Below are 72,089 nucleotides of genomic sequence, written 5' to 3' on the forward strand. Positions count from 1 at the left end.
CATTTGCCTTGTTAAACTTTATGTACATCCATTACTGTGGTTGATATATGACCGGCTGCCTCCCATGTATTACAGAAAATGATACAATTCACATGTAGCCCTTTTAATGGAACTTTACGTTATTTGCAGATGCCCAAAATCATCTTCTTGCAAATCATGGGCTTCTTGTTTGATGGGAAATCAAGCATTACTTTAGTTGTGTCTAGACGCAAAGTTGGATCTGCACTCAAGCTTGCAAGAAGAAGAATGGAATCAGGTCAGTGTAGAATGCATCCAGAAATGGATCCCATTGTATCAATAAACATTAATTCTGTTATTCTATGCAAATGTACTCTTTAGTTAACAATCACAGTGCCGACTATTGCTTAGGTAAAAATCAGTAATGATTGTTGTAAAACTACCACTGCTTTGTTATTACAATAAGGGTTAAAATTTTGAAGTGGTTCTGTAGAACTCATGCTGCATCAACTTGTAGGTCAATTTAGGATGAATTGCCTTGTGTAATTGTTTACGTATAATCCACATGATGTTTTTTCGAGGACCATGCAATACTACATATAAAAACGTAACAAAAATCTTCAGGAATCCACACTTTTTTGATGTATCTTTTTTTACTATTATTATTTAATATACAATGGCTTTTGTGGAAATAGTTTAGGTCAGAGAAAAGACTCTGAATTATAGATGCATTTTAAACTACAGATGTACTTGCCTTCAGCTGGTACATTCTATCAACAATTAGTAATTTATACACATTCTCATCCATTTTCCGTACAGTAGTTGCAAAATGTTATGCTGCTCGGAACTATAAGGTCATTAATGGCTTTCGTTTTTCTAATAGTCAAAAGATCATTCTTTGAAAAATTGCATACAAAATTTGAAAACGTAAATACAAATCAACAAATGAATATTTTACTTTGAATACAAAGGTATTTTTTGCCTAACAATTTTGAAGAACACTCTTGATCAACAAACCCATTTACTAGGATTCAAACCTACTGGCTGAAATTGGTGATGCGGTGCTGTTTGAGACAGTACGTGGGTGTGCTGATAGCTTGAGACTGAAGTAGACACCGTAGCTTGTTGTTGATCTTGCATTCATTGGCCAGGATAGGGTTCCTTGGAAGGCGTCTGTAGGTGTCAGTTGACAGCATTTTAGTCACCTTATGGTCATACTTTGTGGTAGCTATGACCACAGTGGGATTGATTGGTCTTGAGGTAGGGCTTAGATGGCAGCATTCTACTGCTGGCTTTGGTTGGTCTTGGTAGACGACATTCTTGAGGACAGAACTTAAGCCATTCGGTGGTCATACTTTGTGGTAGATATGGCAACATAGGTGTAACCCTTTTCGGCTGGCATTAAGTGGATGATCTGGTCTTGAGGTAGGGCTTAGCTAGACATTCTTTAGCTTACTTTAGTTGGTTCCTGGTAGTTTTTGATGGTTCTTGAAGGTGAGCAGGGTCTGGATACGGACTTAGGGTTTAGGGTTAGGGTTGAGTTAGGATTAGGGTCTGTGGTTTAGGTCGAATGTGGTCAACACAACTGACTTGACCAAGGAAACTGAAATTCTGTCGGCCAACACTTAACATACTTTTACCAAGAAACTCCATCCTGGCCACCGAACAAGAGATCAGCAACCAGCTTTCAACAAGACATCGCTCTTCTCATTTCTTGCTTATCTTTATCAATTTTCTGATTGAGGGACTAGTTCTATGATATACAAATTTCTAGTAGGTTTCATTATATAGTCTTCATTGCACCCACTTAAATAAAATACCTCAATATTTTTTGTTACATTTTATTGGTAGTAATTGCATTGTCCATTCTTAAAACATGACATGAACTAACTGTAACTGAAAAACTTAGGGCAATCATCTTGAGTGGTCTTTTCACAGGACATGGGAAAATACACAGGAGAATATAGAGTATTAACACACATCGATGTCAGGGTGAAACCAAAACTATCATTCTTTATCCTAAATGAAAGTTTAACATCTTTTAAAATAGGAATTGTAGTTTGACAGCATTCCTTATTGAATTTTACCAAAGCAACAGTTGTCAATACAGAGTTCAGAACTATATGCAGTCTTCATTGCAAGTTGTATGGGTCTCATAAATATGCTTGCATATTTTTGAGCTCCTTGTTAGTGAGGTTTATTGGGATTTGAATTTGGCAAAGAGAAAACTTTGTTTCAAAGTAAAACATTACTTTGTTGATTTTCATCAATTTACTTGTTCAAATTTGTTTGCTTTTTTCACTTTTTGATTCTTTGATTACTAGAAATATGAAATTTCCATTAATGACCTTATAGTTCTGAGCAGAAGATAATTGTGCAAATCTGTAGTTTATGTATCTACACTTGAGAGCACTCTCTGACCTAAACTATTTCCACAAAAAGCCAAAGGATAAGAAACAAATTAGTTGATTTTGATTTCCCAATAATGAGTGTAGACTCCTGAGATTATCCATGCATGCATATTTTCAGTAATTTTTCGAAGGGCTGAAAAATCCTGGCAGCCAAAAATTTATGTTTGGAGAAAACCGCCCATAAATTTAACTTATTTTTTAAATAATTAGCTGGTAGACTATAGGTGGTTTAATTTTACACTGACAGCTACTAGAACAACTAACTCGTGCTATGGTGAACTGTTGATAGTGAAACAATTTGCAAGACACATATTTCTTTTTAGAAAGAGGTAATTTCTCATTCAAATAGTCAAATACTTCAGCTGAGAAGCCTTTGTTATGCATCTGCAGCTGGAGAGCGTTTGATGGTGGAAAACATTTGGAGAAACTGCTCCACTACTCTCTTGCAATTGAAATTACCAAAATTGAGTCCAAATTTTCCCAGGTTTGTTATTTCATGCATGCCTAAGTAAGAATACTGGTCTTTGGCCATTACCATTTATGTCCAGTGCCTTTAACCATACAGTGTGAATGATTCTTTAAGTTTGTTTTATAACTTTGAGTTTTTTATGACACAATATTCATAAGCATGGGTGACTATTGATTGCTTTACAGTTGTGTCGCTAAATTTGTTTGTCAGTGGCATTTTTATCATCACTCACAAAAAAAGGAATTTATTTTGGTGTGATGGTTTATAAAGTAAGCATTATGTCTGATTCTTATAAATCACATCAATAATCAGTTTGCTTTCAAACAAAAATAAATAAACATTTTCCCCCTTTTTGCTAGTGATGTTTATACCTATGATGACAATTGTGAACAAAACTTTATCTGTATATCTATCTATCTATCTGTCTGTCTGTCTGTCTGTCTGTCTGTCTGTCTGTCTGACTGTCTGTCCGTCTGTCTGTCTGTCTGTCTGTCTGTCTGTCTGTCTGTCTGTCTGTCTGTCTGTCTGTCTGTCTGTCTGTCTGTCTGTCTGTCTGTCTGTCTGTCTGTCTGTCTGTCTGTCTGTCTGTCTGTCTGTCTGTCTGTCTGTCTGTCTGTCTGTCTGTCTGTCTGTCTGTCTGTCTGTCTGTGTCTGTCTGTCTGTCTGTCTGTCTGTCTGTCTGTCTGTCTGTCTGTCTGTCTGTCTGTCTGTCTGTCTGTCTGTCTGTCTGTCTGTCTGTCTGTCTGTCTGTCTGTCTGTCTGTCTGTCTGTCTGTCTGTCTGTCTGTCTGTCTGTCTGTCTGTCTGTCTGTCTGTCTGTCTGTCTGTCTGTCTGTCTGTCTGTCTGTCTGTCTGTCTGTCTGTCTGTCTGTCTGTCTGTCTGTCTGTCTGTCTGTCTGTCTGTCTGTCTGTCTGTCTGTCTGTCTGTCTGTCTGTCTGTCTGTCTGTCTGTCTGTCTGTCTGTCTGTCTGTCTGTCTGTCTGTCTGTCTGTCTGTCTGTCTGTCTGTCTGTCTGTCTGTCTGTCTGTCTGTCTGTCTGTCTGTCTGTCTGTCTGTCTGTCTGTCTGTCTGTCTGTCTGTCTGTCTGTCTGTCTGTCTGTCTGTCTGTCTGTCTGTCTGTCTGTCTGTCTGTCTGTCTGTCTGTCTGTCTGTCTGTCTGTCTGTCTGTCTGTCTGTCTGTCTGTCTGTCTGTCTGTCTGTCTGTCTGTCTGTCTGTCTGTCTGTCTGTCTGTCTGTCTGTCTGTCTGTCTGTCTGTCTGTCTATATAATTTATCTATCTATCTATTTATCTATCAATCTATCTTTGAACCTGTTGATCAATGGAACGGAACAGCAAGTTGCAGCGCTTTTTCTCTATCGGTTACAAATACATGTAGTTTAAAACTGATGTGGCTTTAACTTCCCTGTTTATACTAGAAGTAAAGGTCAAATAGGGTCACACTCTGTGTTCCTTTTGCTATCCGCTTTTTTGGTGACATAATCATCATGGAAGGGGGATGGTATCAGTCTACTTTAGTTCAATGGTCAATGTCATCTGTGGATCCTAATTGCTAAAGTGTTGGAGGAACTGATGATCAAGTGTTGTCTGACAAAACTGACATTAATGTCAAACTTTAGTTGCTGATGTGAGGCCAGACTAATGTATGGAGGATCTTGGTGAGATGTCTGGCCGTGTGGTAGGTTGTTGAACCCCTGTGTACCACTATGTCCTGGAGGGGAACATCAGAATTGTGTGTCTTGAACTAACTGAGGAAACTAGGGCAGGGGACTCAGAGAAATGCAAAGGTCTTAAAATTACGCTTAGTTGGCGTGCGAATGGCTTGAAACAAACAGAGAGACCAGAGCTGCTATGTGATCTTGCATTCAATATCAGGGATGGGGTTTCTTGTAGGTGTCTGTCCATGACACAAATCTAACCCAGTCATCCTAAACCCTCATCCTAACCCTAATCCTATATAGTTCTACCTGGGATTTCTATAACACTAATCCTATAACCCTAACCACTCACTCATAACCACACTTACAGACACCCACAACTAGGCCTACGACCAACCCTTATAGACACTAACCTCCACCTAGACACTAACTGATAATTACAGATACCTACCAGGAAACCCCATTCCAGATGTTGAAAGCAAGATCAGATACCAGTTTGGGTCTTAGCCTATAGTGTTTCATGCAGCGCAATGTGGCAGCTTTCGCTATTGCTCTCCTTCAAATATCTTTGTTTTCTCTGTTTTCCTACTTAATTGGTTGCCTGCATGTTAACTTCAAGGTATTTGAATCTGGATTCAAACTGGAGAGTTGTGCCATCCTTTGTGTGGACAGGCGGGTCAAATCCTGACAAACTGTCCAGTGCCAATCCCAAGGACATTGTGCATACTGCTCTGACAAATTCTGCAGTGCCAATCCCAAGGACATTGTGCATACTACTCTTGTCAAAAAACTAGGTGAACACTTTCTACTTTGAAAACTCATCCATGGCAGACAAAGGTGCCTAAAGAAACATGTCAAGGAAGGCAAAAAACGCTTGACCTGACGCTGATGATGAATAACTGTGCCAAGAAACTGCCTGCAGGTTGCTCTGATATCGGTATTGTCTTCATTTATCTGTGAAATGGAGCAAATTAGTCTCTAAAACACTGTGTCCTGGATATTACTCTTGATACTTACTTAAATATTATGCACAATTTCAATCCGCTCATGGACGTCAACAAACTTATAAGGGACTTTTTTAATAAGTCCTGTTGCTAAGACACGCAACCGAGTCTGATTATATATCATGTTAAAACTAAGGTCATGAAATGATAAGTGTAAAAATTAGCTTAAACTAGTTAATTAACTTTATTATTTATTTTGACACGAGAACTTTAATTACCAATAGTTAGCTTACAAGGTAGTTGCATGTCAAAGCACTTTTGCAAATAAATAACTATGTTATAAATCTTGCTTTAAGTATGATCCCATAAGACCTTTACTTCCAGCCCAAACCGGAATTGGAAGTTTAGTAATTCAAAAGTTCATTACTCATGAACCAAGCAAAATTCATCTTGAAGTGTGTAGGACCCAGTATTTTGGTGGGTTGTGAAATCAATGCAAGCTCATTCAGATTGTAGTTGTTAAATGCGCGCTAAGAGAAATTTTGTTAATAATTTTATTTATTTAATACTACAAAATCTGCAGATAATGTTAGGCCCAAATGGAAGCACAATGAATAGGTTCACTGCACTCCTTTTCCATCGTCTTCTACTTTCCCTTCTCAATCTTTTTTTTTTACTGGTATACATAAATGTTCATAGTCAAATGCCATACTACTGGTCAGCATTCCATTTGTGTACAATCTTCTAAGAGAACAGCGTGCCGACCAAGAGAGGCCATCAGCAAATCTCGACACTGCGGAGTCTGTCGCACATTCAACTACCATCCCTATCAACTCCGGAGAACTTGCAACTTCATAAAATAGTGTCCAGTGCCTTTAAAGTTTTTGTTTGTGGTTTTGTTTAAGATTACAGGTTACTATACCTCATACATATTCATGATCGAGAGTCAGGTTCTTACAGCTAAATTCATCATCACGTGCCAGGTGTTATTTTTGCTATTAGCTGAGAAAGATTAAAAAATGTTATTTGCCAAGGCACTAAATTGCATTGAGAAGGTTACTGTAAAATGTGCTAAATACATGTAAAGACATCAGGTGATTTGGGTTAATAAGTTAATTTATCATGTATTGTACTCTTTCTTTGTTTCACTTATTAAAGGCAGTGGACACTATTGGTAATTACTCAAAATAATTAATTATTATTAAAAAACCTTTCTTGGTTAAGAGTAATGAGGAGAGGTATATAGTATAAAACATTGTTAGAAACAGCTTCATCTGAAGAGACGTAGTTTTCGGAAAAATAGTAATTTTCCCGTCATTTGATTTCAAGACCTCAGATTTAGAACTTGAGGTCTCGAAATCAAGCATCTGAAAGCACACAGCTTCGTGTGACAACTTGGTGTTTTTTTCTTTCATTAATATATCGCAACTTCGATGACCAATTGAGTTCAAATTTTCACAGGTTTGTTATTTTAAGCAAATGTTGAGATACACCAGCTGTGAAGGCTAGTTTTTGACAAGTACCAAAAGTGTCAAATTGTCTTTAAACAATAAACCTAAAGGGAACAGACTGGGCAAATTTTTCTTTGCTCAATTCCCCATTCTTTATTTTACTTGTAGGAGTTGTTGAGACTATGACACTCTGAGATGTACGAGAAGATTTGCGGACAGGCACCCCAGCAGTTAGGCCTCTTGTAAGAGACCCGAGCCCATAGAGTACGATTGAAACTTTACTGCACTGAAATCTTTGTCATCGTTCTGCAACATACCAGGTCAGTTGTTGTCAATCTTTTGTTATTTTATCTATAAATAAATTTGCTAAACTCCAGTACTGCTAACAAACAGGTTTTACAGTTACTGAACTCCTGTGTTGAAGCTTTGCGTCCAGAATTCAAACAGTTTCAATTTAATTATTTAGTCGCCAAAACAAACCCTTTGAGGTGTGATTTTGAATCGTATTTGGATATCTAAATTAATCCTGTGAGTGACACATTCTATGTTAAAGACTATGCAGAGCGCCCTTTATAACGATGCATCAAGATAGAGCTACTGGTTCCCTCTCAATGTTTTTGAAGCTTGCGGTATGCTAATTGCTTGCAGTTTGGGGTATTATAAAAAAACAACTCGGCTATCAAGCCCTATGTTAGCGGTCACCCTTTTTTGTCAACCTCTTTGTTCGGCCGGGGAGTGTCAGTCACAGCCATACAGCTGCAGTGTAGCCAGGCATCACACACTGGGTGAGATATCTTGGTACATGGCAGTTATTGGTTGTATGGCTTCTGACTTTCACCCCAAACAAAAATATTTTTAAAAAGAGGAGACTGCCAACATAGGGCTAGATAACGCAGTTGGTAGAGCGCCAGCTCGTTGATCTGGAGGTCTTTGGTTCGAGTCCCAATTTAGTCACTTTTGTTTTTCAACCCCAAATCATTTTCTTCACAGGTCTGTAAGAGGCATATGACCAGACAAGCAAGCACAACAGAAAATAAGATACGCATGAAAAACCTCTTCAGTTGTTCATATTCTGCTAAGATGTTGCCTAGGAACAAAGGGACGCTCAGGTAATACTGCTAAGAATTATCATGACAACAAATCATTGTGTGAAAGATACATGTAAAACCAACATTGAAAGGGAGAGCAGTGTAGACAGACTCATGAGCAGGCCTAGAATTTCATGTTTGAACATGTTGAAAGGACAAAGAAAAGAGCACTTCCATTTGAAAATCTTAAAGTCAAAGGGAGTCTTTTGAAGGGCACAAAAGCCAAGACATGGAGCAACAGAGGCCATAGTCTTTGTAACCAGCATGTTTCTCCAGACCTACATGAGTGCAGATAAAACGGGACTTGTGTATGCTATACAGAAGGTATTTTTATGGTGTTATATAAAAACATTTGATCATAGTTTGTTGCATCAGTACAATTCAATGTCAAATCTGCATGTAGATCTTACATGTCCCTTCAACTTTTGGAGGAAGGGGGACACAATATCAATGACCCCCCCCCCATGTTTTCGACCGGTGCTCAACTAGATATGCACTGTGTCCCGCTGCCGGCATCAATCCTTGGTGAAACGGATGACACCATCTCATTAAAGGGTGGGGACAAATTATCAAATGCTTACTCGTGATCATTTGCCTTGTTAAACTTCATGTACATCCATTACTGTGGTTGATATATGACCGGCTGCCTCCCATGTATTACAGAAAATGATACAATTCACATGTAGCCCTTTTAATGGAACTTTACGTTATTTGCAGATGCCCAAAATCATCTTCTTGCAAATCATGGGCTTCTTGTTTGATGGGAAATCAAGCATTACTTTAGTTGTGTCTAGACGCAAAGTTGGATCTGCACTCAAGCTTGCAAGAAGAAGAATGGAATCAGGTCAGTGTAGAATGCATCCAGAAATGGATCCCATTGTATCAATAAACATTAATTCTGTTATTCTATGCAAATGTACTCTTTAGTTAACAATCACAGTGCCGACTATTGCTTAGGTAAAAATCAGTAATGATTGTTGTAAAACTACCACTCCTTTGTTATTACAATAAGGGTTAAAATTTTGAAGTGGTTCTGTAGAACTCATGCTGCATCAACTTGTAGGTCAATTTAGGATGAATTGCCTTGTGTAATTGTTTACGTATAATCCACATGATGTTTTTTCGAGGACCATGCAATACTACATATAAAAACGTAACAAAAATCTTCAGGAATCCACACTTTTTTGATGTATCTTTTTTTACTATTATTATTTAATATACAATGGCTTTTGTGGAAATAGTTTAGGTCAGAGAAAAGACTCTGAATTATAGATGCATTTTAAACTACAGATGTACTTGCCTTCAGCTGGTACATTCTATCAACAATTAGTAATTTATACACATTCTCATCCATTTTCCTTACAGTAGTTGCAAAATGTTATGCTGCTCGGAACTATAAGGTCATTAATGGCTTTCGTTTTTCTAATAGTCAAAAGATCATTCTTTGAAAAAATGCATACAAAATTTGAAAACGTAAATACAAATCAACAAATGAATATTTTACTTTGAATAGAAAGGTTTTTTTTTGCCTAACAATTTTGGACAACACTCTTGATCAATAAACACATTTACTAGGATTCAAACGTACTGGCTGAAATTGGTGATGCGATGCTGTTTGAGACAGTACGTGGGTGTGCTGATAGCTTGAGACTGAAGTAGACACTAGCTTGTTGTTGATCTTGCATTCATTGGCCAGGATAGGGTTCCTTGGTAGGCGTCTGTAGGTGTCAGTTGACAGCATTTTAGTCACCTTGTGGTCATACTTTGTGGTAGCTATGACCACAGTGGTGTTACTTTTTTTCGGCTGGCATGAAGTGGATTGATTGGTCTTGAGGTAGGGCTTAGATGGCAGCATTCTACTGCTGGCTTTGGTTGGTCTTGGTAGACGGCATTCTTGAGGACAGAACTTAAGCCACTTCGTGGTCATACTTTGTGGTAGATATGGCAACAGTGGTGTAACCCTTTTCGGCTGGCATTAAGTGGATGAATTGGTCTTGAGGTAGGGCTTAGCTAGACATTCCTTAGCTTACTTTAGTTGGTTCCTGGTAGTTTTTGAGGGTTCTTGAAGGTGAGCAGGGTCTGGATACGGACTTAGGGTTTAGGGTTAGGGTTGAGTTAGGATTAGGGTCTGTGGTTTAGGTCGAATGTGGTCAACACAACTGACTTGACCAAGGAAACTGAAATTCTGTCGGCCAACACTTAACATACTCTTACCAAGAAACTCCATCCTGGCCACCGAACAAGAGATCAGCAACAAGCTTTGAACAAGACATCCCTCTTCTCATTTCTTGCTTATCTTTATCAATTTTCTGATTGAGGGACTAGTTCTATGATATACAATTTTCTAGTAGGTTTCATTATATAGTCTTCGTTGCACACACTTAAATAAAATACCTCAATAATTTTTGTTACATTTTATTGGTAGTAATTGCATTGTCCATTCTTAAAACATGACATGAACTAACTGTAACTGAAAAACTTAGGGCATTCATCTTGAGTGGTCTTTTCACAGGACATGGGAAAATACACAGGAGAGTATAGAGTATTAACACACATCGATGTCAGGGTGAAACCAAAACTATCATTCTTTATCCTGAATGAAAGTTTAACATCTTTTAAAATAGGAATTGTAGTTTGACAGCATTCCTTATTGAATTTTACCAAAGCAACAGTTGTCAATACAGTGTTCAGAACTATATGCAGTCTTCATTGCAAGTTGTATTTGTCTCATAAAAATGCTTGCATATTTTTGAGCTCCTGGTAAATGAGGTTTATTGGGATTTGAATTTGGCAAAGAGAAACCTTTGTTTCAAAATAAAACATTAATTTGGTGATTTTCATCAATTTACTTTTTCAAATTTGTTTGCTTTTTTCACTTTTTGATTCTTTGATTACTAGAAATATGAAATTTCCATTAATGACCTGATAGTTCTGAGCAGAAGATAATTGTGCAAATCTGTAGTTTATGTATCTACACTTCAGAGCATTCTCTGACCTAAACTATTTCCACAAAAAGTTAAAGGATATGAAACAAATTAGTTGATTTTGATTTCCCAATAATGAGTGTAGACTCCTGAGATTACCCATGCATGCATATTTTCAGTAATTTTACGAAGGGCTGAAAAATCCTGGCAGCCAAAAGTTTATGTTTGGAGAAAACCGCGCATTAAGTTAACTTATTTTTTAAATAACTAGCTGGTAGACTATTGGTGGTTTAATTTTACACTGACAGCTATTAGTTCATATTATTGTTGACATTAACATTCCAAAGTAACTTTTATTCCGTTGTTGTTGATTTGTTTGTTAAAAGAACATTACAGAGTTTGTATGAAAAAAACATGTCCAAGATCACAGATTTATATCAAAATTTCAAGAAAAAAATCCCTTGAAGTATTTCTGTCTGAAGTGTCATATTTGTTTATATAAAACTAATTTCCTGTTTTCAGTTTGTTGCTCAGTAAGCGTTTCATTCTTAAAATTGATGTCATGACAAATGTGTCATTGGTGTCGCACTATTTTCATGTGACCCAGAAGGTCAATCGCTCTCAAATGAATACTGTTTTTTTTTATGTAGATGATGGATTACATAAAGTGCCTACACTGCCAGTAACTGTTTTGTAAGCAAAACCAATTCTGTAATGTTCCTGTAAACATAACTTTAAAGGCAGTGGAAACTATTCGTAATTACTCAAAATAATTATCAGCATAAAACTTAACTTGGTAACGAGTAATGGGGAGAGGTTTATAGTTTAAAACATTTTGAAAAATGGCACCCTCTGAAGTGCCATAGTTTTTAGAGAGAAGTAATTTTCCACGAATTTGATGTGAGACCTCAGATTTAGAATTCATGGTCCCAAGATCAACCTTCTAAATGCACACAAATTCATGTGGCAAGACGTTTTTTCTTTCATTATGATCTTGCAACTTCGAGATACACAAAGTGAGTAGACTGGTCTTTTACAATTACCAATAGTGTCCACTGTCTTTAACAGATTGTATTCATGTAGTGTGATAAATTGGTTATTAGTGGGCTAATTGTTAAGCTGACTGCTTGTGTGAAAGCTTTCACAGTGTACATGTATTAGACCATGGTCCCTCTGTAATTTTCCTGAAATATAAAGAGAGTGTATCAATGGGTGAATAAAGGCACTGGACACTTTTGATGATTAGGCCCCTACTCAACACAATTATTAATAGAACAACTTACTCGTGCTATGGAGAACTGTTGATAGTGAAACAATTTGCAAGACACATATTTTTTTAGAAAGAGGTAATTTCTCATTCAAATAGTCCAATACTTCAGCTGAGAAGCCTTTGTTATGCATCTGCAGCTGGAGAGCGTTTGATGGTGGAAAACATTAGGAGAAACTGCTCCACTATTCTCTTGCAATTGAAATGACGAAAATTGAGTCCAAAATTTCCCCGGTTTGTTATCTATTTATCTATCTATCTATCTATCTATCTATCTATCTATCTATCTATCTATCTATCTATCTATCTTTCTATCTATCTATCTATATAATTTATCTATATATCTATTTATCTATCAATCTATCTTTGAACCTGTTGATCAATGGAACGGAACAGCAAGCTGCAGCACTTTTTCTCTATAGGTTACAAATACATGTAGTTTAAAACTGACGTTGGCTTTAACTTCCGTGTTAATACTAGAAGTAAAGGTCAAATAGGGTCACACTCTGTGTTCCTTTTGCTATCCGCTTTTTTGGTGACATAATCATCATGGAAGGGGGATGGTATCAGTCTCCTTTAGTTCAATGGTCAATGTCATCTGTGGATCCTAATTGCTAAAGTGTTGGAGGAACTGACGATCAAGTGTTGTCTGACAAAACTGACATTAATGTCAAACTTTAGTTGCTGATGTGAGGCAAGACTAATGTATGGAGGATCTTGGTGAGATGTCTGGCCGTGTGGTAGGTTGTTGAACCCCTGTGTACCACTATGTCCTGGAGGGGAACATCAGAATTGTGTGTCTTGAACTAACTGAGGAAACGAGGGCAGGGGACTCAGAGAAATGCAAAGGTCTTAAAATTACGCTTAGTTGGCGTGCGAATGGCTTGAAACAAACAGAGAGACCAGAGCTGCTATGTGATCTTGCATTCAATATCAGGGATGGGGTTTCTTGTAGGTGTCTGTCCATGACACAAATCTAACCCAGTCATCCTAAACCCTCATCCTAACCCTAATCCTATATAGTTCTACCTGGGATTTCTATAACACTAATCCTATAACCCTAACCACTCACTCATAACCACACTTACAGACACCCACAACTAGGCCTACGACCAACCCTTATAGACACTAACCTCCACCTAGACACTAACTGATAATTACAGATACCTACCAGGAAACCCCATTCCAGATGTTGAAAGCAAGATCAGATACCAGTTTGGGTCTTAGCCTATAGTGTTTCATGCAGCGCAATGTGGCAGCTTTCGCTATTGCTCTCCTTCAAATATCTTTGTTTTCTCTGTTTTCCTACTTAATTGGTTGCCTGCATGTTAACTTCAAGGTATTTGAATCTGGATTCAAACTGGAGAGTTGTGCCATCCTTTGTGTGGACAGGCGGGTCAAATCCTGACAAACTGTCCAGTGCCAATCCCAAGGACATTGTGCATACTGCTCTGACAAATTCTGCAGTGCCAATCCCAAGGACATTGTGCATACTACTCTTGTCAAAAAACTAGGTGAACACTTTCTACTTTGAAAACTCATCCATGGCAGACAAAGGTGCCTAAAGAAACATGTCAAGGAAGGCAAAAAACGCTTGACCTGACGCTGATGATGAATAACTGTGCCAAGAAACTGCCTGCAGGTTGCTCTGATATCGGTATTGTCTTCATTTATCTGTGAAATGGAGCAAATTAGTCTCTAAAACACTGTGTCCTGGATATTACTCTTGATACTTACTTAAATATTATGCACAATTTCAATCCGCTCATGGACATCAACAAACTTATAAGGGACTTTTTTAATAAGTCCTGTTGCTAAGACACGCAACCGAGTCTGATTATATATCATGTTAAAACTAAGGTCATGAAATGATAAGTGTAAAAATTAGCTTAAACTAGTTAATTAACTTTATTATTTATTTTGACACGAGAACCTTAATTACCAATAGTTAGCTTACAAGGTAGTTGCATGTCAAAGCACTTTTGCAAATAAATAACTATGTTATAAATCTTGCTTTAAGTATGATCCCATAAGACCTTTACTTCCAGCCCAAACCGGAATTGGAAGTTTAGTAATTCAAAAGTTCATTACTCATGAACCAAGCAAAATTCATCTTGAAGTGTGTAGGACCCAGTATTTTGGTGGGTTGTGAAATCAATGCAAGCTCATTCAGATTGTAGTTGTTAAATGCGCGCTAAGAGAAATTTTGTTAATAATTTTATTTATTTAATACTACAAAATCTGCAGATAATGTTAGGCCCAAATGGAAGCACAATGAATAGGTTCACTGCACTCCTTTTCCATCGTCTTCTACTTTCCCTTCTCAATCTTTTTTTTTTACTGGTATACATAAATGTTCATAGTCAAATGCCATACTACTGGTCAGCATTCCATTTGTGTACAATCTTCTAAGAGAACAGCGTGCCGACCAAGAGAGGCCATCAGCAAATCTCGACACTGCGGAGTCTGTCGCACATTCAACTACCATCCCTATCAACTCCGGAGAACTTGCAACTTCATAAAATAGTGTCCAGTGCCTTTAAAGTTTTTGTTTGTGGTTTTGTTTAAGATTACAGGTTACTATACCTCATACATATTCATGATCGAGAGTCAGGTTCTTACAGCTAAATTCATCATCACGTGCCAGGTGTTATTTTTGCTATTAGCTGAGAAAGATTAAAAAATGTTATTTGCCAAGGGCACTAAATTGCATTGAGAAGGTTACTGTAAAATGTGCTAAATACATGTAAAGACATCAGGTGATTTGGGTTAATAAGTTAATTTATCATGTATTGTACTCTTTCTTTGTTTCACTTATTAAAGGCAGTGGACACTATTGGTAATTACTCAAAATAATTAATTATTATTAAAAAACCTTTCTTGGTTAAGAGTAATGAGGAGAGGTATATAGTATAAAACATTGTTAGAAACAGCTTCATCTGAAGAGACGTAGTTTTCGGAAAAATAGTAATTTTCCCGTCATTTGATTTCAAGACCTCAGATTTAGAACTTGAGGTCTCGAAATCAAGCATCTGAAAGCACACAGCTTCGTGTGACAACTTGGTGTTTTTTTCTTTCATTAATATATCGCAACTTCGATGACCAATTGAGTTCAAATTTTCACAGGTTTGTTATTTTAAGCAAATGTTGAGATACACCAGCTGTGAAGGCTAGTTTTTGACAAGTACCAAAAGTGTCAAACTGTCTTTAAACAATAAACCTAAAGGGAACAGACTGGGCAAATTTTTCTTTGCTCAATTCCCCATTCTTTATTTTACTTGTAGGAGTTGTTGAGACTATGACACTCTGAGATGTACGAGAAGATTTGCGGACAGGCACCCCAGCAGTTAGGCCTCTTGTAAGAGACCCGAGCCCATAGAGTACGATTGAAACTTTACTGCAGTGAAATCTTTGTCATCGTTCTGCAACATACCAGGTCAGTTGTTGTCAATCTTTTGTTATTTTATCTATAAATAAATTTGCTAAACTCCAGTACTGCTAACAAACAGGTTTTACAGTTACTGAACTCCTGTGTTGAAGCTTTGCGTCCAGAATTCAAACAGTTTCAATTTAATTATTTAGTCGCCAAAACAAACCCTTTGAGGTGTGATTTTGAATGATCGTATTTGGATATCTAAATTAATCCTGTGAGTGACACATTCTATGTTAAAGACTATGCAGAGCGCCCTTTATAACGATGCATCAAGATAGAGCTACTGGTTCCCTCTCAATGTTTTTGAAGCTTGCGGTATGCTAATTGCTTGCAGTTTGGGGTCATTATAAAAAAACAACTCGGCTATCAAGCCCTATGTTAGCGGTCACCCTTTTTTGTCAACCTCTTTGTTCGGCCGGGGAGTGTCAGTCACAGCCATACAGCTGCAGTGTAGCCAGGCATCACACACTGGGTGAGATATCTTGGTACATGGCAGTTATTGGTTGTATGGCTTCTGACTTTCACCCCAAACAAAAATATTTTTAAAAAGAGGAGACTGCCAACATAGGGCTAGATAACGCAGTTGGTAGAGCGCCAGCTCGTTGATCTGGAGGTCTTTGGTTCGAGTCCCAATTTAGTCACTTTTGTTTTTCAACCCCAAATCATTTTCTTCACAGGTCTGTAAGAGGCATATGACCAGACAAGCAAGCACAAAAGAAAATAAGATACGCATGAAAAACCTCTTCAGTTGTTCATATTCTGCTAAGATGTTGCCTAGGAACAAAGGGACGCTCAGGTAATACTGCTAAGAATTATCATGACAACAAATCATTGTGTGAAAGATACATGTAAAACCAACATTGAAAGGGAGAGCAGTGTAGACAGACTCATGAGCAGGCCTAGAATTTCATGTTTGAACATGTTGAAAGGACAAAGAAAAGAGCACTTCCATTTGAAAATCTTAAAGTCAAAGGGAGTCTTTTGAAGGGCACAAAAGCCAAGACATGGAGCAACAGAGGCCATAGTCTTTGTAACCAGCATGTTTCTCCAGACCTACATGAGTGCAGATAAAACGGGACTTGTGTATGCTATACAGAAGGTATTTTTATGGTGTTATATAAAAACATTTGATCATAGTTTGTTGCATCAGTACAATTCAATGTCAAATCTGCATGTAGATCTTACATGTCCCTTCAACTTTTGGAGGAAGGGGGACACAATATCAATGACCCCCCCCCCCCATGTTTTCGACCGGTGCTCAACTAGATATGCACTGTGTCCCGCTGCCGGCATCAATCCTTGGTGAAACGGATGACACCATCTCATTAAAGGGTGGGGACAAATTATCAAATGCTTACTCGTGATCATTTGCCTTGTTAAACTTCATGTACATCCATTACTGTGGTTGATATATGACCGGCTGCCTCCCATGTATTACAGAAAATGATACAATTCACATGTAGCCCTTTTAATGGAACTTTACGTTATTTGCAGATGCCCAAAATCATCTTCTTGCAAATCATGGGCTTCTTGTTTGATGGGAAATCAAGCATTACTTTAGTTGTGTCTAGACGCAAAGTTGGATCTGCACTCAAGCTTGCAAGAAGAAGAATGGAATCAGGTCAGTGTAGAATGCATCCAGAAATGGATCCCATTGTATCAATAAACATTAATTCTGTTATTCTATGCAAATGTACTCTTTAGTTAACAATCACAGTGCCGACTATTGCTTAGGTAAAAATCAGTAATGATTGTTGTAAAACTACCACTCCTTTGTTATTACAATAAGGGTTAAAATTTTGAAGTGGTTCTGTAGAACTCATGCTGCATCAACTTGTAGGTCAATTTAGGATGAATTGCCTTGTGTAATTGTTTACGTATAATCCACATGATGTTTTTTCGAGGACCATGCAATACTACATATAAAAACGTAACAAAAATCTTCAGGAATCCACACTTTTTTGATCTATCTTTTTTTACTATTATTATTTAATATACAATGGCTTTTGTGGAAATAGTTTAGGTCAGAGAAAAGACTCTGAATTATAGATGCATTTTAAACTACAGATGTACTTGCCTTCAGCTGGTACATTCTATCAACAATTAGTAATTTATACACATTCTCATCCATTTTCCTTACAGTAGTTGCAAAATGTTATGCTGCTCGGAACTATAAGGTCATTAATGGCTTTCGTTTTTCTAATAGTCAAAAGATCATTCTTTGAAAAAATGCATACAAAATTTGAAAACGTAAATACAAATCAACAAATGAATATTTTACTTTGAATAGAAAGGTTTTTTTTTGCCTAACAATTTTGGACAACACTCTTGATCAATAAACACATTTACTAGGATTCAAACGTACTGGCTGAAATTGGTGATGCGATGCTGTTTGAGACAGTACGTGGGTGTGCTGATAGCTTGAGACTGAAGTAGACACTAGCTTGTTGTTGATCTTGCATTCATTGGCCAGGATAGGGTTCCTTGGTAGGCGTCTGTAGGTGTCAGTTGACAGCATTTTAGTCACCTTGTGGTCATACTTTGTGGTAGCTATGACCACAGTGGTGTTACTTTTTTTCGACTGGCATGAAGTGGATTGATTGGTCTTGAGGTAGGGCTTAGATGGCAGCATTCTACTGCTGGCTTTGGTTGGTCTTGGTAGACGGCATTCTTGAGGACAGAACTTAAGCCACTTCGTGGTCATACTTTGTGGTAGATATGGCAACAGTGGTGTAACCCTTTTCGGCTGGCATTAAGTGGATGAATTGGTCTTGAGGTAGGGCTTAGCTAGACATTCCTTAGCTTACTTTAGTTGGTTCCTGGTAGTTTTTGAGGGTTCTTGAAGGTGAGCAGGGTCTGGATACGGACTTAGGGTTTAGGGTTAGGGTTGAGTTAGGATTAGGGTCTGTGGTTTAGGTCGAATGTGGTCAACACAACTGACTTGACCAAGGAAACTGAAATTCTGTCGGCCAACACTTAACATACTCTTACCAAGAAACTCCATCCTGGCCACCGAACAAGAGATCAGCAACAAGCTTTGAACAAGACATCCCTCTTCTCATTTCTTGCTTATCTTTATCAATTTTCTGATTGAGGGACTAGTTCTATGATATACAATTTTCTAGTAGGTTTCATTATATAGTCTTCGTTGCACACACTTAAATAAAATACCTCAATAATTTTTGTTACATTTTATTGGTAGTAATTGCATTGTCCATTCTTAAAACATGACATGAACTAACTGTAACTGAAAAACTTAGGGCATTCATCTTGAGTGGTCTTTTCACAGGACATGGGAAAATACACAGGAGAGTATAGAGTATTAACACACATCGATGTCAGGGTGAAACCAAAACTATCATTCTTTATCCTGAATGAAAGTTTAACATCTTTTAAAATAGGAATTGTAGTTTGACAGCATTCCTTATTGAATTTTACCAAAGCAACAGTTGTCAATACAGTGTTCAGAACTATATGCAGTCTTCATTGCAAGTTGTATTTGTCTCATAAAAATGCTTGCATATTTTTGAGCTCCTGGTAAATGAGGTTTATTGGGATTTGAATTTGGCAAAGAGAAACCTTTGTTTCAAAATAAAACATTAATTTGGTGATTTTCATCAATTTACTTGTTCAAATTTGTTTGCTTTTTTCACTTTTTGATTCTTTGATTACTAGAAATATGAAATTTCCATTAATGACCTGATAGTTCTGAGCAGAAGATAATTGTGCAAATCTGTAGTTTATGTATCTACACTTCAGAGCATTCTCTGACCTAAACTATTTCCACAAAAAGTTAAAGGATATGAAACAAATTAGTTGATTTTGATTTCCCAATAATGAGTGTAGACTCCTGAGATTACCCATGCATGCATATTTTCAGTAATTTTACGAAGGGCTGAAAAATCCTGGCAGCCAAAAGTTTATGTTTGGAGAAAACCGCGCATTAAGTTAACTTATTTTTTAAATAACTAGCTGGTAGACTATTGGTGGTTTAATTTTACACTGACAGCTATTAGTTCATATTATTGTTGACATTAACATTCCAAAGTAACTTTTATTCCGTTGTTGTTGATTTGTTTGTTAAAAGAACATTACAGAGTTTGTATGAAAAAAACATGTCCAAGATCACAGATTTATATCAAAATTTCAAGAAAAAAATCCCTTGAAGTATTTCTGTCTGAAGTGTCATATTTGTTTATATAAAACTAATTTCCTGTTTTCAGTTTGTTGCTCAGTAAGCGTTTCATTCTTAAAATTGATGTCATGACAAATGTGTCATTGGTGTCGCACTATTTTCATGTGACCCAGAAGGTCAATCGCTCTCAAATGAATACTGTTTTTTTTTATGTAGATGATGGATTACATAAAGTGCCTACACTGCCAGTAACTGTTTTGTAAGCAAAACCAATTCTGTAATGTTCCTGTAAACATAACTTTAAAGGCAGTGGAAACTATTCGTAATTACTCAAAATAATTATCAGCATAAAACTTAACTTGGTAACGAGTAATGGGGAGAGGTTTATAGTTTAAAACATTGTGAAAAATGGCACCCTCTGAAGTGCCATAGTTTTTAGAGAGAAGTAATTTTCCACGAATTTGATGTGAGACCTCAGATTTAGAATTCATGGTCCCAAGATCAACCTTCTAAATGCACACAAATTCATGTGGCAAGACGTTTTTTCTTTCATTATGATCTTGCAACTTCGAGATACACAAAGTGAGTAGACTGGTCTTTTACAATTACCAATAGTGTCCACTGTCTTTAACAGATTGTATTCATGTAGTGTGATAAATTGGTTATTAGTGGGCTAATTGTTAAGCTGACTGCTTGTGTGAAAGCTTTCACAGTGTACATGCACATGTATTAGACCATGGTCCCTCTGTAATTTTCCTGAAATATAAAGAGAGTGTATCAATGGGTGAATAAAGGCACTGGACACTTTTGATGATTAGGCCCCTACTCAACACAATTATTAACAGAACAACTTACTCGTGCTATGGAGAACTGTTGATAGTGAAACAATTTGCAAGACACATATTTTTTTAGAAAGAGGTAATTTCTCATTCAAATAGTCAAATACTTCAGCTGAGAAGCCTTTGTTATGCATCTGCAGCTGGAGAGCATTTGATGGTGGAAAACATTAGGAGAAACTGCTCCACTATTCTCTTGCAATTGAAATGACGAAAATTGAGTCCAAATTTTCCCAGGTTTGTTATCTATCTATCTATCTATCTATCTATCTATCTATCTATCTATCTATCTATCTATCTATCTATCTATCTATCTATCTATCTATCTATCTATCTATCTATCTATCTATATAATTTATCTATTATCTATTTATCTATCAATCTATCTTTGAACCTGTTGATCAATGGAACGGAACAGCAAGCTGCAGCACTTTTTCTCTATAGGTTACAAATACATGTAGTTTAAAACTGACGTTGGCTTTAACTTCCGTGTTAATACTAGAAGTAAAGGTCAAATAGGGTCACACTCTGTGTTCCTTTTGCTATCCGCTTTTTTGGTGACATAATCATCATGGAAGGGGGATGGTATCAGTCTCCTTTAGTTCAATGGTCAATGTCATCTGTGGATCCTAATTGCTAAAGTGTTGGAGGAACTGATGATCAAGTGTTGTCTGACAAAACTGACATTAATGTCAAACTTTAGTTGCTGATGTGAGGCAAGACTAATGTATGGAGGATCTTGGTGAGATGTCTGGCCGTGTGGTAGGTTGTTGAACCCCTGTGTACCACTATGTCCTGGAGGGGAACATCATAATTGTGTGTCTTGAACTAACTGAGGAAACGAGGGCAGGGGACTCAGAGAAATGCAAAGGTCTTAAAATTACGCTTAGTTGGCGTGCGAATGGCTTGAAACAAACAGAGAGACCAGAGCTGCTATGTGATCTTGCATTCAATATCAGGGATGGGGTTTCTTGTAGGTGTCTGTCCATGACACAAATCTAACCCAGTCATCCTAAACCCTCATCCTAACCCTAATCCTATATAGTTCTACCTGGGATTTCTATAACACTAATCCTATAACCCTAACCACTCACTCATAACCACACTTACAGACACCCACAACTAGGCCTACGACTAACCCTTATAGACACTAACCTCCACCTAGACACTAACTGATAATTACAGATACCTACCAGGAAACCCCATTCCAGATGTTGAAAGCAAGATCAGATACCAGTTTGGGTCTTAGCCTATAGTGTTTCATGCAGCGCAATGTGGCAGCTTTCGCTATTGCTCTCCTTCAAATATCTTTGTTTTCTCTGTTTTCCTACTTAATTGGTTGCCTGCATGTTAACTTCAAGGTATTTGAATCTGGATTCAAACTGGAGAGTTGTGCCATCCCTTGTGTGGACAGGCGGGTCAAATCCTGACAAATTGTCCAGTGCCAATCCCAAGGACATTGTGCATACTGCTCTGACAAATTCTGCAGTGCCAATCCCAAGGACATTGTGCATACTACTCTTGTCAAAAAACTAGGTGAACATTTTCTACTTTGAAAACTCATCCATGGCAGACAAAGGTGCCTAAAGAAACATGTCAAGGAAGGCAAAAAACGCTTGACCTGACGCTGATGATGAATAACTGTGCCAAGAAACTGCCTGCAGGTTGCTCTGATATCGGTATTGTCTTCATTTATCTGTGAAATGGAGCAAATTAGTCTCTAAAACACTGTGTCCTGGATATTACTCTTGATACTTACATAAATATTATGCACAATTTCAATCCGCTCATGGACGTCAACAAACTTATAAGGGACTTTTTTAATAAGTCCTGTTGCTAAGACACGCAACCGAGTCTGATTATATATCATGTTAAAACTAAGGTCCTGAAATGATAAGTGTAAAAATTAGCTTATTGAAGTGTGTAGGACCCAGTATTTTGGTGGGTTGTGAAATCAATGCAAGCTCATTCAGATTGTAGTTGTTAAATGCGCGCTAAGAGAAATTTTGTTAATAATTTTATTTATTTAATACTACAAAATCTGCAGATAATGTTAGGCCCAAATGGAAGCACAATGAATAGGTTCACTGCACTCCTTTTCCATCGTCTTCTACTTTCCCTTCTCAATCTTTTTTTTTTACTGGTATACATAAATGTTCATAGTCAAATGCCATACTACTGGTCAGCATTCCATTTGTGTACAATCTTCTAAGAGAACAGCGTGCCGACCAAGAGAGGCCATCAGCAAATCTCGACACTGCGGAGTCTGTCGCACATTCAACTACCATCCCTATCAACTCCGGAGAACTTGCAACTTCATAAAATAGTGTCCAGTGCCTTTAAAGTTTTTGTTTGTGGTTTTGTTTAAGATTACAGGTTACTATACCTCATACATATTCATGATCGAGAGTCAGGTTCTTACAGCTAAATTCATCATCACGTGCCAGGTGTTATTTTTGCTATTAGCTGAGAAAGATTAAAAAATGTTATTTGCCAAGGGCACTAAATTGCATTGAGAAGGTTACTGTAAAATGTGCTAAATACATGTAAAGACATCAGGTGATTTGGGTTAATAAGTTAATTTATCATGTATTGTACTCTTTCTTTGTTTCACTTATTAAAGGCAGTGGACACTATTGGTAATTACTCAAAATAATTAATTATTATTAAAAAACCTTTCTTGGTTAAGAGTAATGAGGAGAGGTATATAGTATAAAACATTGTTAGAAACAGCTTCATCTGAAGAGATGTAGTTTTCGGAAAAATAGTAATTTTCCCGTCATTTGATTTCAAGACCTCAGATTTAGAACTTGAGGTCTCGAAATCAAGCATCTGAAAGCACACAGCTTCGTGTGACAACTTGGTTTTTTTTTCTTTCATTAATATATCGCAACTTCGATGACCAATTGAGTTCAAATTTTCACAGGTTTGTTATTTTAAGCAAATGTTGAGATACACCAGCTGTGAAGGCTAGTTTTTGACAAGTACCAAAAGTGTCAAACTGTCTTTAAACAATAAACCTAAAGGGAACAGACTGGGCAAATTTTTCTTTGCTCAATTCCCCATTCTTTATTTTACTTGTAGGAGTTGTTGAGACTATGACACTCTGAGATGTACGAGAAGATTTGCGGACAGGCACCCCAGCAGTTAGGCCTCTTGTAAGAGACCCGAGCCCATAGAGTACGATTGAAACTTTACTGCAGTGAAATCTTTGTCATCGTTCTGCAACATACCAGGTCAGTTGTTGTCAATCTTTTGTTATTTTATCTATAAATAAATTTGCTAAACTCCAGTACTGCTAACAAACAGGTTTTACAGTTACTGAACTCCTGTGTTGAAGCTTTGCGTCCAGAATTCAAACAGTTTCAATTTAATTATTTAGTCGCCAAAACAAACCCTTTGAGGTGTGATTTTGAATGATCGTATTTGGATATCTAAATTAATCCTGTGAGTGACACATTCTATGTTAAAGACTATGCAGAGCGCCCTTTATAACGATGCATCAAGATAGAGCTACTGGTTCCCTCTCAATGTTTTTGAAGCTTGCGGTATGCTAATTGCTTGCAGTTTGGGGTCATTATAAAAAAACAACTCGGCTATCAAGCCCTATGTTAGCGGTCACCCTTTTTTGTCAACCTCTTTGTTCGGCCGGGGAGTGTCAGTCACAGCCATACAGCTGCAGTGTAGCCAGGCATCACACACTGGGTGAGATATCTTGGTACATGGGAGTTATTGGTTGTATGGCTTCTGACTTTCACCCCAAACAAAAATATTTTTAAAAAGAGGAGACTGCCAACATAGGGCTAGATAACGCAGTTGGTAGAGCGCCAGCTCGTTGATCTGGAGGTCTTTGGTTCGAGTCCCAATTTAGTCACTTTTGTTTTTCAACCCCAAATCATTTTCTTCACAGGTCTGTAAGAGGCATATGACCAGACAAGCAAGCACAAAAGAAAATAAGATACGCATGAAAAACCTCTTCAGTTGTTCATATTCTGCTAAGATGTTGCCTAGGAACAAAGGGACGCTCAGGTAATACTGCTAAGAATTATCATGACAACAAATCATTGTGTGAAAGATACATGTAAAACCAACATTGAAAGGGAGAGCAGTGTAGACAGACTCATGAGCAGGCCTAGAATTTCATGTTTGAACATGTTGAAAGGACAAAGAAAAGAGCACTTCCATTTGAAAATCTTAAAGTCAAAGGGAGTCTTTTGAAGGGCACAAAAGCCAAGACATGGAGCAACAGAGGCCATAGTCTTTGTAACCAGCATGTTTCTCCAGACCTACATGAGTGCAGATAAAACGGGACTTGTGTATGCTATACAGAAGGTATTTTTATGGTGTTATATAAAAACATTTGATCATAGTTTGTTGCATCAGTACAATTCAATGTCAAATCTGCATGTAGATCTTACATGTCCCTTCAACTTTTGGAGGAAGGGGGACACAATATCAATGACCCCCCCCCCCCATGTTTTCGACCGGTGCTCAACTAGATATGCACTGTGTCCCGCTGCCGGCATCAATCCTCGGTGAAACGGATGACACCATCTCATTAAAGGGTGGGGACAAATTATCAAATGCTTACTCGTGATCATTTGCCTTGTTAAACTTCATGTACATCCATTACTGTGGTTGATATATGACCGGCTGCCTCCCATGTATTACAGAAAATGATACAATTCACATGTAGCCCTTTTAATGGAACTTTACGTTATTTGCAGATGCCCAAAATCATCTTCTTGCAAATCATGGGCTTCTTGTTTGATGGGAAATCAAGCATTACTTTAGTTGTGTCTAGACGCAAAGTTGGATCTGCACTCAAGCTTGCAAGAAGAAGAATGGAATCAGGTCAGTGTAGAATGCATCCAGAAATGGATCCCATTGTATCAATAAACATTAATTCTGTTATTCTATGCAAATGTACTCTTTAGTTAACAATCACAGTGCCGACTATTGCTTAGGTAAAAATCAGTAATGATTGTTGTAAAACTACCACTCCTTTGTTATTACAATAAGGGTTAAAATTTTGAAGTGGTTCTGTAGAACTCATGCTGCATCAACTTGTAGGTCAATTTAGGATGAATTGCCTTGTGTAATTGTTTACGTATAATCCACATGATGTTTTTTCGAGGACCATGCAATACTACATATAAAAACGTAACAAAAATCTTCAGGAATCCACACTTTTTTGATGTATCTTTTTTTACTATTATTATTTAATATACAATGGCTTTTGTGGAAATAGTTTAGGTCAGAGAAAAGACTCTGAATTATAGATGCATTTTAAACTACAGATGTACTTGCCTTCAGCTGGTACATTCTATCAACAATTAGTAATTTATACACATTCTCATCCATTTTCCTTACAGTAGTTGCAAAATGTTATGCTGCTCGGAACTATAAGGTCATTAATGGCTTTCGTTTTTCTAATAGTCAAAAGATCATTCTTTGAAAAAATGCATACAAAATTTGAAAACGTAAATACAAATCAACAAATGAATATTTTACTTTGAATAGAAAGGTTTTTTTTTGCCTAACAATTTTGGACAACACTCTTGATCAATAAACACATTTACTAGGATTCAAACGTACTGGCTGAAATTGGTGATGCGATGCTGTTTGAGACAGTACGTGGGTGTGCTGATAGCTTGAGACTGAAGTAGACACTAGCTTGTTGTTGATCTTGCATTCATTGGCCAGGATAGGGTTCCTTGGTAGGCGTCTGTAGGTGTCAGTTGACAGCATTTTAGTTACCTTGTGGTCATACTTTGTGGTAGCTATGACCACAGTGGTGTTACTTTTTTCGACTGGCATGAAGTGGATTGATTGGTCTTGAGGTAGGGCTTAGATGGCAGCATTCTACTGCTGGCTTTGGTTGGTCTTGGTAGACGGCATTCTTGAGGACAGAACTTAAGCCACTTCGTGGTCATACTTTGTGGTAGATATGGCAACAGTGGTGTAACCCTTTTCGGCTGGCATTAAGTGGATGAATTGGTCTTGAGGTAGGGCTTAGCTAGACATTCCTTAGCTTACTTTAGTTGGTTCCTGGTAGTTTTTGAGGGTTCTTGAAGGTGAGCAGGGTCTGGATATGGACTTAGGGTTTAGGGTTAGGGTTGAGTTAGGATTAGGGTCTGTGGTTTAGGTCGAATGTGGTCAACACAACTGACTTGACCAAGGAAACTGAAATTCTGTCGGCCAACACTTAACATACTCTTACCAAGAAACTCCATCCTGGCCACCGAACAAGAGATCAGCAAGCTTTGAACAAGACATCCCTCTTCTCATTTCTTGCTTATCTTTATCAATTTTCTGATTGAGGGACTAGTTCTATGATATACAATTTTCTAGTAGGTTTCATTATATAGTCTTCGTTGCACACACTTAAATAAAATACCGCATTCATCTTGAGTGGTCTTTTCACAGGACATGGGAAAATACACAGGAGAGTATAGAGTATTAACACACATCGATGTCAGGGTGAAACCAAAACTATCATTCTTTATCCTGAATGAAAGTTTAACATCTTTTAAAATAGGAATTGTAGTTTGACAGCATTCCTTATTGAATTTTACCAAAGCAACAGTTGTCAATACAGTGTTCAGAACTATATGCAGTCTTCATTGCAAGTTGTATTTGTCTCATAAAAATGCTTGCATATTTTTGAGCTCCTGGTAAATGAGGTTTATTGGGATTTGAATTTGGCAAAGAGAAACCTTTGTTTCAAAATAAAACATTAATTTGGTGATTTTCATCAATTTATTTTTTCAAATTTGTTTGCTTTTTTCACTTTTTGATTCTTTGATTACTAGAAATATGAAATTTCCATTAATGACCTGATAGTTCTGAGCAGAAGATAATTGTGCAAATCTGTAGTTTATGTATCTACACTTCAGAGCATTCTCTGACCTAAACTATTTTCACAAAAAGTTAAAGGATATGAAACAAATTAGTTGATTTTGATTTCCCAATAATGAGTGTAGACTCCTGAGATTACCCATGCATGCATATTTTCAGTAATTTTACGAAGGGCTGAAAAATCCTGGCAGCCAAAAGTTTATGTTTGGAGAAAACCGCGCATTAAGTTAACTTATTTTTTAAATAACTAGCTGGTAGACTATTGGTGGTTTAATTTTACACTGACAGCTATTAGTTCATATTATTGTTGACATTAACATTCCAAAGTAACTTTTATTCCGTTGTTGTTGATTTGTTTGTTAAAAGAACATTACAGAGTTTGTATGAAAAAACATGTCCAAGATCACAGATTTATATCAAAATTTCAAGAAAAAAATCCCTTGAAATATTTCTGTCTGAAGTGTCATATTTGTTTATATAAAACTAATTTCCTGTTTTCAGTTTGTTGCTCAGTAAGCGTTTCATTCTTAAAATTGATGTCATGACAAATGTGTCATTGGTGTCGCACTATTTTCATGTGACCCAGAAGGTCAATCGCTCTCAAATGAATACTGTTTTTTTTATGTAGATGATGGATTACATAAAGTGCCTACACTGCCAGTAACTGTTTTGTAAGCAAAACCAATTCTGTAATGTTCCTGTAAACATAACTTTAAAGGCAGTGGAAACTATTCGTAATTACTCAAAATAATTATCAGCATAAAACTTAACTTGGTAACGAGTAATGGGGAGAGGTTTATAGTTTAAAACATTCTGAAAAATGGCTCCCTCTGAAGTGCCATAGTTTTTAGAGAGAAGTAATTTTCCACGAACTTGATGTGAGACCTCAGATTTAGAATTCGTGGTCCCAAAATCAACCTTCTGAATACACACAAATTCATGTGGCAAGACGTTTTTCTTTCATTATGATCTTGCAACTTCGAGATACACAAAGTGAGTAGACTGGTCTTTTACAATTACCAATAGTGTCCACTGTCTTTAACAGATTGTATTCATGTAGTGTGATAAATTGGTTATTAGTGGGCTAATATTGTTAAGCTGACTGCTTGTGTGAAAGCTTTCACAGTGTACATGTATTAGACCATGGTCCCTCTGTAATTTTCCTGAAATATAAAGAGAGTGTATCAATGGGTGAATAAAGGCACTGGACACTTTTGATGATTAGGCCCCTACTCAACACAATTATTAACAGAACAACTTACTCGTGCTATGGAGAACTGTTGATAATGAAACAATTTGCAAGACACATATTTTTTTAGAAAGAGGTAATTTCTCATTCAAATAGTCAAATACTTCAGCTGAGAAGCCTTTGTTATGCATCTGCAGCTGGAGAGCGTTTGATGGTGGAAAACATTAGGAGAAACTGCTCCACTATTCTGTTGCAATTGAAATGACGAAAATTGAGTCCAAATTTTCCCAGGTTTGTTATCTATTTATCTATCTATCTATCTATCTATCTATATAATTTATCTATATATCTATTTATCTATCAATCTATCTTTGAACCTGTTGATCAATGGAACGGAACAACAAGCTGCAGCACTTTTTCTCTATAGGTTACAAATACATGTAGTTTAAAACTGACGTTGGCTTTAACTTCCGTGTTTATACTAGAAGTAAAGGTCAAATAGGGTCACACTCTGTGTTCCTTTTGCTATCCGCTTTTTTGGTGACATAATCATCATGGAAGGGGGATGGTATCAGTCTCCTTTAGTTCAATGGTCAATGTCATCTGTGGATCCTAATTGCTAAAGTGTTGGAGGAACTGACAATCAAGTGTTGTCTGACAAAACTGACATTAATGTCAAACTTTAGTTGCTGATGTGAGGCAAGACTAATGTATGGAGGATCTTGGTGAGATGTCTGGCCGTGTGGTAGGTTGTTGAACCCCTGTGTACCACTATGTCCTGGAGGGGAACATCAGAATTGTGTGTCTTGAACTAACTGAGGAAACGAGGGCAGGGGACTCAGAGAAATGCAAAGGTCTTAAAATTACACTTAGTTGGCGTGCGAATGGCTTGAAACAAACAGAGAGACCAGAGCTGCTATGTGATCTTGCATTCAATATCAGGGATGGGGTTTCTTGTAGGTGTCTGTCCATGACACAAATCTAACCCAGTCATCCTAAACCCTCATCCTAACCCTAATCCTATATAGTTCTACCTGGGATTTCTATAACACTAATCCTATAACCCTAACCACTCACTCATAACCACACTTACAGACACCCACAACTAGGCCTACGACTAACCCTTATAGACACTAACCTCCACCTAGACACTAACTGATAATTACAGATACCTACCAGGAAACCCCATTCCAGATGTTGAAAGCAAGATCAGATACCAGTTTGGGTCTTAGCCTATAGTGTTTCATGCAGCGCAATGTGGCAGCTTTCGCTATTGCTCTCCTTCAAATATCTTTGTTTTCTCTGTTTTCCTACTTAATTGGTTGCCTGCATGTTAACTTCAAGGTATTTGAATCTGGATTCAAACTGGAGAGTTGTGCCATCCCTTGTGTGGACAGGCGGGTCAAATCCTGACAAATTGTCCAGTGCCAATCCCAAGGACATTGTGCATACTGCTCTGACAAATTCTGCAGTGCCAATCCCAAGGACATTGTGCATACTACTCTTGTCAAAAAACTAGGTGAACATTTTCTACTTTGAAAACTCATCCATGGCAGACAAAGGTGCCTAAAGAAACATGTCAAGGAAGGCAAAAAACGCTTGACCTGACGCTGATGATGAATAACTGTGCCAAGAAACTGCCTGCAGGTTGCTCTGATATCGGTATTGTCTTCATTTATCTGTGAAATGGAGCAAATTAGTCTCTAAAACACTGTGTCCTGGATATTACTCTTGATACTTACATAAATATTATGCACAATTTCAATCCGCTCATGGACGTCAACAAACTTATAAGGGACTTTTTTAATAAGTCCTGTTGCTAAGACACGCAACCGAGTCTGATTATATATCATGTTAAAACTAAGGTCCTGAAATGATAAGTGTAAAAATTAGCTTAAACTAGTTAATTAACTTTATTATTTATTTTGACATGAGAACCTTAATTACCAATAGTTAGCTTACAAGGTAGTTGCATGTCAAAGCACTTTTGCAAATAAATAACTATGTTATAAATCTTGTTTTAAGTATGATCCCATAAGACCTTTACTTCCAGCCCAAACCGGAATTGGAAGTTTCGTAATTCAAAAGTTCATTACTCATGAACCAAGCAAAATTCATCTTGAAGTGTGTAGGACCCAGTATTTTGGTGGGTTGTGAAATCAATGCAAGCTCATTCAGATTGTAGTTGTTAAATGCGCGCTAAAAGAAATTTTGTTAATAATTTTATTTATTTAATAGTACAAAATCTGCAGATAATGTTAGGCCCAAATGGAAGCACAATGAATAGGTTCACTGCACTCCTTTTCCATCGTCTTCTACTTTCCCTTCTCAATCTTTTTTTTTTTACTGGTATACATAAATGTTCATAGTCAAATGCCATACTACTGGTCAGCATTCCAATTGTGTACAATCTTCTAAGAGAACAGCGTGCCGACCAAGAGAGGCCATCAGCAAATCTCGACACTGCAGAGTCTGTCGCACATTCAACTACCATCCCTATCAACTCCGGAGAACTTGCAACTTCATAAAATAGTGTCCAGTGCCTTTAAAGTTTTTGTTTGTGGTTTTGTTTAAGATTACAGGTTACTATACCTCATACATATTCATGATCGAGAGTCAGGTTCTTACAGCTAAATTCATCATCACGTGCCAGGTGTTATTTTTGCTATTAGCTGAGAAAGATTAAAAAATGTTATTTGCCAAGGGCACTAAATTGCATTGAGATGGTTACTGTAAAATGTGCTAAATACATGTAAAGACATCAGGTGATTTGGGTTAATAAGTTAATTTATCATGTATTGTACTCTTTCTTTGTTTCACTTATTAAAGGCAGTGTACACTATTGGTAATTACTCAAATTAATTAATTATTATTAAAAAACCTTTCTTGGTTAAGAGTAATGAGGAGAGGTATATAGTATAAAACATTGTTAGAAACAGCTTCATCTGAAGAGACGTAGTTTTCGGAAAAATGGTAATTTTCCCGTCATTTGATTTCAAGACCTCAGATTTAGAACTTGAGGTCTCGAAATCAAGCATCTGAAAGCACACAGCTTCGTGTGACAACTTGGTGTTTTTTTCTTTCATTAATATATCGCAACTTCGATGACCAATTGAGTTCAAATTTTCACAGGTTTGTTATTTTAAGCAAATGTTGAGATACACCAGCTGTGAAGGCTAGTTTTTGACAAGTACCAAAAGTGTCAAATTGTCTTTAAACAATAAACCTAAAGGGAACAGACTGGGCAAATTTTTCTTTGCTCAATTCCCCATTCTTTATTTTACTTGTAGGAGTTGTTGAGACTATGACACTCTGAGATGTACGAGAAGATTTGCGGACAGGCACCCCAGCAGTTAGGCCTCTTGTAAGAGACCCGAGCCCATAAAGTACGATTGAAACTTTACTGCACTGAAATCTTTGTCATCGTTCTGCAACATACCAGGTCAGTTGTTGTCAATCTTTTGTTATTTTATCTATAAATAAATTTGCTACACTCCAGTACTGCTAACAAACAGGTTTTACAGTTACTGAACTCCTGTGTTGAAGCTTTGCGTCCAGAATTCAAACAGTTTCAATTTAATTATTTAGTCGCCAAAACAAACCCTTTGAGGTGTGATTTTGAATGATCGTATTTGGATATCTAAATTAATCCTGTGAGTGACACATTCTATGTTAAAGACTATGCAGAGCGCCTTTTATAACGATGCATCAAGATAGAGCTACTGGTTCCCTCTCAATGTTTTTGAAGCTTGCGGTATGCTAATTGCTTGCAGTTTGGGGTCATTATAAAAAAACAACTCGGCTATCAAGCCCTATGTTAGCGGTCACCCTTTTTTGTCAACCTCTTTGTTCGGCCGGGGAGTGTCAGCCACAGCCATACAGCTGCAGTGTAGCCAGGCATCACACACTGGGTGAGATATCTTGGTACATGGCAGTTATTGGTTGTATGGCTTCTGACTTTCACCCCAAACAAAAATATTTTTAAAAAGAGGAGACTGCCAACATAGGGCTAGATAACGCAGTTGGTAGAGCGCCAGCTCGTTGATCTGGAGGTCTTTGGTTCGAGTCCCAATTTAGTCACTTTTGTTTTTCAACCCCAAATCATTTTCTTCACAGGTCTGTAAGAGGCATATGACCAGACAAGCAAGCACAAAAGAAAATAAGATACGCATGAAAAACCTCTTCAGTTGTTCATATTCTGCTAAGATGTTGCCTAGGAACAAAGGGACGCTCAGGTAATACTGCTAAGAATTATCATGACAACAAATCATTGTGTGAAAGATACATGTAAAACCAACATTGAAAGGGAGAGCAGTGTAGACAGACTCATGAGCAGGCCTAGAATTTCATGTTTGAACATGTTGAAAGGACAAAGAAAAGAGCACTTCCATTTGAAAATCTTAAAGTCAAAGGGAGTCTTTTGAAGGGCACAAAAGCCAAGACATGGAGCAACAGAGGCCATAGTCTTTGTAACCAGCATGTTTCTCCAGACCTACATGAGTGCAGATAAAACGGGACTTGTGTATGCTATACAGAAGGTATTTTTATGGTGTTATATAAAAACATTTGATCATAGTTTGTTGCATCAGTACAATTCAATGTCAAATCTGCATGTAGATCTTACATGTCCCTTCAACTTTTGGAGGAAGGGGGACACAATATCAATGACCCCCCCCCCCCATGTTTTCGACCGGTGCTCAACTAGATATGCACTGTGTCCCGCTGCCGGCATCAATCCTTGGTGAAACGGATGACACCATCTCATTAAAGGGTGGGGACAAATTATCAAATGCTTACTCGTGATCATTTGCCTTGTTAAACTTCATGTACATCCATTGCTGTGGTTGATATATGACCGGCTGCCTCCCATGTATTACAGAAAATGATACAATTCACATGTAGCCCTTTTAATGGAACTTTACGTTATTTGCAGATGCCCAAAATCATCTTCTTGCAAATCATGGGCTTCTTGTTTGATGGGAAATCAAGCATTACTTTAGTTGTGTCTAGACACAAAGTTGGATCTGCACTCAAGCTTGCAAGAAGAAGAATGGAATCAGGTCAGTGTAGAATGCATCCAGAAATGGATCCCATTGTATCAATAAACATTAATTCTGTTATTCTATGCAAATGTACTCTTTAGTTAACAATCACAGTGCCGACTATTGCTTAGGTAAAAATCAGTAATGATTGTTGTAAAACTACCACTCCTTTGTTATTACAATAAGGGTTAAAATTTTGAAGTGGTTCTGTAGAACTCATGCTGCATCAACTTGTAGGTCAATTTAGGATGAATTGCCTTGTGCAATTGTTTACGTATAATCCATATGATGTTTTTTCGAGGACCATGCAATACTACATATAAAAAAGTAACAAAAATCTTCAGGAATCCACACTTTTTTGATGTATCTTTTTTTACTATTATTATTTAATATACAATGGCTTTTGTGGAAATAGTTTAGGTCAGAGAAAAGACTCTGAATTATAGATGCATTTTAAACTACAGATGTACTTGCCTTCAGCTGGTACATTCTATCAACAATTAGTAATTTATACACATTCTCATCCATTTTCCTTACAGTAGTTGCAAAATGTTATGCTGCTCGGAACTATAAGGTCATTAATGGCTTTCGTTTTTCTAATAGTCAAATGATCATTCTTTGAAAAAATGCATACAAAATTTGAAAACGTAAATACAAATCAACAAATGAATATTTTACTTTGAATAGAAAGGTTTTTTTTTGCCTAACAATTTTGAAGAACACTCTTGATCAATAAACACATTTACTAGGATTGAAATTGGTGATGCGATGCTGTTTGAGACAGTACGTGGGTGTGCTGATAGCTTGAGACTGAAGTAGACACTAGCTTGTTGTTGATCTTGCATTCATTGGCCAGGATAGGGTTCCTTGGTAGGCGTCTGTAGGTGTCAGTTGACAGCATTTTAGTCACCTTGTGGTCATACTTTGTGGTAGCTATGACCACAGTGGTGTTACTTTTTTTCGACTGGCATGAAGTGGATTGATTGGTCTTGAGGTAGGGCTTAGATGGCAGCATTCTACTGCTGGCTTTGGTTGGTCTTGGTAGACGGCATTCTTGAGGACAGAACTTAAGCCACTTCGTGGTCATACTTTGTGGTAGATATGGCAACAGTGGTGTAACCCTTTTCGGCTGGCATTAAGTGGATGAATTGGTCTTGAGGTAGGGCTTAGCTAGACATTCCTTAGCTTACTTTAGTTGGTTCCTGGTAGTTTTTGAGGGTTCTTGAAGGTGAGCAGGGTCTGGATACGGACTTAGGGTTTAGGGTTGAGTTAGGATTAGGGTCTGTGGTTTAGGTCGAATGTGGTCAACACAACTGACTTGACCAAGGAAACTGAAATTCTGTCGGCCAACACTTAACATACTCTTACCAAGAAACTCCATCCTGGCCACCGAACAAGAGATCAGCAACAAGCTTTGAACAAGACATCCCTCTTCTCATTTCTTGCTTATCTTTATCAATTTTCTGATTGAGGGACTAGTTCTATGATATACAATTTTCTAGTAGGTTTCATTATATAGTCTTCGTTGCACACACTTAAATAAAATACCTCAATAATTTTTGTTACATTTTATTGGTAGTAATTGCATTGTCCATTCTTAAAACATGACATGAACTAACTGTAACTGAAAAGCTTAGGGCATTCATCTTGAGTGGTCTTTTCACAGGACATGGGAAAATACACAGGAGAGTATAGAGTATTAACACACATCGATGTCGGGGTGAAACCAAAACTATCATTCTTTATCCTGAATGAAAGTTTAACATCTTTTAAAATAGGAATTGTAGTTTGACAGCATTCCGTATTGAATTTTACCAAAGCAACAGTTGTCAATACAGTGTTCAGAACTATATGCAGTCTTCATTGCAAGTTGTATTTGTCTCATAAAAATGCTTGCATATTTTTGAGCTCCTGGTAAATGAGGTTTATTGGGATTTGAATTTGGCAAAGAGAAACCTTTGTTTCAAAATAAAACATTAATTTGGTGATTTTCATCAATTTACTTTTTCAAATTTGTTTGCTTTTTTCACTTTTTGATTCTTTGATTACTAGAAATATGAAATTTCCATTAATGACCTTATAGTTCTGAGCAGAAGATAATTGTGCAAATCTGTAGTTTATGTATCTACACTTCAGAGCATTCTCTGACCTAAACTATTTCCACAAAAAGTTAAAGGATATGAAACAAATTAGTTGATTTTGATTTCCCAATAATGAGTGTAGACTCCTGAGATTACCCATGCATGCATATTTTCAGTAATTTTACGAAGGGCTGAAAAATCCTGGCAGCCAAAAGTTTATGTTTGGAGAAAACCGCGCATTAAGTTAACTTATTTTTTAAATAACTAGCTGGTAGACTATTGGTGGTTTAATTTTACACTGACAGCTATTAGTTCATATTATTGTTGACATTAACATTCCAAAGTAACTTTTATTCCGTTGTTGTTGATTTGTTTGTTAAAAGAACATTACAGAGTTTGTATGAAAAAAACATGTCCAAGATCACAGATTTATATCAAAATTTCAAGAAAAAAATCCCTTGAAATATTTCTGTCTGAAGTGTCATATTTGTTTATATAAAACTAATTTCCTGTTTTCAGTTTGTTGCTCAGTAAGCGTTTCATTCTTAAAATTGATGTCATGACAAAGGTGTCATTGGTGTCGCACTATTTTCATGTGACCCAGAAGGTCAATCGCTCTCAAATGAATACTGTTTTATTTTATGTAGATGATGGATTACATAAAGTGCCTACACTGCCAGTAACTGTTTTGTAAGCAAAACCAATTCTGTAATGTTCCTGTAAACATAACTTTAAAGGCAGTGGAAACTATTCGTAATTACTCAAAATAAATTTATCAGCATAAAACTTAACTTGGTAACGAGTAATGGGGAGAGGTTTATAGTTTAAAACATTGTGAAAAATGGCACCCTCTGAAGTGCCATAGTTTTTAGAGAGAAGTAATTTTCCACGAATTTGATGTGAGACCTCAGATTTAGAATTCATGGTCCCAAGATCAACCTTCTAAATGCACACAAATTCATGTGGCAAGACGTTTTTTCTTTCATTATGATCTTGCAACTTCGAGATACACAAAGTGAGTAGACTGGTCTTTTACAATTACCAATAGTGTCCACTGTCTTTAACAGATTGTATTCATGTAGTGTGATAAATTGGTTATTAGTGGGCTAATTGTTAAGCTGACTGCTTGTGTGAAAGCTTTCACAGTGTACATGTATTAGACCATGGTCCCTCTGTAATTTTCCTGAAATATAAAGAGAGTGTATCAATGGGTGAATAAAGGCACTGGACACTTTTGATGATTAGGCCCCTACTCAACACAATTATTAATAGAACAACTTACTCGTGCTATGGAGAACTGTTGATAGTGAAACAATTTGCAAGACACATATTTTTTTAGAAAGGGGTAATTTCTCATTCAAATAGTCAAATACTTCAGCTGAGAAGCCTTTGTTATGCATCTGCAGCTGGAGAGCATTTGATGGTGGAAAACATTAGGAGAAACTGCTCCACTATTCTCTTGCAATTGAAATGACGAAAATTGAGTCCAAATTTTCCCAGGTTTGTTATCTATCTATCTATCTATCTATCTATCTATCTATCTATCTATCTATCTATCTATCTATCTATCTATCTATCTATCTATCTATATAATTTATCTATATATCTATTTATCTATCAATCTATCTTTGAACCTGTTGATCAATGGAACGGAACAGCAAGCTGCAGCACTTTTTCTCTATAGGTTACAAATACATGTAGTTTAAAACTGACGTTGGCTTTAACTTCCGTGTTAATACTAGAAGTAAAGGTCAAATAGGGTCACACTCTGTGTTCCTTTTGCTATCCGCTTTTTTGGTGACATAATCATCATGGAAGGGGGATGGTATCAGTCTCCTTTAGTTCAATGGTCAATGTCATCTGTGGATCCTAATTGCTAAAGTGTTGGAGGAACTGATGATCAAGTGTTGTCTGACAAAACTGACATTAATGTCAAACTTTAGTTGCTGATGTGAGGCAAGACTAATGTATGGAGGATCTTGGTGAGATGTCCGGCCGTGTGGTAGGTTGTTGAACCCCTGTGTACCACTATGTCCTGGAGGGGAACATCAGAATTGTGTGTCTTGAACTAACTGAGGAAACGAGGGCAGGGGACTCAGAGAAATGCAAAGGTCTTAAAATTACGCTTAGTTGGCGTGCGAATGGCTTGAAACAAACAGAGAGACCAGAGCTGCTATGTGATCTTGCATTCAATATCAGGGATGGGGTTTCTTGTAGGTGTCTGTCCATGACACAAATCTAACCCAGTCATCCTAAACCCTCATCCTAACCCTAATCCTATATAGTTCTACCTGGGATTTCTATAACACTAATCCTATAACCCTAACCACTCACTCATAACCACACTTACAGACACCCACAACTAGGCCTACGACCAACCCTTATAGACACTAACCTCCACCTAGACACTAACTGATAATTACAGATACCTACCAGGAAACCCCATTCCAGATGTTGAAAGCAAGATCAGATACCAGTTTGGGTCTTAGCCTATAGTGTTTCATGCAGCGCAATGTGGCAGCTTTCGCTATTGCTCTCCTTCAAATATCTTTGTTTTCTCTGTTTTCCTACTTAATTGGTTGCCTGCTTGTTAACTTCAAGGTATTTGAATCTGGATTCAAACTGGAGAGTTGTGCCATCCCTTGTGTGGACAGGCGGGTCAAATCCTGACAAACTGTCCAGTGCCAATCCCAAGGACATTGTGCATACTGCTCTGACAAATTCTGCAGTGCCAATCCCAAGGACATTGTGCATACTACTCTTGTCAAAAAACTAGGTGAACATTTTCTACTTTGAAAACTCATCCATGGCAGACAAAGGTGCCTAAAGAAACATGTCAAGGAAGGCAAAAAATGCTTGACCTGACGCTGATGATGAATAACTGTGCCAAGAAACTGCCTGCAGGTTGCTCTGATATCGGTATTGTCTTCATTTATCTGTGAAATGGAGCAAATTAGTCTCTAAAACACTGTGTCCTGGATATTACTCTTGATACTTACTTAAATATTATGCACAACTTCAATCCGCTCATGGACGTCAACAAACTTATAAGGGACTTTTTTAATAAGTCCTGTTGCTAAGACACGCAACCGAGTCTGATTATATATCATGTTAAAACTAAGGTCATGAAATGATAAGTGTAAAAATTAGCTTAAACTAGTTAATTAACTTTATTATTTATTTTGACATGAGAACCTTAATTACCAATAGTTAGCTTACAAGGTAGTTGCATGTCAAAGCACTTTTGCAAATAAATAACTATGTTATAAATCTTGCTTTAAGTATGATCCCATAAGACCTTTACTTCCAGCCCAAACCGGAATTGGAAGTTTCGTAATTCAAAAGTTCATTACTCATGAACCAAGCAAAATTCTTCTTGAAGTGTGTAGGACCCAGTATTTTGGTGGGTTGTGAAATCAATGCAAGCTCATTCAGATTGTAGTTGTTAAATGCGCGCTAAAAGAAATTTTGTTAATAATTTTATTTATTTAATACCACAAAATCTGCAGATAATGTTAGGCCCAAATGGAAGCACAATGAATAGGTTCACTGCACTCCTTTTCCATCGTCTTCTACTTTCCCTTCTCAATCTTTTTTTTTTACTGGTATACATAAATGTTCATAGTCAAATGCCATACTACTGGTCAGCATTCCATTTGTGTACAATCTTCTAAGAGAACAGCGTGCCGACCAAGAGAGGCCATCAGCAAATCTCGACGCTGCGGAGTCTGTCGCACATTCAACTACCATCCCTATCAACTCCGGAGAACTTGCAACTTCATAAAATAGTGTCCAGTGCCTTTAAAGTTTTTGTTTGTGGTTTTGTTTAAGATTACAGGTTACTATACCTCATACATATTCATGATCGAGAGTCAGGTTCTTACAGCTAAATTCATCATCACGTGCCAGGTGTTATTTTTGCTATTAGCTGAGAAAGATTAAAAAATGTTATTTGCCAAGGGCACTAAATTGCATTGAGAAGGTTACTGTAAAATGTGCTAAATACATGTAAAGACATCAGGTGATTTGGGTTAATAAGTTAATTTATCATGTATTGTACTCTTTCTTTGTTTCACTTATTAAAGGCAGTGGACACTATTGGTAATTAATAAACAATAAACCTAAAGGGAACAGACTGGGCAAATTTTTCTTTGCTCAATTCCCCATTCTTTATTTTACTTGTAGGAGTTGTTGAGACTATGACACTCTGAGATGTACGAGAAGATTTGCGGACAGGCACCCCAGCAGTTAGGCCTCTTGTAAGAGACCCGAGCCCATAAAGTACGATTGAAACTTTACTGCAGTGAAATCTTTGTCATCGTTCTGCAACATACCAGGTCAGTTGTTGTCAATCTTTTGTTATTTTATCTATAAATAAATTTGCTAAACTCCAGTACTGCTAACAAACAGGTTTTACAGTTACTGAACTCCTGTGTTGAAGCTTTGCGTCCAGAATTCAAACAGTTTCAATTTAATTATTTAGTCGCCAAAACAAACCCTTTGAGGTGTGATTTTGAATGATCGTATTTGGATATCTAAATTAATCCTGTGAGTGACACATTCTATGTTAAAGACTATGCAGAGCGCCCTTTATAACGATGCATCAAGATAGAGCTACTGGTTCCCTCTCAATGTTTTTGAAGCTTGCGGTATGCTAATTGCTTGCAGTTTGGGGTCATTATAAAAAAACAACTCGGTTATCAAGCCCTATGTTAGCGGTCACCCTTTTTTGTCAACCTCTTTGTTCGGCCGGGGAGTGTCAGTCACAGCCATACAGCTGCAGTGTAGCCAGGCATCACACACTGGGTGAGATATCTTGGTACATGGCAGTTATTGGTTGTATGGCTTCTGACTTTCACCCCAAACAAAAATATTTTTAAAAAGAGGAGACTGCCAACATAGGGCTAGATAACGCAGTTGGTAGAGCGCCAGCTCGTTGATCTGGAGGTCTTTGGTTCGAGTCCCAATTTAGTCACTTTTGTTTTTCAACCCCAAATCATTTTCTTCACAGGTCTGTAAGAGGCATATGACCAGACAAGCAAGCACAAAAGAAAATAAGATACGCATGAAAAACCTCTTCAGTTGTTCATATTCTGCTAAGATGTTGCCTAGGAACAAAGGGACGCTCAGGTAATACTGCTAAGAATTATCATGACAACAAATCATTGTGTGAAAGATACATGTAAAACCAACATTGAAAGGGAGAGCAGTGTAGACAGACTCATGAGCAGGCCTAGAATTTCATGTTTGAACATGTTGAAAGGACAAAGAAAAGAGCACTTCCATTTGAAAATCTTAAAGTCAAAGGGAGTCTTTTGAAGGGCACAAAAGCCAAGACATGGAGCAACAGAGGCCATAGTCTTTGTAACCAGCATGTTTCTCCAGACCTACATGAGTGCAGATAAAACGGGACTTGTGTATGCTATACAGAAGGTATTTTTATGGTGTTATATAAAAACATTTGATCATAGTTTGTTGCATCAGTACAATTCAATGTCAAATCTGCATGTAGATCTTACATGTCCCTTCAACTTTTGGAGGAAGGGGGACACAATATCAATGACCCCCCCCCCATGTTTTCGACCGGTGCTCAACTAGATATGCACTGTGTCCCGCTGCCGGCATCAATCCTCGGTGAAACGGATGACACCATCTCATTCAAGGGTGGGGACAAATTATCAAATGCTTACTCGTGATCATTTGCCTTGTTAAACTTCATGTACATCCATTACTGTGGTTGATATATGACCGGCTGCCTCCCATGTATTACAGAAAATGATACAATTCACATGTAGCCCTTTTAATGGAACTTTACGTTATTTGCAGATGCCCAAAATCATCTTCTTGCAAATCATGGGCTTCTTGTTTGATGGGAAATCAAGCATTACTTTAGTTGTGTCTAGACGCAAAGTTGGATCTGCACTCAAGCTTGCAAGAAGAAGAATGGAATCAGGTCAGTGTAGAATGCATCCAGAAATGGATCCCATTGTATCAATAAACATTAATTCTGTTATTCTATGCAAATGTACTCTTTAGTTAACAATCACAGTGCCGACTATTGCTTAGGTAAAAATCAGTAATGATTGTTGTAAAACTACCACTCCTTTGTTATTACAATAAGGGTTAAAATTTTGAAGTGGTTCTGTAGAACTCATGCTGCATCAACTTGTAGGTCAATTTAGGATGAATTGCCTTGTGTAATTGTTTACGTATAATCCACATGATGTTTTTTCGAGGACCATGCAATACTACATATAAAAACGTAACAAAAATCTTCAGGAATCCACACTTTTTTGATGTATCTTTTTTTACTATTATTATTTAATATACAATGGCATTTGTGGAAATAGTTTAGGTCAGAGAAAAGACTCTGAATTATAGATGCATTTTAAACTACAGATGTACTTGCCTTCAGCTGGTACATTCTATCAACAATTACTAATTTATACACATTCTCATCCATTTTCCTTACAGTAGTTGCAAAATGTTATGCTGCTCGGAACTATAAGGTCATTAATGGCTTTCGTTTTTCTAATAGTCAAAAGATCATTCTTTGAAAAAATGCATACAAAATTTGAAAGCGTAAATACAAATCAACAAATGAATATTTTACTTTGAATAGAAAGGTTTTTTTTTGCCTAACAATTTTGAAGAACACTCTTGATCAAAAAACACATTTACTAGGATTCAAACGTACTGGCTGAAATTGGTGATGCGATGCTGTTCGAGACAGTACGTGGGTGTGCTGATAGCTTGAGACTGAAGTAGACACTAGCTTGTTGTTGATCTTGCATTCATTGGCCAGGATAGGGTTCCTTGGTAGGCGTCTGTAGGTGTCAGTTGACAGCATTTTAGTCACCTTGTGGTCATACTTTGTGGTAGCTATGACCACAGTGGTGTTACTTTTTTCGACTGGCATGAAGTGGATTGATTGGTCTTGAGGTAGGGCTTAGATGGCAGCATTCTACTGCTGGCTTTGGTTGGTCTTGGTAGACGGCATTCTTGAGGACAGAACTTAAGCCACTTCGTGGTCATACTTTGTGGTAGATATGGCAACAGTGGTGTAACCCTTTTCGGCTGGCATTAAGTGGATGAATTGGTCTTGAGGTACATGTAGGGCTTAGCTAGACATTCCTTGGCTTACTTTAGTTGGTTCCTGGTAGTTTTTGAGGGTTCTTGAAGGTGAGCAGGGTCTGGATATGGACTTAGGGTTTAGGGTTAGGGTTGAGTTAGGATTAGGGTCTGTGGTTTAGGTCGAATGTGGTCAACACAACTGACTTGACCAAGGAAACTGAAATTCTGTCGGCCAACACTTAACATACTCTTACCAAGAAACTCCATCCTGGCCACCGAACAAGAGATCAGCAACAAGCTTTGAACAAGACATCCCTCTTCTCATTTCTTGCTTATCTTTATCAATTTTCTGATTGAGGGACTAGTTCTATGATATACAATTTTCTAGTAGGTTTCATTATATAGTCTTCGTTGCACACACTTAAATAAAATACCTCAATAATTTTTGTTACATTTTATTGGTAGTAATTGCATTGTCCATTCTTAAAACATGACATGAACTAACTGTAACTGAAAAGCTTAGGGCATTCATCTTGAGTGGTCTTTTCACAGGACATGGGAAAATACACAGGAGAGTATAGAGTATTAACACACATCGATGTCGGGGTGAAACCAAAACTATCATTCTTTATCCTGAATGAAAGTTTAACATCTTTTAAAATAGGAATTGTAGTTTGACAGCATTCCGTATTGAATTTTACCAAAGCAACAGTTGTCAATACAGTGTTCAGAACTATATGCAGTCTTCATTGCAAGTTGTATTTGTCTCATAAAAATGCTTGCATATTTTTGAGCTCCTGGTAAATGAGGTTTATTGGGATTTGAATTTGGCAAAGAGAAACCTTTGTTTCAAAATAAAACATTAATTTGGTGATTTTCATCAATTTACTTTTTCAAATTTGTTTGCTTTTTTCACTTTTTGATTCTTTGATTACTAGAAATATGAAATTTCCATTAATGACCTTATAGTTCTGAGCAGAAGATAATTGTGCAAATCTGTAGTTTATGTATCTACACTTCAGAGCATTCTCTGACCTAAACTATTTCCACAAAAAGTTAAAGGATATGAAACAAATTAGTTGATTTTGATTTCCCAATAATGAGTGTAGACTCCTGAGATTACCCATGCATGCATATTTTCAGTAATTTTACGAAGGGCTGAAAAATCCTGGCAGCCAAAAGTTTATGTTTGGAGAAAACCGCGCATTAAGTTAACTTATTTTTTAAATAACTAGCTGGTAGACTATTGGTGGTTTAATTTTACACTGACAGCTATTAGTTCATATTATTGTTGACATTAACATTCCAAAGTAACTTTTATTCCGTTGTTGTTGATTTGTTTGTTAAAAGAACATTACAGAGTTTGTATGAAAAAAACATGTCCAAGATCACAGATTTATATCAAAATTTCAAGAAAAAAATCCCTTGAAATATTTCTGTCTGAAGTGTCATATTTGTTTATATAAAACTAATTTCCTGTTTTCAGTTTGTTGCTCAGTAAGCGTTTCATTCTTAAAATTGATGTCATGACAAATGTGTCATTGGTGTCGCACTATTTTCATGTGACCCAGAAGGTCAATCGCTCTCAAATGAATACTGTTTTTTTTATGTGGATGATGGATTACATAAAGTGCCTACACTGCCAGTAACTGTTTTGTAAGCAAAACCAATTCTGTAATGTTCCTGTAAACATAACTTTAAAGGCAGTGGAAACTATTCGTAATTACTCAAAATAATTATCAGCATAAAACTTAACTTGGTAACGAGTAATGGGGAGAGGTTTATAGTTTAAAACATTGTGAAAAATGGCACCCTCTGAAGTGCCATAGTTTTTAGAGAGAAGTAATTTTCCACGAATTTGATGTGAGACCTCAGATTTAGAATTCATGGTCCCAAGATCAACCTTCTAAATGCACACAAATTCATGTGGCAAGACGTTTTTTCTTTCATTATGATCTTGCAACTTCGAGATACACAAAGTGAGTAGACTGGTCTTTTACAATTACCAATAGTGTCCACTGTCTTTAACAGATTGTATTCATGTAGTGTGATAAGTTGGTTATTAGTGGGCTAATTGTTAAGCTGACTGCTTGTGTGAAAGCTTTCACAGTGTACATGTATTAGACCATGGTCCCTCTGTAATTTTCCTGAAATATAAAGAGAGTCTATCAATGGGTGAATAAAGGCACTGGACACTTTTGATGATTAGGCCCCTACTCAACACAATTATTAACAGAACAACTTACTCGTGCTATGGAGAACTGTTGATAGTGAAACAATTTGCAAGACACATATTTTTTTAGAAAGAGGTAATTTCTCATTCAAATAGTCAAATACTTCAGCTGAGAAGCCTTTGTTATGCATCTGCAGCTGGAGAGCATTTGATGGTGGAAAACATTAGGAGAAACTGCTCCACTATTCTCTTGCAATTGAAATGACGAAAATTGAGTCCAAATTTTCCAAGGTTTGTTATCTATCTATCTATCTATCTATCTATCTATCTATCTATCTATCTATCTATCTATCTATCTATCTATCTATCTATCTATCTATCTATCTATCTATCTATCTATCTATCTATCTATATAATTTATCTATATATCTATTTATCTATCAATCTATCTTTGAACCTGTTGCTCAATGGAACGGAACAGCAAGCTGCAGCACTTTTTCTCTATAGGTTACAAATACATGTAGTTTAAAACTGACGTTGGCTTTAACTTCCGTGTTAATACTAGAAGTAAAGGTCAAATAGGGTCACACTCTGTGTTCCTTTTGCTATCCGCTTTTTTGGTGACATAATCATCATGGAAGGGGGATGGTATCAGTCTCCTTTAGTTCAATGGTCAATGTCATCTGTGGATCCTAATTGCTAAAGTGTTGGAGGAACTGATGATCAAGTGTTGTCTGACAAAACTGACATTAATGTCAAACTTTAGTTGCTGATGTGAGGCAAGACTAATGTATGGAGGATCTTGGTGAGATGTCTGGCCGTGTGGTAGGTTGTTGAACCCCTGTGTACCACTATGTCCTGGAGGGGAACATCAGAATTGTGTGTCTTGAACTAACTGAGGAAACGAGGGCAGGGGACTCAGAGAAATGCAAAGGTCTTAAAATTACGCTTAGTTGGCGTGCGAATGGCTTGAAACAAACAGAGAGACCAGAGCTGCTATGTGATCTTGCATTCAATATCAGGGATGGGGTTTCTTGTAGGTGTCTGTCCATGACACAAATCTAACCCAGTCATCCTAAACCCTCATCCTAACCCTAATCCTATATAGTTCTACCTGGGATTTCTATAACACTAATCCTATAACCCTAACCACTCACTCATAACCACACTTACAGACACCCACAACTAGGCCTACGACCAACCCTTATAGACACTAACCTCCACCTAGACACTAACTGATAATTACAGATACCTACCAGGAAACCCCATTCCAGATGTTGAAAGCAAGATCAGATACCAGTTTGGGTCTTAGCCTATAGTGTTTCATGCAGCGCAATGTGGCAGCTTTCGCTATTGCTCTCCTTCAAATATCTTTGTTTTCTCTGTTTTCCTACTTAATTGGTTGCCTGCTTGTTAACTTCAAGGTATTTGAATCTGGATTCAAACTGGAGAGTTGTGCCATCCCTTGTGTGGACAGGCGGGTCAAATCCTGACAAATTGTCCAGTGCCAATCCCAAGGACATTGTGCATACTGCTCTGACAAATTCTGCAGTGCCAATCCCAAGGACATTGTGCATACTACTCTTGTCAAAAAACTAGGTGAACATTTTCTACTTTGAAAACTCATCCATGGCAGACAAAGGTGCCTAAAGAAACATGTCAAGGAAGGCAAAAAATGCTTAACCTGACGCTGATGATGAATAACTGTGCCAAGAAACTGCCTGCAGGTTGCTCTGATATCGGTATTGTCTTCATTTATCTGTGAAATAGAGCAAATTAGTCTCTAAAACACTGTGTCCTGGATATTACTCTTGATACTTACTTAAATATTATGCACAATTTCAATCCGCTCATGGACGTCAACAAACTTATAAGGGACTTTTTTAATAAGTCCTGTTGCTAAGACACGCAACCGAGTCTGATTATATATCATGTTAAAACTAAGGTCATGAAATGATAAGTGTAAAAATTAGCTTAAACTAGTTAATTAACTTTATTATTTATTTTGACATGAGAACCTTAATTACCAATAGTTAGCTTACAAGGTAGTTGCATGTCAAAGCACTTTTGCAAATAAATAACTATGTTATAAATCTTGCTTTAAGTATGATCCCATAAGACCTTTACTTCCAGCCCAAACCGGAATTGGAAGTTTCGTAATTCAAAAGTTCATTACTCATGAACCAAGCAAAATTCATCTTGAAGTGTGTAGGACCCAGTATTTTGGTGGGTTGTGAAATCAATGCAAGCTCATTCAGATTGTAGTTGTTAAATGCGCGCTAAAAGAAATTTTGTTAATAATTTTATTTATTTAATACTACAAAATCTGCAGATAATGTTAGGCCCAAATGGAAGCACAATGAATAGGTTCACTGCACTCCTTTTCCATCGTCTTCTACTTTCCCTTCTCAATCTTTTTTTTTTACTGGTATACATAAATGTTCATAGTCAAATGCCATACTACTGGTCAGCATTCCATTTGTGTACAATCTTCTAAGAGAACAGCGTGCCGACCAAGAGAGGCCATCAGCAAATCTCGACGCTGCGGAGTCTGTCGCACATTCAACTACCATCCCTATCAACTCCGGAGAACTTGCAACTTCATAAAATAGTGTCCAGTGCCTTTAAAGTTTTTGTTTGTGGTTTTGTTTAAGATTACAGGTTACTATACCTCATACATATTCATGATCGAGAGTCAGGTTCTTACAGCTAAATTCATCATCACGTGCCAGGTGTTATTTTTGCTATTAGCTGAGAAAGATTAAAAAATGTTATTTGCCAAGGGCACTAAATTGCATTGAGAAGGTTACTGTAAAATGTGCTAAATACATGTAAAGACATCAGGTGATTTGGGTTAATAAGTTAATTTATCATGTATTGTACTCTTTCTTTGTTTCACTTATTAAAGGCAGTGGACACTATTGGTAATTACTCAAAATAATTAATTATTATTAAAAAACCTTTCTTGGTTAAGAGTAATGAGGAGAGGTATATAGTATAAAACATTGTTAGAAACAGCTTCATCTGAAGAGACGTAGTTTTCGGAAAAATAGTAATTTTCCCGTCATTTGATTTCAAGACCTCAGATTTAGAACTTGAGGTCTCGAAATCAAGCATCTGAAAGCACACAGCTTCGTGTGACAACTTGGTGTTTTTTTCTTTCATTAATATATCGCAACTTCGATGACCAATTGAGTTCAAATTTTCACAGGTTTGTTATTTTAAGCAAATGTTGAGATACACCAGCTGTGAAGGCTAGTTTTTGACAAGTACCAAAAGTGTCAAACTGTCTTTAAACAATAAACCTAAAGGGAACAGACTGGGCAAATTTTTCTTTGCTCAATTCCCCATTCTTTATTTTACTTGTAGGAGTTGTTGAGACTATGACACTCTGAGATGTACGAGAAGATTTGCGGACAGGCACCCCAGCAGTTAGGCCTCTTGTAAGAGACCCAAGCCCATAGAGTACGATTGAAACTTTACTGCAGTGAAATCTTTGTCATCGTTCTGCAACATACCAGGTCAGTTGTTGTCAATCTTTTGTTATTTTATCTATAAATAAATTTGCTACACTCCAGTACTGCTAACAAATAGGTTTTACAGTTACTGAACTCCTGTGTTGAAGCTTTGCGTCCAGAATTCAAACAGTTTCAATTTAATTATTTAGTCGCCAAAACAAACACCTTGAGGTGTGATTTTGAATGATCCTATTTGGATATCTAAATTAATCCTGTGAGTGACACGTTCTATGTTGAAGACTATATAAGCCCTTTGAAGCCCTTTATAACGATGCATCAAGATAGAGCTACTGGTTCCCTCTCAATGTTTTTGAAGCTTGCGGTATGCTAATTGCTTGCAGTTTGGGGTCATTATAAAAAAACAACTCAGCTATCAAGCCCTATGTTAACGGTCACCCTTTTTTGTCAACCTCTTTGTTCGGCCGGGCAGTGTCAGTCACAGCCATACAGCTGCAGTGTAGCCAGGCATCACACACTGGGTGAGATATCTTGACACATGACAGTTATTGGTTGTATGGCTTTTGACTTTCACCCCAAACAAAAATATTTTTAAAAAGAGGAGACTGCCAACATAGGGCTAGATGACGCAGTTGGTAGAGTGCCAGCTCGTTGATCTGGAGGTCTTTGGTTCGAGTCCCAATTTAGTCACTTTTGTTTTTCAACCCCAAATCATTTTCTTCACAGGTCTGTAAAGAGGCATATGACCAGACAAGCAAGCACAAAAGAAAACAAGATACGCATGAAAAACCTCTTCAGTTGTTCATATTCTGCTAAGATGTTGCCTAGCAACAAGGGACGCTCAGGTAATACTGCTAAGAATTATCATGACAACAAATCATTGTGTGAAAGATACATGTAAAACCAACATTGAAAGGGAGAGCAGTGTAGACAGACTCATGAGCAGGCCTAGAATTTCATGTTTGAACATGTTGAAAGGACAAAGAAAAGAGCACTTCCATTTGATACTTACATAAATATTATGCACAATTTCAATCCTCTCATGGATGTCAACAAACTTATGAGGGACTTTTTTTAATAAGTCCTGTTGCTAAGACACAACTTAGTCTGATTCTATATCATATTTAAACTAAGGTCATGAAATAATAAGTGTAATAATTAGCTGAAACTAATTAATTAACTTTCTTATTTATTTTGACATGAGAACATTAATTACTAATAGTTAGCTTACAAGGTAGTTGCATATCAAAGCACTTTTGCAAATAAATAATTATGTTATAAGTCTTGCTTGAAGTATGACACCATGTGACCTTTACTTCAAATTTCGTAATTCAAAAGTTCATTACTCATGAACCAAGATAAATTCATCTTGAAGTGTGTAGGACCCAGTATTTTAGTGGGACGTTAAATCAATGCAAGCTCATTCAGATGGTAATTGTTAAATGCGCGCTAAAAGAAATTTATTATTAATTTTATTTATTTAATACTACAAAATCTGCAGATATGTGAGGCCCAAATGGAAGCACAACAATGTTTTTGAATAGGTTCACTGCACTCCTTTTCCATCATCTTATACTTCCCCTTCTCAATCTCTTTTTTTTACTGGTATCCATAAATGTTCATAGTCAAATGCCATACTACTGGTCAGCACTCAATTCGTGTACAATCTTCTAAGAGAACAGCGTGCCGACCAAGAGAGGCCATCAGCAAATCTCTGTCGCAGAGTCTGTTGCACATTCAAATACCATCCCTATCAACTCCGGAGAACTTGCAACTTCATAAAATAGTGTCCAGTGCCTTTAAAGTTTTTGTTTGTGGTTTTGTTTATTATTACAGGTTACTATACCTCATACATATTCATGATCGAGAGTCAGGTTCTTACAGCTCAATTCATCATCACATGCCAGGTGTTAGTTTTGCTATTAGCTGAGAAAGATTAAAGAATGTTTTTTGCCATGGGTACTAAAACACATTGAGACGGTTGCTGTGAAAAAGGCTGTATACATTTAAAGACATCAGGTGATTTGGGTTAATAAGTTGTGTTATTATGTATTGTACTCTTTCTTTGTTTCACTTATTATAGGCAGTGGACAATATTGGTAATTACTCAAAATAATTATTATCAAAAAACCTTTCATAATAGAGGCTCTAAAGGTCCTTCAAGCCTCTTTTATGCATTTGCACCCCATTCACACAGCGCATAGTGCAACATTATTGCAAATGTTGTATTGTGCCGGAGCAGCGGTGTATACTGTATGTGTGTTTGAGGGTAGGTGTAGTGACCCAAACAAGTGTCTAAAAAGCTTCACAAATGATCGTGCAATGTATTATCTTCTTGTGTACTTTCAAGTTAGTGTGTAAACCTTTCGAGGGGCACTTTTAACCATTAAACAATAACACATATCAGACCACAGAAGGTGATGACTTTTTTTCTTGCCACTCCGCAGTTATTTCGCACGCCAATTTGTCATCACCTTGCTTTTTGCTGAAGCAAACATCTAAAATGTTACGTGCCTAAGCTAGCAACCGCTCGTGAATCAGGTTTACGCTTAAGCAATTTTTGTTGCTATGTTAAGCAAACAAATTTTCTTACTGTTAAACAGCCCTATGCCATTGGGCCCTTCACACACACACAGTGCAACATTATTCCAATATGTTATTGGTGTGGCGTGCAGCATTGATTTGGGTGTGTATTTGACGTGTGTTTGTATGGTAGGTGTAGCGAAGTAAACGCGTCTGAAATGTTTAAGGAATGATGTACAAAGTATTATCTTCTTATTTTCTCTCAAGTTGTGTAAACCTTCCAAGTGGCGCTTTGAACCATTACAAATAGTACATGGAAGACAGAGAAGGCGTTAATTTTTGTTTTATTGCCACTCTGCATTTATATCGCCCGCCATTTTGTCAGTAGGGGGCCTACCTTCTTCTATTTTGCTGCAGCAAATGATTTACAATCTTGTGTGTGCCGTTTGTTTACGTGCTTAACCTCGTGAAATATGTGTACATCCTCCATGGTTTAAGCGATTATTTTTGCTACGTTAAGCAAAATAAATTGCTAACCGTTAAGCAGCTTTTTGAAATTTGGCCCTGTTCTGTTCAACAGTTGAACAGTCTGTTTTATCAGTTGTTTATCAGTTGTTTAAGTGTGTTATGTTTTTCATTTATTTCCTTGTATTTTGTAACTTAAGTGTCAAGAACAAAAACAGTTTGAAAAGGATTGTTAGACTTGGGTCTCAAAATTATCAGAGAGCCACAAAGAGACTTAACCAAGGTCAGTGAGCGACAGATACTTAAGAGATAATTATGTACTTAGGCAATTGTTTAACAATGATCTAGACCACCCCCCCCCCCCCCAAATAGATGGAAATTTCTGTTTTGTTACATTCAGACCTGTTCTGAGTGGTTTTTGTTTTGCACTTGTTTTCAACCGTTTTTGTATGCTGGGTGTCAGCTATTTGGAGGTCTGGTTCACCACCGTTTATCTGTTTACACTGTATTTATAAATTGTTTTGTGGTTCTTATTAATGTATATTCAATTAATGTGTTTTATATTTATTCAGTTGTCTGTAATTGCTGTGGTTTCACACAACTCTTACTTACCTGCTTCTTGTCATTGTGCCAAGTAATCTATATATTTTTAACTAATTGTATTTTGTCTACTTCCAGTCGTAACTGTAAATGTTTTATATGAAGCAAGCCAACTGAATTAATTGACTATTGAAGATTATTAAAGTTTTTTTAATTGAATTGAATAGCCTCTGTGCCTTTTGTCAACTTCTTTCTTCAAGAAACAACCTGAGGTTTGACACGCTCATTTTTCGACTGTCACCAAATCTACCACTGTTTTGGACTGTAAAACCGCTCTGGTTACAGAGTTCAACATTCATGTTTTTGATCCCAACAACAAAGAATCCAAGGTTTTTCTGAACATGCTTGAGGCTGCTGGTTTAAACCAACTTGTGTTTTCATCTGCTCTACCCTAGCTACTCTGTACAAGTACTTGTACACAATAGGCTTGTACACAATTTCAGGCAAACTTTGATAATTTCAGGCACAATTTCATACGTTAAAAAGGCTAAAATTTGATCATTTCAGGCAAAGTTTGATTAGTATACACAAGGTAAAGTTTGATAAGAACACAAGGCTTGAACACGATAGCCTTGTACACCATTTTAGACAAAACTGGATAATTTCATGCAGAATTTGATTATTGTCAATTTAATAAGTACATGTCCACATGGCTTTATACACAATTTCCAGGCATTATTTGATAATTGCAGGTAAAATTTGATAAGTAGGCAAGGCTATTGTACACAATAGCTGCGTACACAATTTAAGGAGAAATTTCACAAGTACACAATGCTATCGCTTGTACACAATAGCCTTGTTCACATTTTCACGCAAATCTTGCTAATTGCCAGGCAGAATTTGCTAATTGTCTGACAAAATTTGATAAGAACACAAGACTTTTACCTTGTACACATGTTTAGGCATAAGTACGCAAGGCTATATTGTACACAATAGCTGCGTACACAATTTCAGGCAAAATTTAATCAGTACACAAGGCTATTTATAGTCTTGCAATTTGATAAAGTACACAACTCCTGGCAAAGTTTGATAATTTCAGGCACACAAGGCCTTATACACAATTTAGGCAGAATTTTGGGAGTGGACAAATACAATTTCAAGAAAATTGTTGATATATGCAGGCAAAATTTGATGATTACACAAGGCTTGTACACTATTTTAAGGCAAAATGTGATAAGTACACAAGGGTATTACACCGTTGTACTTGTTTTAGGCAGAGTTTAGGGATGTTTCAGACATAATTTTGACATGTTCAGGCGAAACTTGATAAGTGCACAAGTTACTTGTTTTTAGGCAGAATTTTGAGAGTACACATGGCTATAGTCTTGTACACAAGTACACAATTTCAGGAAAAGTTTTGATATATTCAGGCAAAATTTGATAATTTCAGGCAAATTTTGATGATTACACAAGACTACAGTCTTGTACACTATTTAAGGCAAAATGTTTTAAGTATACAAGGCTAGTACACCCTTGTACTTGATTTTAGGCAGAATTTAGGGAGTACACAAGTCTTGCACACAAGTAGACAATTTCATGTTGATATATTCAGGCAAAATTTGATAATTCCAGCAAAATTGATGATACACAAGGCTACAGTCTTGTACAGTATTTCAGGCAAACCTTAATAATTTTAGGCAAACTTTGGTGAAAACACAAGGCTATAGTACACAAGGACAGGTGTCCTAGTTAAGTACACAAGACTGTATACAATTTCAGGCAAAATTTGATTATTTCAAGCCAAAATTGGTGTAGCATGTAGGCCTACACTTTTTCAGGCAAAAATTGTTAATTTCAGGCAAAATTGTTATGGGGCAGAATTTAGGGAGTAACAAGGACACAAGTTCAGGAAAAATTTGATATATTTAGGCAAAATTTGTACACAAGGCTTGTGTACAGTATAGTCTTGTACTTATTTTCAGGCAAAATTTGATAATTTCAGGCAAATTTGATGATTACACAAGGCTACAGTCTTGTACACTATTCCAGGCAAAATGTGATATATAGACAAGGCTATTATACTCTTGTACTTGTTTTTAGGCAGAATTTAGGGAGTACACAAGGCTACAGTCTTGTACACTATTTCAGGCAAAATTTGATAATTTCAGGCAAATTTGATGATTACACAAGGCTACAGTCTTGTACACTATTCCAGGCAAAATGTGATATATAGACAAGGCTACAGTCTTGTACACTATTTCAGGCAAAATTTGAACATTTCAGGCAAAATTTGATGATTACACAAGTACACATCTGGCAAAGTTTGATAATTTTAGGCACACAAGGCCTTATACACACTTTCAGGCGAAACCTGGTAAATACAAATGGCTATAGTAGTGTACACATTAGCCTTGAATAGATTTTTAGGCAAAATTTGATAATTTCAGGCCAAATGTTGATGATAAACGGGGATAATTCGTGTAATTTGACCATTTCATGCAAACTTTGGTGCATACACAAGGCCAGGTGATCTTGTTTAGTACACAATTGTATACAATTTCAGGCAAAATTTGATCGCTTCAGGCAAATTTTGAAAGCACACAAGGCCAATTTCAGGCAAAGTTTGATAACTTCAGACAAAATTTGATCAGTAGGCAGAATTTAGGGGGTACACAAGTACACAATATTAGACAAAGTTTGATATATTAAGGCAAAGTTTGATAATTTCAGGCACACAAGGCTTTATACACACTTTCAGGCAAAACCTGGTAAGTAAAAATGGCTTTAGTAGGGTACACATTAGCCTTGAACACATTTTCAGCAACCATTTTATAATTTCAGGCCAAAAGTTGATAACACAAGTCTTACACTATTTCAGGCAAAATTTGCTACTTTTCAGTCAAAATAAACAAAAAATAGTAGAAAAGGCTGGTTAAGTAGACAATTTTAGGCAAAACTTGAAAGCTTCATGCAAATATGAAAGGCTTAAAATTTTAACACATTTTCAGGCAACAATTGATAGTCTCAGGCTAAAATTGAAAGTACACAAGGCTTTAGTCTTGTACACAATAAGTCTGTGCACAATTTGAAATATACACATTGCTTTAGTCTGTACACAATTTCAGGTCAAATGCGATAATTCCAGGGAAAGTACACAAGGCTTGTTTACTGTATAGTTCTTATTTTCAGGCAAATTTGATCATTTCAAGCAAAATTTGATGATTACACAACGCTACAGTCTTGTAGGCCTACACTATTTCAGGCAAAATTTGATAATTTCAGGCAAAATTTGATAATTTCAGACAAAATTTGATGATAACATTATTTCAGGCAAAATTTGATCATTTCAGGCAAAATTTGATCAGTACACAAGGTTATAAGTCTTGTACTTGTTTGAAGGCAGAATTTAGGGAGTACACAAGTCTTGTACACAAGTACACAATTTCAGGCAAAATTTGATATATTCAGGCAAAATTTGATAAGTGCACAAGGCTTGTGTACTGTATAGTCTTGTACTTATTTTCAGGCAAAATTTGATAATTTCAGGCAAAATTTGATGATTTCAGACAACATTTGATGATTACACAAGGCTGAGGTCTTGTACACTATTTCAGGCAAAATTTGATAGTTTCAGAAAAATTTTGATAATTTCAGACAAAATTTGATGATTACACTATTTCAGGCAAAATTTGATGATTACACAAGGCTTGTACTTATTTTCAGGCCAAATTTGATCAATTGAGGCAAAGTTTGAAGATTACACAAGGCTATAGTTCTGTACACTATTTCAGGATAAGTTTGATAATTTTAGGCAAAATTTGATCATTTCAGGCAAAATTTGATGATTAAACAGGTGATGATTACACAAGGCTACTGTCTTGTAAACTCTTTCAGACAAAATTTGATGAGTACACAAGGTTATAGTATGGACTTGTTTTTAGGCAGAACCTAGGGAGTACACAAGGCTATAGTCTTGTACTTATTTTCAGGCAAAATTTGATGATTACACAAGGCTATATAGTCTTGTACTTATTTTCAGGCAAAATTTGATCATTTGAGGCAAAATGTGATGATTACACAAGGCTACAGTCCTGTACACTATTTCAGGATAAGTTTGATAATTTCAGGCAAAATTTGATGATTACACAAGGCTATATAGTCTTGTACTTATTTTCAGGCAAAATTTGATCATTTGAGGCAAAATGTGATGATTACACAAGGCTACAGTCCTGTACACTATTTCAGGATAAGTTTGATAATTTCAGGCAAAATTTGATGATTACACAAGGCTATAGGCTTGTACTTATTTTCAGGCAAAATTTGATCATTTCAGGCAAAGTTTGATGATTACACAAGGCTACAGTGTACTAGTTCAGGCAAAATTTGATAATTTCAGAAAAAAAATGATGATTACACTATTTCAGGAAAATTTTTATAATTTCAGGTACAATGTTATCATTTCAGGCAAAATTTGATCAGTACACAAGGTTATAGTCTTGCACTTGTTTTTAGGCAGAATTTAGGGAGTACACAAAGCTATCGTCTTGTACACAAGTACACAATTTCAGGCAAAAGTTGATGATTACCCAAGGCTATAGTCTTGTACTTATTTTCAGGCAAAATTTGATCATTTGAGGCAAAATGTGATGATTACACAAGGCTACTGTCTTGTAAACTCTTTCAGACAAAGTTTGATGCATACACAAGGTTGTATGGACTTGTTTTAAATCAGAACCTAGGGAGTACACAAGGCTATAGTCTTGTTCTTATTTTCAGCCAAAATTTGATTATTTGAGGCAAAATGCGATGATTACACAAGGCTACAGTCTGTACACTGTTTCAGGATAAATTTGATAATTTCAGGCAAAATTTGACGATTACACAAGGCTACAGTCTTGTACACTATTTCAGACAAAATTTGATGATTATCCAAGGCTATAGTCTTGTACTTATTTTCAGGCAAAATTTGATCATTTCAGGCAAAGTTTGATGATTAAACAAGGCTACAGTCTTGTACACTTTTTCAGACAAAATTTGATAATTACACTATTTCAGGCAAAATTTTATCATTTCAGGTAAAATGTTATCATTTCAGGCAAAATTTGATCAGTACACAAGGTTATAGTCTTGTACTTGTTTTAAGGCAGAATTTATGGATTACACATGGCTATAGTCTTGTGCACAAGTACAAAATTTCAGGCAAAATTTGATGATTACACAAGGCTATAGTCTTGTACTTATTTTCAGGCAAAATTTGATCATTTCAGGCAAAGTTTGATGATTAAACAAGGCTACAGTCTTGTACACTTTTTCAGACAAAATTTGATAATTACACTATTTCAGGCAAAATTTTATCATTTCAGGTAAAATGTTATCATTTCAGGCAAAATTTGATCAGTACACAAGGTTATAGTCTTGTACTTGTTTTAAGGCAGAATTTATGGATTACACATGGCTATAGTCTTGTGCACAAGTACAAAATTTCAGGCAAAATGTGATGATTACACAAGGCTACTGTCTTGTAACCTCTTTCAGACAAAATGTGACGAGTACACAAGCTTATAGTATGGACTTGTTTTTAGGCAGAACCTAGGGAGTACACAAGGCTATAGTCTTGTACTTATTTTCAGGCAAAATTTGATCATTTGAGGCAAAATGTGATGATTACACAAGGCTACAGTCTTGTACACTATTTCAGGATAAGTTTGATAATTTCAGGCAAGATTTGATGATTACCCAAGGCTATAGTCCTGTACTTATTTTCAGGCAAAATTTGATCATTTCAGGCAAAGTTTTATGATTACACAAGGCTACAGTGTTGTTTACTTTTTCAGGCAGAATTTGATAATTTCAGACAAAATTTGATGATTACACTATTTCAGGCAAACTTTTATCATTTCAGGTAAAATGTTATCATTTCAGGCAAAATTTGATCAGTACACAAGGTTACAGTCTTGTACTTGTTTTAAGGCAGAATTTATGGATTACACATGGCTATAGTCTTGTGCACAATTACACAATTTCAGGAAAAAATTTATATAATTATTCAGGCACAATTTGTTAAGTACACAAGGCTTGTGTACAATAGAGTATTGTTTCTTATTTTCAGGCAAAATTTGATCATTTCAGGCCAAATTTGATGATTACACAAGGCTACAGTCTTGTACACTATTTCAGACAAAATTTGATAGTTTCAGACAAAATTTTATAATTTCAGACAAAAATTTATGATTACACTATTTCAGGCAAAATTATGACATTTCAGGCAAAATTATGACATTTCAGGCAAAATTTTATGAGTACACAAGGCTATAGTCTTGTACACAAGAACACAATTTCAGGCAAAATTTGATGATTACACAAGGCTACAGTCTTGTACACTATTTCAGACAAAATTTGATAATTTCAGACAAAATTTGATAATTTCAGACAAAATTTGATGATTACACTATTTCAGGCAAAATTATATAATTTCAGGCAAAATTTGATCATTTCAGGCAAAATTTTATAAGTACACAAGGTTATAGTCTCGTACTTGTTTTAGGGCAGAATTTAGGGAGTACACAAGGCTATAGTCTTGTACACAAGTACACAATTTCAGGCAAAATTTGATGATTACCCAAGGCCATAGTCTTGTACTTATTTTCAGGCAAAATTTGATCATTTCAGGCAAAGTTTGATGATTACACAAGGCTACAGTGTTGTACACTTTTTCAGGCAGAATTTGATAATTTCAGACAAAATTTGATGATTACACTATTTCAGGCAAACTTTTAATAATTCAGGTAAAATGTTATTATTTCAGGCAAAATTTGATCAGTACACAAGGTTATAGTCTTGTATTTGTTTTAAGGCAGATTTTAGGGAGTACACATGGCTATAGTCTTGTGCACAAGTACACAATTTCAGGAAAAAATTTATATAATTATTCAGGCACAACTTGATAAGTACACAAGGCTTGTGTACCATAGAGTCTTGTTTCTTATTTGCAGGCAAAATTTGATCATTTCATGCAAAATTTGATGATTACACAAGACTACAGTCTTGTACACTATTTCAGACAAAATTTGATAATTTCAGACAAAATTTGATAATTTCAGACAAAAATTTATGATTACACTATTTCAGGCAAAATTATATAATTTCAGGCAAAATTTGATCATTTCAGGCAAAATTTTATAAGTACACAAGGTTATAGTCTTGTACTTGTTTTTAGGCAGAATTTAAGGAGTACACAAGAACACAATTTCAAACAAAATTTGATACTAATTTTAATAATAATTTATTAATTTATATTGCGCCCATTCCAAAAAATGTACACAAGCGCATAACAAAGTAATTATAATAACATAACTTTTAACAACAGGAAAATATACAGCAATCCAAACAAACTGAAAATACAAGAACCTTACAGGACAATCCGAAGAGTTCAAATTGCAAAACATAAGATAGACCAAAAACAAACTAGTAAAGGAACAATATATTTATATGCACAATCAGTAAAAAGCTTCTTTAAAAAGATAAGTCTTAAAAAATATTGAGGCTGCCAGCGATCCTAGTATGAGGGGGAGTTTGTTCCAGAGGTGGGGAGCACTTACATTCAAAGGCCTTGTCCCCAAGAGCGGCCTTACTACAACCAACAGGGTGACTAAGAAAAATACCATTATCAGAACTGCGAAGGCCTTAGCGAGATAGGGGTTTGATCAAAACAAGCCTAATTAAATACTGAGGAGCTAAAATATGAAGTATTTTGTAAGTGATCATTCAAATTTTAAATTCAATTCTAAACCGAACAGGGAGCCAGTAGTGGAGAAATATGGCAATATTTGAAAGCATTACAGACTAGCCTGGCACAAGCATTTTGCACTCTCTGGAGTTGTTTAATCTTAGTGTTGGGTAAGCCATAAAAAAAGACTATTACAGTAATATAGTCTATTAGAGACAAACGCATGAATGAGTGTTTCAGTACATTCCTTAGACAAAAAAATTATTATGCGCCTAATGTTATGCAAATAATAAAATGCACTACCACAAACTTTAGAAATGCGAGTTTTCATTGACATATTGGCATCAAACCATGCACCTAGACTTCGGGCAAGGGAAACAGGTGACACAATTGACTGCCCAACCTGAATACCATCCAGTGTAACCTTAGATAGTTGCTGACGGGTACCTATGATCAAGAATTCAGTTTTATTGTCATTTAGATACAAACCATTACATGCAAATAATTATAATTATGAGACAGTTTACCATTAATCGAAACCCTTTGTGATCTGCCATCAAGGTATGAGCGAAACCAGTTAAGGGCTGTACCATCAATTCCAAAGCGAGACTTAAATGTACTCAGTAAAATACCATGATCCAGTGTATCAAATGCAGCACTTAAATGTAATAAAACCAACAGGGTAACATGTTTTCTATTCATAGCCATTAACAAATCGTTTTGAATTTTCAACAGAGCAGTTTCGGTACTATGGAATTTGCGGTAAGCAGACTGCATCAATGAGTAAAAGTTATTTTAAGTCAGACAAGATTGTAACTGACATGCTACAGGGAAGTACACAAGCCTTGTGTACCGTATAGTCTTGTACTTATTTCCAGGCAAAATTTGATAATTTCAGGCAAAATTTGATAATTTCAGGCAAAATTTAATTATTACACAAGGCTACAGTCTTGTACACAATAGTTCAACAGTTTTAGTTTAAGAACCACAATTTGATAATTTCAGGCAAAATTTGATAATTTCAGGCAAAATTTAATTATTACACAAGGCTACAGTCTTGTACACAATAGTTCAACAGTTTTAGTTTAAGAACCACACTTTTGTAAGTACGCAAGTCCAGTACATCTTTTCAGGCAAAATGTGATAGTTCAGAATTTGTACACAAGGCTATAGTTTTCAACACAAACATTGTCAACCAAACTTGATAACACACATTTCCTAAGCCTTGTCAGTTTCAGGCAAGGTTTGATAACGTTCAGGCAAAATATGGCAACTGTACAAGGCTATATTATTATTATTATATAGGCCTGAGATACAGTTTCAGGCAGAATTTGATAATTTTAAGAGAAAAAGTACATGAGGCCTTGTAAACATTTTCAAGCAACATTTAACAACTACACAAGGCATATGCACCAGTCTAGTAAGTACTAGCTCTTACATTTTCAGGCAAAGTGTTTTTTCTGTACGGAAAGTGTATAATGGCTTTAAACACATTTCCAAACACACAAGCCTTGTACACATTTTGTAGCAAATGCTATACAAGTAGCACATTTGAACACTTTTTCAGGCAAAGTTTTATAAGTACACAAGGCTATATAAAGCACTGTACAAACATTTTTGGCAAAGTTAAAATTTTAGTAAAGGAGGCTGAGGTACAATAGCCTTGTACACAATTTCTGGCAAATTTAATAATTTCATGCAAAATCTTATCAGTACACAAGACCTAATACACAATTTCAGGCAAACCTTGGTAAGTACAAATTTTAGTAACTAACCCAATAGCTTTGTACAAATTTGATAAGTACACAAAGGCCACGTTATTATTATGGTTAATTTAGTTAGCACTGGGACAAGAAAAACAAATACATACAATGATCTGTTGCCCTACATTTGGAATACACAATGAAATTAAGAAGGGAATCAAAGAGTAGGCGACGAGTTCTTAAACGGACGTTTAAAACTGGCAGGGTTGTGGCCATGTGATAAAGGCTTGAGCTGAAGGCGAGGGCCTTTATCGCACCGTAACGACCCTGCCAGGATTTAAACGTCCGCTTTAGATATCGAGTCACTACTCTTTTATTCCCGTTCACAAATGCCCTTATGTTTAAAGCAACTTAATTTACCAGGTATAGACAGTGTGACACTGTTTCATTTGCGTTTTTTTCGCATCGGTCAGTGTGTAATACGCGCTGTTAATAATAGCTATGCCAATTGTGTTCCACATAATTCAATTTGGCGTACATTAGCTTTTGCGCCCAACACACAAAGCTTTTCAAAATTTCAAAATCTTTTGTACTTGAAAAAGATCCTTTACTAATTTTGTTGTATGGATTAGACAAGTGATGATCACAGGTAACACAAAGAAGCTGAGTTTGTCTCATTTCTGTTACATCTTTGTAAAATAGTTCACCTGCTGGGTGATTTAGCTTGAACAAAACATCCATGCAGTAAGCAGTGTGTTTACATCAATATTCTTCAATATGCCTAATTAAATGAACTGCATACTGTACAAAATCCGTTTACACACAAATCACTTTACGTCAAGTTGGCTAGTTGTGCTATAATAGAAATGTGTTAAAACTCCAAAATCGGTTTTTACTTGTTTGTTTTAAAGTTTATTTACAGTAAGGGACAAATTCAAAATTAAACAAGCGGTAACTCGGGGGCTTTTTAAGAATCACCCGAGGTAATACAGGGTATTTACAGGCTTGCATACGAACAATAGAGTCATGAATATCCATCTGCACATGCTGGGTCAACTTGGGCATGGTTGGGTGACCGCGGATTTTGTATCCTAACAACTTAACAAAAGGCAAGATTTTTGTGTGGGATTACTTCAGCAAGGGATGATCGGATTAGTGACAGCTGCCTGGCTGCTCCAATAAATGGTCTGCTGATCTATTCAGGTACTCATTGGTTCTAAAGAAACCAATGGACCGCAAACTCCACTTATCTATTGTTGAACAGTATCAATTACGAATTAAATGAGCCTCTGCCAAACCAAAGGGTTGCCGGCGGCGATATCAGAGAAGTAAACTTGGCTCCCTGTGGCCCCAAGAGTTCATTGACCTGTAGATAATTAGCTCATTATGGTCCGACTTCCTTTTGCCTCGTAATACCCCGGGGGAAAATGAAGATTTACCCGAGTTACCGATTGTTTAATTTTGAATTCGCCCCTAATGCCGGTAAAAATCACAGTTACTTACTGGCAACTCAGCTGACAGTAAATTACTGTAATTTTTAAGAGCAAAGTTTTACAGTTTACCCTTTCAAACATTTTAGGCAAAATTTGATAGCACACAAGGCCTTAGTACTCTAAAAAACAAGGACAGTAAAATCATACACAACCTGGAACGTAAAAGAAAACTTAAATTGTGTTAACCTAAATTTTCGAAGGACTGCAACTTGTGTGTCTACAAAAAAGCTTCTTGGCATCAAAAGGTTCTTTAAGGGCTTGAATCTCTTCAACAGTGTTTCCATCAGGCCTGCTGGGCTGCCTCCCTGCACATCTTGTCGCAAATCTTCTCGCACATCTTATAAATGTCTCATTCTCATTGATTGCTGCAATTAAAGTAAAGTAATGGGGTTTGAACAGAGAAAATTGTTCTGAGGTGGGCCGCTCTAGTAAACTTTTCCTTGTTCAAACCTAAGTTGTTTAAGATCTACCAAGTCAGTTTCCCTTCAGGTTTTCCTACTTGATAAGTTAAGTAAGGAGTACATGATGAAAAATCTTTGTTGCAATTTTGGGAATCAATGTGGTACATGGATTCCCTAAAGATTGTGCCATATTGTGCGCCTTTTAAGGCAAGACAAAAAGAACAAGGCTACCATAACTAATATTGGCAAACAACGCCTCTCATGATATTCATAGGCACATTCTTTAGGGGTTCTGACGAATGCATAGTCTCTATCTTCACCAACATACACACAAAAGGAGATTCCATCATCTCCAAATAACGCCTCTCATGATATCTTTGATATTATGTTTTCTGTGGTGATTGCATTGTCCATTTAACAACATCATGTAAATTATGCATAAACAATAACAATGACCCATTCTCATTGATACAATGAACGGACCTGATTCCAATCTTCTTCTTGCAAGCTTAAGTGCAGAACCGACCTTGACACAAATAGTGATGATCAACCATATCTGCAAATAAAGTTTTTGAACATAGATTTAACTGACCTGGACTTTTAACAGATTTTTGTGATGAACAAGGATAACAGTCACCAGAACAGATTTACAACAGTATGAACTGTTAAATACGCTCTTCCATGTAGAGAGTGGAATTTTTTATTTTTATTTTTTTGCTGACAGGAGTGTGGCTTTTGTTCTATTAAGATCAAACCCCTCTGTTTTTCAAAAAGATTTTCATTTATTATGTGGTTTGGTAATTGCACATGTGCCATTGTTTTCTCATACCCCCTACTTGTATATCATCTTGAAGCTACCTCAGTCTACATTTACACATACAAAACGCAAAGGGTCCAAATCAAAGGCTATCTATAATATGTAACTGTTGTTCGTATTATTTGTGGAGTAAAATATATTGTTCTCCAAAAAAGAAGGAAAAAACACAATTTATATCGACTATATATCGGTATGGATCATTCTTCAGTCCTGTTATAAATGTATTGTTTTATACATGGACCATTGGTCATTGTTGTCATGATAATTCAAATCAGTATTACCTGAACATCCCTCATCGCCAAACAAAATCTGAGCAGAACCTAAACATTTGAAGAGGTTTTCCATCTTCTCATTCTACTATGAGCTTTTCAGGTCATGTCTCTTGTAGACCTGCAAAGAAAACACCAACATTCAGAATTTAGAAAATTACTCAAACCGATTTCAACATTGATAGAAATATGTTATGAAATTCAGATTGGCTTTAATACCTTTCTCATTATGCACTACATGTGAAATCAAAGACTGTGAGATGACATGCACTGTTACATACACTTCTTCTCTACATCCAAGAGTACAAATAATGGGCACATAATACATGAGGTTTTGGTGTTGACGTTCCCCTTGCACAAAACATTGAGGCAGCTTGCATTGCGGCTTCAAGTTGTCAACAATGGAAAGCAAAAAGGACTGAAATCAGTGCTGCTAAAAAATTTAAGCCTAGCACGCCAGCTATCCATTATAGGATGTTTCAAACTCAAAGTTCCAGGGGTTAAGACCAAGAATTAGGTATTCTGGGAAATAGTTGCACAGTGAAAATATACACCACTGGGAACGACTTCTTCCATGAAGGCAATAAGCTTTTTCCATAATGCAGATTAAATTCATGCATACCTAAAGACACCAATGACTTGCCAAACTTGTGTAGAAGGCAGACGCACAAAGTTGGCTTCAATGTGCCACAACTAGGTCATTTTAATGAAAACGGTTCAACTTAATTAAATCTAGAAGAACAAAAAACTTGAGTGTACCTTGCCATGTGTGTCTTGCGTGATGATGGAAAGGGTTTCACTACAGAAAAGCTTCTTGGCATCAGAAGGCACTAGAAGGCACTTGAGCATCCTGTGCACTAGGCCTTGCTGGGCTGCCTCCCTGCCCATCTTTTCGCAAATCTTCTCGCGCATCTTTGATTGTCTAACTGTCAATGATTCCTGTAAGTAACATAAAGCAATGGGGCTTGAACAAAGAAAAATGTACTGAAGCGGGCCGCTCCAGTAAACTTTTCCTTGTTCAAACCTAAGTTGTTTAAGATCTACCAAGTCAGTTTCCCTTCAGGTTTTCTTACTTGATAAGTAAAATAAAGAGTACATGATGAAAAATCTATGTTGCAATTTTGGGAATCAATGTGGTACCATGGATACCTCAAAGATTGTGCAGTATCGTGCGCCCTTTTAGGCAAGACAAAAAGGACAAGGCTACCGTAACTGATATTGACATGGATTTTTACCCACAAAATGGTACATTAGGTAATCAGTGGCATTGTGGCATTGATGCAATGGCAGAAAACATAAACAAAATTATCATGAAAGTCGAATGAGACTTATTGCATTTAAGGAACTTGCAACTTATGCTATACAGAGTGCTCCTGTCTGAAGCGTCATATTGATGAGTAAATTTAATATAAAAACAATTTCCGCAAAGTGAGCATTTTATGAAGTTTTGGTTGGTAGTCGATATCATGCAGAGTGTGTCATTGGTTTTTCACAATTTTATCTCGACCCAGATGGCAGATTGACCTCAAACTTCTACAAAGAGTCAGTTGTGGTATAATACATAACCAGCAAAGGTTTTGTTAGTAAAACCAAGTTCTGTAATGATTCTTTAAGTTGCTGGAGTTTATTCAGAAAGCCAACTACTGAAACAAACAATCTTGAAGCAGAATTAAAACAGCTCAACCAAATAAAGCTTTTTAGGGTAGCCTGAAGGCACTGGACACTGTTTATTATTACTCAAAATAACAGTAAGCATAAAACCTTACTTAACATAAACCAATGAGAGCTGTTGATAGTATCAAACATTGTGAGAATAGGTTACCTCCGATGTATTTTTCAAATGTTCAAAGACTTCAGGCCTTGAGAATTTTATTTCTTAAACACACAAATGTGTTCAAACAAGGATTTTTGTCATAATTCCCTTTGCTTTGCTGACCAATTCAGTCAAAATTGTTACAGATTTGCTATAAAGGCATGTGTCAGAATACAACTAGTGAGAACAAAATTACCAAAGGTGTCCAGTGCCTTTAAACATTGAAAACCCAGTGAAACCTAAACAAGTATTAAAAAAAGTCTTATTTATTTAAAATAAATGCAACGAAAAGTAGAAATAGAATTTTTGTTTTCTACAAAATAAAGTGTTAAACATTAAAGATTAATTAAAACAATGTGTTGCTATTTTATTGTTTAACTTGCATCACAATTTCTAACAATTCCTGAAGATCACAGATTTACATAAAACTTACATGATCTAATGATGATGATGGTAGAAAACATACCTTAAAATATTTCTGTCTGAAGTGTCATATTTGATGAGTAATAAATAATCTAATTTCGCGTTTGGAGTTCATCGTTCAGTGAGAGTTTTATTCATTTTTGTTTTGCATAAGATGCAATGCAAAATTTTTAGTCATTTTTGTCACTATTTTCATGTGACTCCGATGGCGGACCGATCTCAAACTTCTACAGGTTTGTCAGTTTATGTTTGTGGTAGATACATAAAGTGCTGACACTGACAACAACTTTTTAGCTAGCAAAACCAATTCTGTAATGTTCCTTTAATTTTTCACAAAAATAAGTCACGATAACAGCCCAGTTCTAAAATATAAGCAAGGTTTATAAAATAGGTCACTAACATACTAATTTTTGTGGTAATATACTATGAAAATAGCTTTTTGGTTGTAGCGCCAGTTTTTGTGTGATTTGCTGCTAGAGGGCAAAACATTGACTAGCTTGGAGTGACAAAGATGTCTGTGTGGCACACGGGCATGACAAAGGTCAACCGGGACGCGCACTTTAATGACTAAAAGTAAAGATCAAACAGACGTTATGTCAACACAAAGAATATATTCAATTGTTCGTGGTTTTTGAATTCGGGTTAGAGTTAAACCTATTTTACCCATGTAATTTACCAAGCCCATGACGCGTTGTAGCTATGTACCGTTAGTGGCAACAGGGAACTGATCATTTGCTGCTGTTTTGCATGTGTCTGCGCGAAAGCCAGATGTATTGGACAGTGGTCTACATGTAGGTATTGCGCTTTTCAATGATTATCAGATTAAATGTATTCCAGTGCTGTTGGCATGCTCTAACTTGACTGTCCAGGATCGTAACAATGTTTGCTGGAAAATTTAGTTGCTTGCTGTTTGCTAAGCAATGACCAAATTTGGTCCTTGATGATGAACATACCTTCTCAGATTTGCTTATGTTGATTGTGTTGTGTGGATTCGCATGCTAAATATTGAAAAACAATTATTACCTGCAAAAGGATTGGTTCGTCGATATAAGTGCGAGTCCATGCTGCAATTCATGACCTTTTTAGTGTATCCAAATCAATCAGTTAGCACATCAATGATCTGACACCCCAATGATCTAACCTACGTACCCTAGCCCAACCTAACCCTAGCCCAAACCCATACCCTCCCATACCCTACCCTAACCCTCACCCCACCCTAACACTAAACCTAGCCTTACCACTTAAACCAAGACCTTGACCAAACACTTTAACCAGGTGTCAGAACAAAGATTTTTAACCAAAAGGACACTTTAAAGTCGATTGGATGGACTCAGCAGTGGTAAGCAGATAGTGAGTTATTTATGCATAGTCTGAAGCCAAAAATGCCTCGCTGACTGCCGAGGATCAAAGCTTGGAGCCTGCGTGTAAAAGTGTTACCATTTGGTGTAACTTGTTTAGTTTTTGGTAGCGCCAAATTCTATAGTCTCTTTTTAGTTTGCGGAGAGTTGGTCAAGCAGCCCAGTTCTTTTTAAGTTGTATTTTGGCACCAGCAGTAAAAATATGTCTAGGTTCAGAGAGTTCCTTATTTGGACTTGATATTTGGTTTGGTTTGGGTATTGTGAATGGGCACATTGAGAACATGGTATGTAGGAATGTAGGTGTGGTGAATTTGGGAAGGTTCGGTTGGTAGGGATTTAATGAATGTGGAATAGTATTGACGATGACTCAGGCCGAGTAGGGTCGCATTTATCGGGACAGAAAGGGGCTGAGAGTGGATCCACCCTAATCACCCTGCATTGTATTTTCACAATTTGTAAATTTTCAGTACTGCGATCTTTGCTGGTGGTCTCCCTATGCCATCATGTGATGTGTTCAAGCAAAATGAGTAGTTTTTTTTTTTACACTTGGCATTTTTTTATACATCTGAAAAGAGCATAAGCTATGCTTTACTACTTTGAAGGGCCATGTTCATAGAACCGTTAGTTCAAATAATGTACAAGGAGAAACACAAAGTGGTATGATTAACTGAAACAAAGGGAAAGAGGTTAAAAACTCCTCTTTTTTTTTAGCGCGTACAAACATACAAGAGGCCCCCCACGATTTACTTTGAGTACTGTGCTGAACGCATTTGAAGTTTTTGACACTATTGATAATTACTCAAAATAATTATTCTCATAAAACCTCACTTGGTAACGAGTCATGGGGAGACATTGATAGTATAAAACATTGTGAGAAACGGAATTTGATTTCGAGACCTCAGATTTAGAGTATAAGGCCTCGAAATCAAGCATCTGAAAGCAGATTACTGTGTGACTAGGGTTCTTTTTCTTTCTCGCCACTCTGACAACCGTGTCAAGCTCACATTATTACAGGTTTGTTTTTTATGCATATGTTGAGATACACCAAGTGAGAAAACTGGTCTTTGACAATTACCAATAGTGTCCAATGTCTTTAAAGCCATTGGACACTTTCTACACAGAACAGAAATTTAAAGTTCACAGATTTACAGATAACTTATAAGGCTTACAGAAGTTAATGGTGAAAGAGTCCCTTTGAAATATAATTCCATGAAAAACCTATGTCATGAAAATCTGAAACGTGCGGAAACAAGGGTGGAATTACCTGTTATTGTCTCCCGACACCAATGAGTGACTGAGCCTAATTTTCACAGGTTTGTTATTTTATATATGTAAGTTGTGATACCTGAAGTGCAAGCATTTGAGAATGCATACAAATTTGAAGAAAAAAAATGAATAAATAAAAATCAACAAATGAATTTTTACTTTTGTTACTTTTTGCAAAACGAAAAAATAGAAGACCTATTCTTGATAAATAAACCCCATATACCAGGAGCTCCCAAGAAATTGTATGCGACCCAAACAAATTGCAACAAAGCATGTACACAACTTGAGGCTTTGTTTGTTTCCTCATCTAAATTGCACTGAACTGGTATTCATCGTAATTTCTGTCCATATCAATCTTGCCTTCTCCCATTTGCTATTGTAAAAACAAGAATGTCAGATTGACTGACGTGAATGTCCTTTTTGATAGTGACTAAGTTGTTGCTTGAATTGGTGTTGAAGAATGATCCATGGCCGCAGTGGGGTTTATTGGTAAACGTCTGAAAGTGTAGGTCGACAGAATTTCAATTACCTTCAGGTCGTGATCAGATGTGGACATGATCACAACCCTACCTATACCTAAGCCCTAAAGCAAACCCTAACCTTCAACCTATCAAGTCTGTATGCAGATCCTTAAACTCGTCAAGAAGGCCAGACTACAGTACCGAGAAACCACAAACAAAATCCAGATCTTGTGATCCTCAAGAAGTCCCTACCAAAAGACAACCACAGGCAACAATATGTCACCATCTGAGCTCCAACCTCATGAACCAAAACCAACCACATCACGTACATTGTAAGCCGACAAGAGTAACAACACTGTGGTCATATCCTCCCTTGACTATGATCACAAGGTGACTGAGATTCTGTCGACCAAGAAAACCCCATGGTAAATAACTTAATTTTCATAAAACATCAAATTTAATGGCGTTATCTCTTATGAGCTTTTCAGGGCAGCAAGTTAAAACACCAATTAAATTCAACGTTCGGTCTCATTGTTTTTTTACCATTTGAAAGTGATTGTTTTCACAAATTCTTTCATATGAGACACCAGTCAAGCATTTTGGTAAAAATGAGTCTCCGGTACTTTCTTGGGAACTGTCTGAGTATAGTTACATGGCGAAAATGTGATGGTAATGAGTTCCATACATTTTAAGGAGCAGCAGAAAACGAGTAGTGAACCAGCTTAAAGACAGTGCAATATTTGGCCAAGAGGTTCTCTGAGGAAGAGCGTAGAGAACCCACTACAAATGCGGACCTAGAGGATGTCCTGTAGGAGGTTTTTTTGCCTTTTTTGTTCTTCAAAGCTTATCCCCTTTGGCCGTCTACATACTAAAAATGTATCCCACATCCCTGTGCTACAGTCACACACACATTTCCCTGAGTTTCATGACAATTTTGACTTGGCTGAGAAATCACATATATAGCAGTCTAAACTTTCCAAAGGAAGAGGTAAGTGCTTCCACAGCACATGGGTTTGATGTTTTCATGTGAATTTTTGACGTTTGGACAAAGAAAATTTTGAAATTTATGAAACACTTTGTTGTCGACCGTCGCATGTTAGAACAAGTTATGTATCAATTTAAAGCTTAAGAAACACTCTTTCTCGCCATATTACTTGTGTAAACTTTGTCTTGTGTTCAGTAGTTTGTTATTATTCAAGAAACAACCTGTTGATTTTTCAGTTATTCAAGTACATGTATCTAAATTTGTTATTTTTCATGTAACTATATATAATTATAAAGTTTCTAAACACAATTTTTATTTTTATATGTGAGGCCAGCTTTTCTTAGTAACTTGGATTACAGATTTTCTTGCCAAAACAGCTGAGCGGGCAGCAGGGAAAACATAGACATACATGTACATCACATTTTTTTGTTATCACAAAGACAGTAAACATTTTGCCTTCTGAAATTATCACTGTTTCAAATTACCCAAAATAGCCCCAGTAGAGCCTTTTTTTTAGTCCAAGGCGTGGAAACTGTTTTCCCAATAAAAACCCACATTTTTATGACAAAACTTTCCCCCGATGTCACTTACAGTAGCTCTTTTGTGGGGAGTACTTACCACGACAAGTTTGCCCACTCGTTTTGGTGAAATTTTGAATAACTTTTTGCTCAAAAAATTTACCGTGCGTACAATACAAGCGGCGAGTTGTCAGAGTGTCAAGTTGTTCGAGGTTGGGTTGTCTTACCTATCGAGTTGTCAGTCTGTCTAGTTGTCCGAGAGACGAGTTGTCTGACCTATCGCGATTTTATACTAAAGTTGTTCGATGGATGAATTTTGTGGACTCATGGTCATGCCTATCGGTAAAAAAACACAAACCGACGCGAACATCATCGACGATGTTAATCGAGTGAGCCTAGCTTCAAATTTGTTCTTAAAATTACACCAAAACAACCTTGCACATTTTTCGGCTTAATGAGCTCTCCACAAAAGCATGAACTCCCTTATTACCTACAGATTTGGCAAGTAAAATAGTTGTGTCTTCATAGGCACGCTCTTTAGGGGTGCTGACGTGCATAGAATTGCTCTCTTCACCAACATACACACGAAAGACTCCATCATCTCCAAACAACGCCTCTCATGAGATCTTTGATATTATGTTTTCTGTGGCGATTGCATGGTCCATTTAACCACATTGTGTAAATTACGCGTAAACAATAAAACCACATATTCTCATTGATACAATGCACTGACCCGAGTCTAATCTTCTTCTTGCAAGCTTGAGTGCAGAACCGACCTTGACACAAATAATGATGATCAACCATATCTGCAAACAAAGATTTTGAACATAGATTTAACTGACCTGGATTTTTAACAGATTT

The 72,089-nt window shown here is 36.6% G+C and overlaps 2 long non-coding RNA genes across 3 annotated transcripts in view; one reads left to right on the forward strand and one right to left on the reverse strand.

Moving 5' to 3' along the window:
• The first annotated feature begins 23,659 nt into the window (after positions 1 to 23,659).
• Positions 23,660 to 52,219, forward strand: LOC139934948 (uncharacterized). 2 transcript variants are annotated; one of them, XR_011785741.1, is made up of 2 exons: positions 23,660 to 23,807; positions 49,194 to 52,219. It is a non-coding gene; the product is annotated as an uncharacterized lncRNA (long non-coding RNA). The 2 variants fall into 2 exon arrangements; XR_011785742.1 differs by lacking the exon at positions 23,660 to 23,807 and adding an exon at positions 48,367 to 48,512.
• A 12,204-nt stretch (positions 52,220 to 64,423) lies between these two features.
• Positions 64,424 to 72,089, reverse strand: part of LOC139935335 (uncharacterized) — an 11,961-nt gene continuing 4,295 nt past the window's right edge. Inside the window, exons 3-5 of the long non-coding RNA XR_011785799.1 lie at positions 71,962 to 72,034; positions 65,164 to 65,343; positions 64,424 to 64,525 (exon numbers count right to left, since the gene is read on the reverse strand). This is a non-coding gene — a long non-coding RNA (uncharacterized lncRNA). The remainder of the gene's footprint in view (positions 64,526 to 65,163; positions 65,344 to 71,961; positions 72,035 to 72,089) is intronic.

Source organism: Asterias amurensis, chromosome 3 (genome assembly GCF_032118995.1).
Source record: "Asterias amurensis chromosome 3, ASM3211899v1".
Lineage (NCBI taxonomy): Eukaryota > Metazoa > Echinodermata > Asteroidea > Forcipulatida > Asteriidae > Asterias > Asterias amurensis.